The sequence below is a fragment of the Urtica dioica genome, chromosome 1 (genome assembly GCF_054948205.1).
Source record: "Urtica dioica subsp. dioica isolate 48M chromosome 1, U.dioica_male_clone48M_v1_H2, whole genome shotgun sequence".
NCBI classification, from domain to species: domain Eukaryota; kingdom Viridiplantae; phylum Streptophyta; class Magnoliopsida; order Rosales; family Urticaceae; genus Urtica; species Urtica dioica.
Window position 1 is genome coordinate 12,708,382 of NC_142756.1, and position 71,142 is coordinate 12,779,523.

A 71,142-nucleotide genomic window follows, 5' to 3' on the forward strand; every position below is an offset into this window, starting at 1 on the left:
TCAAAATTAGACCCATTGTGTTTGATGAAAAATTATGTTTAATGCATCATAGTTACGTTTCCATTTTTTTTATAATTTAAAAAATTTCCAGTTATTTCCATATTTAATGTAGCAACGTGATTTTTCTACATCTATGGTATTAAACATGATTTTTCATCAAACACAATGGATCTATTTTTGAAGATCTCGGCGTCACGAATCCGTAGGATTTGGAATCACTCAATTTCGAGTTCATATGAGATAGATATGGTTTTTTGAAGTTTTTATGTAAAAAAATGTAGGAAAAAAGTAAGAGAGAGAAAGCGACGAATTTCTTAATAAATAAGGGTAAATCAGACCTTATTTATTGTCACATAAGTCTATTGGATATTTCCCTAAAAGTTGTGAAACATGGGCTAAAAACAAATTTCATAGTTTCATTTTGGCTATTTCGCTACACTGCCCATATTTATAACTAATTTTAATATTTATACCTAATATTAAAATTTATAACAAATTTAAATATTTGTGTAAACAAAACTAATTTAAATATTTATAAAATTTATAACAAATATATAACTCATTTATAACTAATTAATTCATTTATAATTTATAAAATTTATAACAAATATATAATTCTATAAATATAAATTAGGTAAATATAACTAATTAATTCATTTACATTTATAACTAATTAATTCATTTATATTTATAACTAATATATAATAAAGTTATATATATATATATATATATATAAATAAATAATATATATAACTAATATATTAATTCTATATATATATAAATAACTAATATATATATAACGTTATAAAAAAAAAACCTTACCGTGACAGATGCAGCGCGCGGGAAGCAGGGAAGAGCTGCCGGACCGGGGCGGACGAGGACGAGGACGGCGTCGGCGGTGGAGCGGCGACGACGTCGGCGGCGGAGCGGCAGAGGAGCTGCAGATAGGAGAGAGAAGTTGGGGGAGAGATGTGAGGAGAGAGAGAGAAGTGAGGAGAGAGAGACTTACCGGGGAGGACGAGGTCACACGGCGACACACGGCGGAGGAGGGCACACGGCGGAGCGGAGAATCCAGAGGAGAAAAAGATGGCGATTTAGGGTTTGGGAGCGAACGAGGGAAACTGGGTTGCGATCTGGTATTTAAAGACATTTAGCGACGACTAAATCGTCGCAAAATGATTACATTTCGTCGCTAAATGAACTTAAATCGCCAGACATTTAGGGACGATTAAATCGTCGCTATTAGTAAATTTAACATATTTAGCGACGATTAAATCGTCGCTAAATCATTTCGTTTTAATTTAATGGGAGGGATTTTTCCCTCTTTAAAATTCGTCAAAATTCGAAAACATTTAGCGACGATTTCTTCGTCGCTAATTGTATAACGACGACAAAAAAAATATTTAGCGACGAGAAAATCGTCGCTAAATGTTTTCGTCTTAATTAAATTAGAGGGATTTTTCCCTCTTTAAAATTCGAAATTAATTCTACATTATTAGCGACGATATTCTCGTCGCTAAATGAATTCACAAATCATTAGCGACGACTTTATCATCGCTAAATATTTTCCCGCGAACTTAGCGACGAGAAAAAAGAATTAGCGACGATAAATTCGTCGCTAATGATCTTTGCCGCCAAATTATAATATTTTTTGTACCAAAAAATCAGCGACGCTATTATCGTCGCTAAAAGGGTGATTAGCGACGATTTATTAACGACGATTAAGTCGTCGCTAATAGTTTCGTCGCTAAATGTGATATTTCTTGTAGTGTGTACAATATATAATCCTCTCTCTTTCTTTCTTTTATTTCTTTTTTGTTTTTGTCTTTTGGAAAGTATACGACCCTCTTTCCAACGGTACACACACACGCACAAAAGCAACATATGTTTTAAAAAAAAAAAAGTAAAACATACAACCAATAAACATATAGCAAAATAAAATACATATATGTGATATGAATGACTCACATGTGATCACGATGCACTAGCAATGACGTCTTTAGCATTGCGTGAATGATCCAAGGAGCTTCTAGAAAGTTTATATTTTTGGGGGCACATTGGGAATTTTGAAGTACACTCCAAAATCTACTCGCTTCTACGAAGTAACCAACGGGAACTTGGAGGCTGATACTATTCAGGTTCATTTGCAAAAGTTATTTAGAAATACTAAAAAAATTACATGCGTAGATGGACCCACATACCAGATAGATCTTACTCACATTTTTAATTAATTATAGTTGAGTTAATTAATAATCTTATTAATTTGATGTAGTAGATGCTCATAAATCTAGAAGTTGTGACTGTCGATTTATGCTCAATTAACGATAACAATCAACAATCTTCCAAAGCATGTTTAATCATATACTCATGATGCCACATTTAGGGCATCAAAAGTGCAATTATTCTTATTTGTCTCAAAAATTGGAAATGTAGTACTTTATCTCTAAGGAGTTAACAATTGACAAGAAAACATTATATAATAGTATACGTAATTCTTAAACCAAATATAATTAAAAACTATATAGTGTGGTGCTCATTCATAGCGTAGACATGAGTCTTAGAATACAATATAATATATTACAAACTCAATTCTAGCCATTTGGTCTAAATATACGTCAGTCGAAGCGTTTAGGTTTGTATGAGCCACAATCAAGACATTGTAGGAATGACAGGGCATGCTCGTAGGCGAACTCGGCATCATTGGTAATAGAGCGATACGTTTAGGTACACCAATTCTAATCTTAATTTTGACATGTGTTGAGCTCGTCCTCTTCTTGCACATCCATCAATAATCACCAACACATCCAATTGCACACCTCTCTTATCAACCACGGGCCTTGAGGTTCTTTGAGTGTTATTTATCATACAGATGTTTATATTTGGAGCTTAAGTCTTCTGAAGACTATAAAGATCTTACGATGACTATGCAGCGGATTGACCGTCGACGTGGAGGTGGAGTAATTTTTATTCGCCTTTTTAATAGCTCGGATTTAGAGCTCAAATCCTAGCAAATGTTACCACTTCGGATTCCATGATAAATTCAGCTTGTATTTGCTTTCGCTCAACTTGAAGAATGAAACAAACTATCAAAACTAATTGACTGTGAAATGCTAAAATTGACTAAATATGGAAAGATTTATCGAATCTACAAGTATCCAATATAGTATATAATGTAAATATTTTATTTGCAATATAAAAGACGAAGAACAAGAAGACATAAAATAAAAAGTGTGAAAGAACAAATAAAGAGATTGGACTTTCTCTCTCTAGGCAAAATACCTAAGAGAGTCTGTTCCCATTCTATGTGGGTGTCTCTGAGCATTTGTCTCCGATATGGATGAAATGATCGGAAAATTGCAAGGTGTGTCCTTGGCAAGGGAGGACGAAGTAACTAGCATCGAAGACGATTGGATTCAGGAGGGAAAATATGAGGTCCAGTTCAATCTTTTAGAAAAAATTCTCACGACTAAGCCGGTAGGTCTGAACTTTTTCAAGGATCTCTCTGCTGCTTCCCACTTGTATCCAAGAGGCTCTCTCGATATCACTCTGCTAGGCCCGAATACGTTCTTCTTCAATTTCAACCAAGAGAGTGACAAACTAAAGGTCTTAAGGAATTAATCTTGGAACTTTGACCATGCTCTTTTAATCCTTAAAGATCCTGTAAGTGACGGAAACCAGCAAGAAGACTTGATTCACATAAATTTATGGCTCTAAATCCACAGTCTCCATGTTTTCGCCATGAATAAAGTTATTGGGACTTTTTGTCAGAAATTAGGCTGGTCAGATCCTTGAGAATGAGTGCGATGAATAGGGACTTTGGACGCAACTTGAGGGACTCGAATCCAAGCGGATACTAGGAAATCGCTGCGTCAAAGATCCAAGGTCAAGTTAGGCTCTTCCAGAGAAATTAAGTGGGTGGATTTCAAATATGAGAAACTCTCACGGTTTTGTTTCATGTATGGACTTCTCACCCACACGATCCGCGATTGCTCAGAATCCGCCGACTCAATCCCTAATGTGGTCAATCCATATGGCATCTTCCTTTGTGGATTAAGTCTTTGGCTCAGCGGCAGTTGAAGCTCCTTTCAGACCAATCTATCTTCTTGTCAGCGATTGAGAGACCAAGTCAAATCCCCGAAAAATTTGTCATCACCGAGCCAAAACCAGAATCCTAAATCCACAGAAAATCCTCAATCCCATAATTTCAAGGATTTTCCCCGTATCTCTCTAATTATACCGAAATTCCCTACTGAAAATCTCCAAATAAAGCGTTGACCCAAAACCCCATTAATGAGCGTCCTTCAATTCAAATTCAAACCCGTCCAAATACCCACCCTGGTATCGAACTTCTAGAACCATACCAAAATTCCCTACTGAAAATCTCCAAATAATAGCGTTGACCCAAACCCCATTAATGAGCGTCCTTCAATTCAAATTCAAACTCGTCCAAATACCCATCCAGGTAATAAATTCCCCTGAAAAAAACACGACCCCCCAAACAAATTCTTTACCCGACGCTTTTTGGTGATTATGCACCCATATAACTGTTGGCATTTGTGCCCACAAGAAGAGTAGTAGTTATAACCTATATACATTTGATGTAATAAAGTCTCACGACAACTCTTGCTTGTAACTTTCATTCATTCTTCCTTGTTTGGTTGAAGCTTTATGATAAACCTTAGTCTTTAGTCCTTAAACAAACCTAATAACAAATGAAAAGTCAAATATAGATTTGCATGAACAAACTCTTCATGATTTGCTTAAAACAGTATATTCACAATCTAAGGATCAAAAGGCTATTGATCTCAGTATGATTGTTAGGAGAACCTATGATATGTCTGATTATTGTTGTCAATGTTGCCCACAAGAAGAGTAGTAGTCATTACTTATGTACATTTGATGTAATAAAGTCTCACGAAGAATCTTGCTTGTAACTGTTGAATAATTAATAAAATTTGAAACGTTCATTCATTCTTCCTTGTCTGTTTGAAGCTTTATGATAAACTATAGTCTTTAGTCCTTAAACAAACCTAACAACAAATGAGGAGTCAAATATAGATTTGCATGAACAAACTCTTCATGGTTTGCTTAAAACAGTATATTCACAATCTAAGGATCAAAGGGTTATTGATCTCAGTATGATTATTAGGAGAATCTATGATGTCTGCTTATGGGACATTGAGAGTTGGAGACTATATAGTTCTTTCTAGGTATCTTCTGAATGTACTAAATGGACCACTGCACTTCTAGAGACAGAATAAGAACAAACCATTTAACTTCTTATGTCTCGAAGTCACTATGTATGAATTGCATCATGTTTACCTCAATCCTGAAATTAGACATGTCATTTCATAGCTTACGTACTCTCATTTGAGAAAGTCAGAGCTCTAGACTCACTATGTGATATAGACAAGACCTATTTGTGAAGTACTAAGTTATGAAGATGTGATGAACAACTTTGTGAAGATCTCATAGATATGGAATTCATGTACAAGATTGTTGAAATGCAATGTATATCACCTCATGCTTTGTTCCTTGGGATGTGAATAAATGAACTGGTCAGTGTCCAAATTGAGTCGTGACTCTTTTGGATGAATCAATGTGACTTGTTAGCTCCTCGTCAATACATTGTTTCTAACTTATTCACAAGCGACAAAGGAGTTGAGGAAATAACAACTAGAATGGTAAAATGGTAATTTTGTAAATCTCATCTAGTTGATTATATTCATGAAGGGTAAACATAGATAATATTCAATGGATCCACTCATTACAATTAATTAGAATTCTTGAGTAGAAAATATATTCATTTGAACCGAGATCTTTTCAGTGTCAACTATTTAGTGGATTCAGTTGACATTAACCGAGATATATTCATGTGAACTTTTGAGTCCAAGTGTGCTAGCTCAAGCTTTGTTCATTTGGATCCATGAGGTCACTACCACAAGTCATTAGAGTAGGATTAGTTAAACAAGAAAGCTAAGTCAAAACAAGTTCAAATGTTGAACTAGACAATTTTTACGAAAATTGTCTAAAGGGAAATTTTGTCCTTTTGGACATAGGATGGTATGAATGTCAATAAATAAGTTTTTTTTACATTGTCATATGATGACAATGAGTTCAAGTCACATGGCCATATAGGAATATTGGGCCATGAGGATTGAATTTCATTTCATGGAATTTTATGTGAAAATTCTAAATGGGTTTTTCTTATGTTGTCATGAACAAATAAAGAAACATCTAGAAGCATGTTCTAGAAGGCCTATTTTCGTGCACCATCAATAGAGGAAGAGAGTTTATTTTGTGCATTAATGTATGAAGATACTTGCCAAAAGAAAAAGAGTAAACAAATTTGCTTCTAGTAGCAATTGATTTTCGGCGGCCAAGGAGAGAGACAAAGCAAATGAGGAAACAAATCCAATTGCCTTGGTGGCATGTTGGACGTCCATGGGGTAGAGAAGAGGAAACAAAATTTGCTCATGAATATGTGCTATTCAATAGAAAAGATTAAACTACCCTTTCAAGGCAAAACCTCCTCCTATAAATACCTCACCTCATTCACAATTCATAAAACACAATTTTAGAGATTGAGAGTTTCTCTCTCTAGACTTGTTAGCCGCCCACCCCCTCTCTCTCTCTATCTCTTCTTGTCCTTTTTGTTTTGGCACCTAGGTCTTCATTAGACCTAGCATTTGTTTTAGCTTTTTGGCTCAAAGACTTGGTCTTGAGTTATAGTGTTTAAAAGTGCCCACACACTAAATCCAACCTAAACTCTAAAGATTCTAGTGGTAGAAACTTTCGTGGTTGCTCACAGGTTCGAGAAGACTAGTGGGAGAGGTGAGTTGAGTGGGGAGACGAGCGTTTCAACCTTCCTAAGGCTTCTCAACGTTCAAGCTCCATTCAAGGTTGGTATCGAGTAAAAAACTAAAAGTAGCTATTAGCAAATTGATTTTGTAAACTAGTCAACGTTTAGTTAATTTTGCAATTCAGACACTAACGAATAATAAACTAATTTATAAGGACCATAATATCCTTGCGATTATTATCCCTATTTTAAAGTAACTGAATAAGAAAAAAAGCTAAACAAATAAAAGAAACGCATTCAATTAAGGGCCGTTTAGGTATCTAGCCCAAATTGACCACCTCTTTTAAAATTCTAGCCCAACTATTACTTAAATTAAGTAACTAGCCCAATCCACTACCAAACAATATTATATTCCTATCTTACCCCTCATCAAATACACACCAAAATTTTCAGATCCGACTCCAAATCTTTCAATCCTCCGATATTGCCTCCGAACTCTCCGTCGATTTCGAATCCCTCAATCCTCCGATATTGCGTCCGACCTCCTTTTCCGCCACCAATTTTCTGATTTTGCCACTTCCGAAGCTGACGAAGCGTCTCCGTTCTCAGACTTGAAAAAAATGGTAAGTATATATTATTTCCAATTCGATCAACCCATAGAACACCATAATCGAAACCCTCCCCCGCATCTCCGATCAATTCTCTGTTACATTAACTACAAAATATGCTTTTTCGAATGGTAAATAATATTTACTATCGGACCATCGTAAATATTATTTACCATTCGAAAAAACAAAATACTTGTCTCCGATTTAACGAACGATTCCATGATTCAAATCTCATGATGAATAACTGGAAAAAAGTTGGAATTAACAACCAAATAAGAACGAAGTTGTAAGAAACTAAAGAACCTAAACACCTACACTAGACAAACATAAACTAAGAAGGATTAAATGACTAACCTAAACGAACAGATAATATAAGAACAATAGAAGAACATCTACGAAATCGATGATCCTACTATTCCAAATGAGTTGTCGAATATCCTAGTTGCAAATCGCAAGATAATTTTAATGGTAAATAATATTTACAGTCGAGCCATCCGATAGTAAATATTATTTACCATTCGAAAAAACAAAATACATGTCTCCGATTTGGCGAACGATTCCATGATTCAAATTCGATGATGAATAACTGGAAAAAATCTAGAATTAACAAACAAATAAGAACGAAGTTTTATGAAACCAAGGGTAATTTTGGAAGTATGAGAAATATTGGCTATTTCCCTAAATAAATAAATAGTTTGACTATAATTTAAAAGTCTCCTCTACAAGTAGGCTAGTTGTTTATAAATCTCTTCAATTAATGGATCATAACTAAACAATATAAAAATCCAATTCATAGCCCACGTGTTTAGTATTTATTTATTTTTGAAAACTATATATATATATATATATATATATATATATATGTGTGTGTGTGTGTCGTTCTTCTTCTTCTTCTTCTCATATTGTTCTTTAAATCATGATATTAACAAATAATTAAAATTTTGTAGCCTAATTTATAAAAGGTTTATACTGATTAATTTTGGAAAGTAACAAATATTGTGGCGACATAAGAATAAATCGTGATGGTTAATTTCAAAGCTCATTGCAAATAATGGTTAATATTGGTAAATAATGAATATTATCCATGCTGACAAGATGCACATAGATTATCGACGAACGTGATTTAACCAACGAAAATGTAAAATTCTACATTTCTCAAAGGCCAGAAAATTCAAAAAAAAAAAAGAAGAAGAAGAAGAAGAAGAAAATGTGAATATAAAAACGTGAGCTCTAAAATAATTTTAAATTGAAAAAAATCACCTAAAATGGGTATAGATTCTTCAGTTAATTGTACTATTAGTAACTATTAATGTGGAAGGAAACAATTTATTTTTCAAATAAAAAATATAATGTCTTGTTATCCTTTGAAATAAACCAACCTTTAATAATAAGTCATGATTAAGTAAGATTAATACATAATAATAATAATAAAATAAAAAAATTGAATGCCACGTTTATTTTTTGGCTAATGTGCGAAACATTTGGAAATGTTGGTTAGCTTGCAATTGCAATGTCTTAAGTGATTTAGTCCGTGTAATTTTTTAAATTTTATTGCATCATATATAAATCATATACAATGTACATAATTTTTAAAAACAACTAAACACCAAAGCTAGAAACATATGATGACAAATATTTAAAGAATTTCAATATATGCTTATATTTGCAATAAATTTATGTCCATAAATAAATTAGACAATCTTAATCAAATAATTTCTTCATAAAATAATTTTTCTGTCAACAATTATATAAAAATTTGTAATTATTTTGCCAATTTAATGAGTAACCAATGCTTTTCGTAGAAGTAGTACTATCATTTAGCAATGATTATTTCGATACCGATATTGATTTTACTATAATAGCGGCTACCGACGTGTATTTTAAATATAATTAAATATAATATTTATCAATATTCAAATAATACATATTTATTATTACTGATTATTGACTTGAAATGAGATCCATAGACAAATATTAAGGATTTTATCAAGGGAAAATGACATATATATACCTTATGTTTTAGTGATATGTCGAGTTTAATCTTTGGTTTTCAAAAATGTCGAGTTCATATTTTCTGTTTAACTAAAATGATGAAATTATACCATGAAATAGACAATAGTGCCAGGAATCATCTTTTTTATTGACTTTTCATTGACGCTGATAATAATATTTATATGTAAACGCCAATTATCTTTATTCATTTGCATCATATATGTAATTTATTTAAAAACTAAAAAATAAACAACAATCTCTTAATCGTGAAAAACACATAAAGAGACAAATAGGTAAAAAAAACAACATTTTATAGTCATCAAAAATCACATATTCGAATAGAGAATCCATGATTCAGAGTTGTAATTCGAAGATCGAATGAAGTCATCCCATTGGGAGATATGAATTTTATGATTTAATTTAAATTTAAGGCTATTTTTATTTCAAAATCGGGAATTTTAAAGTTAGGGTACTGGTTTGAATTTGATTTGGTTTTCCTTATAAAAGAGTTAATATCAATGAAATGGAGATTCGTGACGTTGTTATCCATTCAGGGTATAATTTTCTTATTTTAGTCAAACAGATGGTTTTTGAGCTCGATATTATTAAAAATCAAATGTTAAATTCGACATTTCACTAAAATACAGGATATATATGTATTATTTTCTCTTTTATCAATAAATAAATCATTTTTTAATTAAAAAAATTTAAAGTGAAAAATGCTTATCACAAGCGTAAATTGAAAAAAATTAGTTACATACTGCCTGGATGCTGTTATTGTTGATTTTTTTTATTATTATTATTACAGAGAGAAGTAAATTTCACCACAATACCTAGTTATATGATAAAGATAACTACTATTATTAATCATTGCTCTAAACCATCAGCAAATAGAAATTAAAAATTCTGATTGCATACACAACTAGTCTGATAACCATGAGACGACCAACGATCAGAACTTTCAAAGTTCACACGTCATTACGTGGTCGTGGTGGGTTGGTGAGTTTTGGGACAGCAAGAAATGTTTTAGGGCCAATACGAAACAACTAAGCACCTTCCTTGATGGAGAGAGGATACTCATTGCGGCCCACAAACAAACGCAGCATGATATTTATTTCCCATTCCCTTATTATTATATAGTTATAATTAGAGCTTGGTCAACTTCATTTTCTACCTCTTTTTTTTAGCTACCAAGCTTCTTAACCCCTCTTCTTTATTTTAATTTTATCATCCGAGCATTTTACTGGGTAAATTGGATACTTAATCGTACCTACACTTCGAGAAAAAAAAAATTCGTACCTACACTGGTGATTTGATTTTAGATCTAAATTTCAGTTGATTTAGTTTTTGAATCATTTAATTTTGATGCAAGTGTTCGTAATTTGTTGACGGCTACATAATTTATGTTATATATGATCGATTTCAACTCAAGGTTCAAGTCCCATAAGTCCAAGTCCATATTACTCAAGAATTGGCTATGAAAAATTGAGTAAAAAATATCACAAAATGTCATCTATCCGTGGCTCGTCCTCCATGGATCCGGTATTGGCCCCGACAAGGCCATCCTCGGCTCGTTTGGACCCCGACTCCGTTCCAGATCCGTCCACGCCGGTCACAACTTCCGAGGGCCAATTTTTCTGTCCTTGCCTACCTCCACTACAAGAAATATGACATTTAGCTACGAAACTATTAGCGACGATTTAATCGTCGCTAATAATGCATTTAAGTCGTCGCTAATAATTTGGTGCGAAAATTCTTAAATTTTGGCGGCAAAGATAATTAGCGACGATTATATCGTCGCTAATTCTTGCTTCTCGTCGCTAAGTTCGCGGGAATATATTTAGCGACGATAAACTCGTCGCTAAAGGATTTTAAATTTATTTAGCGACGATATTATCGTCGCTAATAATTTCGAACAAATTTAGAATTTTAACGAATTTTGAAAGAGGGAAAAATCCCTCCAATTTAATTAAGACGAAATGAATTAGCGACGAAAATATCGTCGCTAAATCATTTTAAATTTTAACGAATTTTGAAGAGGGAAAAAATCCCTCCAATTTAATTAAGACGAAATGATTTAGCGATGAATAAATCGTCGCTAAATATGTACGAAAACATTTAGCGACGAATAAGTCGTCGCTAAATGCCTGGTTATGAACTGAAAACGTAAGTTCAATTAGCGACGAAATTTAATCTTTTAGCGACGATAATATCGTCGGTAAATGTCTTTAAATATCAGATCGCGAATCACTTTCCCCATTTCGTTTTCTTGACCTAAATCCGATTTTCTCTCAATTTCTCCTCTCCCGCCGTCGCCGTGTGCCCTCCTCCGCCGTGTGCCGCCGACGCCGTCCTCGTCCGCCCCGGTAAGTCTCTCTCTCCTCACTTCTCTCTCAACCGGTGCAGCTCCTCCGCCGCTCCGCCGCCGACGCCGTAGCTGCTTCCCCGCCGACGCCGTCCTCGTCCTCGTCCGCCCCGGTCCGGCATCTCTTCCTCATCCCTCACGTACGGTAAGTTTTTTTGTTTATATATATATATATATATATATATATATTAGTTATAAATATAAATGAATTAATTAGTTATATTTACATAATTTAGTATAAATATTTATATTTACATAATTAGTTATATATTAGTTATAAATATTTAAATTAGTTTTGTTTACACAAATATTTAAATTAGTTATAAATTTTTATATTAGGTATAAATATTTAAATTAGTTATAAATATTTATATTAGGTAAAATTATGTAAAAACATGTAAAAAGATTAGGTAGTTTATGTGAAATTAAATGGAATTGTATTTAATTCTTGTTACAAATGATTAAAAATGTGAAATTAATTAGTTGGTATGGATTATGTATTTTAATAATCGAACAACTGGGGTTGAATTTATTGTTAGTTTTAGGATGTTTCTATGCAGGTTTTAAAGTTAAAGGCTTGATGCCGGGTTGTTAAGTTTATAGGGGAGGTTCTGCCGAAATTTCGGTAGGATCGTGAAATTATAAAATAAAATCTGAAAAATACTAAATTTTAAAATGTTGAATCTTTAGGTAAAATGAGTTATCCAAATAGGAATTGGATAATCGAGGACCAACGTCTAAGCGTTGAGTTTGCGGCTGCCATGACAGAGTTCATGGCAATGGCCCGACAACACGTAAACATCGAAGAACGAGTTAAGTGTCCATGCAAGAGGTGTAATAACGTGTTGATGAAAAAAATTCCTGATATAGAGAATCATCTCTTTATCAGAGGAGCGCCGAGAAAGGCGCTTTCGAGAGCTTGTTTGCAAACTACAAGCGCCAACATCAGTCCGACAAGTCCGAATGGCTGACTCCTGAAGCCTCCGCACGTTATGTAAGTTTACATTTATTGTCTTATTTTTTTATTAATATATACTAACTAGTTAATTATATATCGACTGGTCGATATGTTCAACACGTTGCGAGCGGAGGCTGAGCAACAAGGAGCGGACGTTGATATTTCCGTCCTAGAGCAGCAGGCGATCCGCGATATTATGGGTTCGCGGACTGATCACTTGAACGGCGTCGGACGTTTGGTGCCACAGGGAGCACGGATGGCGGCCGAAGTCTACGGTTCGGAGGCTGGGACGTCGCAACCAGGATATATCTCGCAGGAGGTGTTCACATCGACCATCGCCTCGTTCGCCGAGGCAATACAGAGTTAGGTGCCCGGCCTCAACCTTAGCTCGTTTATGCCCCAATTTCCGCAGAGTTCACAGTAGGCTCCGTCATCCCACAGCCAGTAGACTTTGACTCCGACGGGCGGCCAGCAGAGGACTCCCGACGCTAGCCAGTAGACGACGTCCGGAGGACCAAGTCAGTCTACTGATTAGCACATTGTTCCGCCGCAGCTTGCAGAGTTTCAGCGCCAGCAGAAGAGCGTTTCATGTCGAGGAAGGGGGAAAACGAGCGGCGGGACGACAAAGCAAACGTCGCGACTAGTGTTTTATTAGATATTTTGTGTATAGTATATTATTATTTACATATTTCTCGATAACCGAAAACGTACGTAACCGGATTTTATATATTTGTTGATTTGGATAATATAATTTGGTTTTTATTTGATATTTCATTTTAGAATTTCATAAACAAAAAAACCATAAAAAATTAATAATTAACGACAAAATTTTTAAAAAAAAAAAAGTTAATAATTACCGACGACAAAGTCGTCACTAATTATTAAAACACTGGAGTTATTAGCGACGACTTTTCCGTCGCTAATTCGCCCGCGAAATTTTCACGCGCGAATTAGCGACGACAAAATCGTCGCTGATTATCTTTCACAAAATTAAAAAAATCTTTTCGTTACAACATTTAGGGACGAAATTATCGTCGCTAATCTCGTCGGTAAATAATTAGCGACGACTAAATCGTCGCTAAATATATTTAGGCATGGACATGTAGCGACGATAATAATTGTCGCTAAATATATTTAGCGACGATTAATGGGTTATTACCGACAAAAAAAATTGTCGGTAATTGTTGTATTTGTTGTAGTGCTCCGCAGTTCCCATATCCTCTTTTGGGATTCGTCTTTTCTTGGCTCAATGTGTCCAAGGCTCATGTTCGGCCCCCTTCCAAGCTCATTCCTCCTCTAAAAATACCAAACCGCTTATAAGGAAGGTTAGACTCTTCGAACCTGAAATTCTCATTCTCTCTTGAACTCTTAAAACGAACCACATAAGTTCTTAATTATTGATCCAAAAACGTAATTACCAATTCATGTTTTAAATAGCGGTCTAAATTAAAATATTTATTTTATTAGGGTGATTAAAATGAAGAAAAAAAATCTTAAGAGGGACTCGGTATATAAATTTTTTTATGTAAAAGAAATAGAGATTTCGATGAGTAATAATTATAAAAAAAAAAAAATTATAGAAAGCCATGTGCTCTCTCCCCGTATATATATTAATTTCTAAAGAAGAGATCCACTACTTGTCTCAATAAAAATATAGATTCACAATAAAACGAAATAAAATGGACATTATTTTGGTAAGATAATATGATAAGAAAATATATAATGTGTTGGATCCTCGGTGGCATAGTTTTAAGTTTGGAAAATAAAATTCTAAAGTTGTTCAAAACAAGCTGCAAAAAAATTGTTCAAGGCCCGCGTTACTTAAAGTCACATGTCCTCCAGCGCGAATAGAACTGGAAATATTTTGTTTTCAGTTAAGTTATTTATGGAGATATTCTCCGATATTTGGTTTCTTAGAATACAAATACGTAGAGATTTGGTGTAAATCTAATAAAACTCTCCTATGGTCGAAAGTGGAGGGGTCCTCTTCCCCAAGGTGGATTACTAATCACCCAAACCCCAATCCATACCCTAAAACACAGACCGCGTAAATAAACAATATATAAACCCTAAATCACTTTAGAACTAGATAGCGATTTCAATTTCAAAGTTACAAAACGTGAAATCAAAAGTTAAATCAAAAAATCCTCGAGTCACTTAAATTTTGGCGAAATGGAGCGAAAGAGGAGCGGAGACCCGTCGCAGGGTTAATACGCAAGTGAACAGTGAGGATCACCTTAAGGGATAGAGGAAAAATAAATTTAAGAAAAGAGAGACACACCGTGGGTATTGGCGGCAGATATCGGCGAGTTAATGCCGCCGGAGCAACAAAGTCGCGAGAGAGAGAGAGAGAGAGAGAGAGAGAGAGAGAGAGAGAGAGAGAGAAAGAGAGAAATCGACTGAGTAGAAAAATAAAGTGAGCGGTGTATAGAGAGAGAAGGCAAATGAGTATCGAATGAAAGATAAAAAGACGAATTGCTAAGTTAGATTTTTTTTATGTCGCGGATAAAATTTTAGGATGGAAAAAATTGGAGGTATTTTAAGCCGCCGAAAATTCTCAATAAAATTTTGAATTAGCCGCAACAAGTCACGGCTGAAGCCCAAAATGTCGCAACTAAATAGCCTCAACTTGTGGATATTTCCGGCAATAGAAGTTGAGGTTGTTTCTAGTATTTGTTGTAGTGTGTACTATATTTGTGCAGAGTTTGTGAGTGTGTGTTTTGCATTGACGTGCTGTGTCAATTTTCGGGAGAAGATTGCGTGAAAAATATAAGGAGCCTCTGATCTAAGGGGAGCTTAGATCTATTGGAGAATCAAAGAAGATAGGCATTTGAGAGTGAGTCTACAAACCTAAGTCCTTGTACGTTTGGTTTAGAATTGGTGGATTATTTTTCACCATCGGACGTATCAGTCGCCCTTGAGTAGGTGTTTTATCACCAACAAAAATTACCAAATATATGTTGTCTTAATCATTAGTTGAACAACCATATCATACCACCTTTAGTAATTTCATAAGGTACTCTTGAATGTTTCTTTCAAAAGAATATATTAATGTACACTTAAATTTTATATATATATATATATATAATGCACATCACTCACTATATGTTGGGTAAGTTTGGTAAGCTAGATCAACATATATGTCTCTCGTCTCGTGCATGATGTACATACAAGTATTTAATTACAATTAATTAAGTGATTAAAAAGTAGGCTTGAACCAAACTCATGTTGCTAGTGTTTATATTCGAAGCTTGTAAGATTTCTAAGTACAAGTGTAACATATATAAACACAAGAGAAGAGCATATCATTGGGTTATTATTACTCGATGAGGTAAAAAGTTGATATAAAAAAATCACAATTCTTTGTAAAACTATATTAATAGAGGACTAGATGCGTGCATGGTACAAGAATATATAAAGTGTTGACCAAATATATATTGAAAAGTCTGCATGAGAGAGATGGAGGGAAATAAATTCATCAATCATTTTGGCTTGACCGCCTTCTTTAAAAATATATATGTTTTTGAAAGGTTCATATTCCTAAATTTGTTGTTGGCTTTTTAGGCTTTTGTCCCACGATGTGAGACATGTAACTAACAATTTTCAAACTAGTGGAGATCTTAATATTCTGGTATTTCCATTTGTATAACAAGGACTTTAGCAGTGAGATAATATCAGGGTCAGTAAGCTAAAAGAACCCTACAAAAACAAACTTGTCAATAACCAATGGTTTCTTACTTACAGGTTATTGTTACTTATTCCTTACATTTATTTGACCAATAGTCTCGAACAATCTGATTCGGTTCAAGAATTGCAATCGCACGGTTTCAAGTGAATTGGACCACTTCAACATATATTTTTGTTTTCTCATTTTCTCCCCTTTATTTGTTATTAGATATCTGAACTTGTTAACGATATTAAGACAAAACAGTTCAAAAATCAAACACTCATTTGACGTGCTAGAACTATTCACAGAACTAATCAAGTATATTTTTTTTTATTTGTTGTTTTTGCAAAACAAATTGAAGAACATACATATACATGATATTTTCGCGGTAATTTTTAGTTTGGTATTCCAAACAGTCTCCAGGTATATATATATATATATATATATATATATATATATATATATATATATATATATATATATATATATATATATACACTATTATCTGCCGCCTTTATATCTTGTTGAAATAAATTAAAAAAAAAAAAAAAAAAAGGGTGTCAAGCCAAAATGAAATTGGTATCAATAATTAGAGCGTTTGTGTCTGGTTTCAATTAAAGCAGCAAAGCTCACCGACTACTGAATAAACCGAAAAAGAAAATCAAAGCACGTGCGTCCACACAGATCAGAGATTTCATCCCCAGATTCTTATATGATCTAAGCACTGACCACATAATCACCAATTATATACTTTTTGTTCAATATATTTATTTACTTTATAACATGAAGTTTTAGTCTGTGCCAATGACAAAACTAGCCCCGCAAAAATGAATGATATTAGAGTGAACAATCCTTGACCTAATATGTCAAAGTTCTTGAACGGCTTATTACCTTTTGATGACTCGACCCGAACCGGTTTCACTCTTTGTAACCAAATTGTAATCGTTAATCTGTTATCTGATTTTCATTGAAAATAAGAAAGGTGTTTTGAGAGGTTTTTTTTTTTTTTTTTGACATTATTTAAGCCCCACCGGAGATTGGCTCCGGCCAAACACGATTAGTGCCCGATTATGCTCAAGTTGAGTTTCATACAGTCGGAGCGCCTAGACTAAACCTAACTGGGACATGGTTTGGCTCTACCTCATATGATCCAACCGAAGTTGATTTTGGTTCAAATAAGTTGGCCAAGCTGATCAGCTCCATATTGGCCGTGATCACCAAGTATAACGTTTATGTATATCTAATGTGACCTCACTTTGGACAACGTATATTTCTGTTACGCTGTTCTTAATGCAACTGCATTTGACAATTTTCAGCACACATTGTGATACAAGATTGGTATTCTTCCTGCTCAATACAAAATTAAACATGAATATGACTTTCTTGGATTTTTTTTTAAATAATCAAAATAAATAAATAAAATAAAAATTTCACATCCATTGCCAAACTTGTCACAATATTCCTTTTTTTATGACAAATTTTTTTTATAAAATATAGTACTTTATAATAATTTTGGTGATAGGTACATCAATTTTTTTTTCGTCTGAAATAGTAATATTCATTTCTTATTTAATTCATCTTAACTCCATCCGCTATTAACAACATCAAATCAATCAAACACTACAAATAGAAATAATAAAGGTAAATGGAAATAATAAAGGGAAATGGACAGATCTATTAGTTTAGAAACCAATTTTCATAATCAACCAAAATAATAATTTGGCTAAATCTATTAGTAAATTCAGGAGAGAGAATATATTGTGTACAATTTTACCCTCTCTTTTTTTGTCTGAGTCCCATATATGTCGATAAATTTGAACTTGTTTGACGATTTGTTGACATATACATGTCAACAAATGACATATGTATGTATGTCAACAAATGACATAATTTGTTGATATATATGTCAACAAATGACAAGATTTTGAGAGACGCAATTTGTGAGTGATTAAAATAAATGACACACTTTGTTGACATATATGCCAACAAACACTACTACAAAACTGGGATCCTACAACGCTTAAAAACAGTTGTAGAATGATTCTACAACGCTTATTAAGCGTTGTAGAATCCAGCGTTGTAGAAGCTTCTACAACGCTTAGATATCCGTTGTAGAAGCTTGGCTTCTACAACGCTTATGCATCCGTTGTAGAAGCTTCTACAACGATAGAGTTCCATTGTCCAATCTTCAAAAATTACAAAATTTCTCGCCGCGGCGAGGTATTCTACAACGGATAAGACATCCGTTGTAGAACTATCTCGCCGCGACGAAAAATATACACCGCCGCGGCGAGAAATATCTGGGTTCTTTCTACCCAAATTCTCGTCGTGGCGATGTACATTTTGAGGTTGTCTTCTAGTTTTTCTTTTATCGCTAGCGCTAGAACTAGTAGTAGTTGACGACATGAAATCTAAGAAACACAATCCAACTAAATATCAAATGAAAACTCAATTCCAACGAAATATCATACAAATATGGTGCTTCAACCTAAATTATACATAATTCTCAGTTCCATAAACTAACCCGGAGTGTAGATGAGGAGCGTGGAGGCGTGGAAGAAAGAGAGACTCGGAGTTGTCGCCGGAGATGCCTAGGCTTGTGTGAGTTTGACGTGGTGGTGGAGTTTGTGGGTTTGTGGTTGTGGCTTTTGGTTGGTTTGAGTTTGGGTTTGTGGGTTTGTGGGGACGGAGAAGAATAGTGAGGGCGAAGAGAGAGTGATGGAAGAGAAGAAGAGAGCGAGGGCGGAGAGAGAGAAGTGATGGCGGAGAGAGAAGGAGAAGTGAAGGCGGAGAGAGGGTGAGGGCGGAGAAGAGGAGTGAGGGTGGAGAGAGAGAGAGGGTGGAGAATAAGAATGAAGAATGAAGAAGAAGAAAAATAATGAAGAATGAAGAAGAAAAATTGACTAAGTCTGAAATTCGGGCGGGCTTTTTGAAAAAATTTAAATTTTTAGGTTTTAAAACGCTTCTACAACGCTTAGAGTAAGCGTTGTAGAACTCTCGCCGTGGTGAAGAGTATTTCTCGCCGCGGCGAGACTGCTGAAAAGTAAACCCAGAATTGTCTCGCCGCGGCGAGAGATAGCCTTCGCCGCGGCACAAATATCTTCTCCAAAAAAAGGTCTCTGGAACTCTTCTCGCCGCGGCGAGAATCCTTCTTCGCCGCGGCGAGAACCTTCTACAACGGATATCTATCAAAAATACATAAATTAATTGATTAATTTTTTTAAAAAAAATTGGCTTTTAGGCCACGCTTAATGTCCTCGTGAATATTGATTTTAATGCAACACAAAAGGTGGACGATGTATTTATCCCCGTATTTAAAGTCAACATTAAGTATTTATCTCGCGACTTTTAAACAATAGATATATAAGTGCAACAACCCGCAAACATCAGGTATTTATGTCGTCATTTTCTCTACAATTTATAATTAAAGTAGACATAAATAAGTCACTAAATATATGGCTTCTTAAATAAATAATCAAAATTAAAAAAAAAATGGTTCCCGTGGAATTCTAACTAACACACAATCAGAAATTTGAAAATCTACCCACATTCTCTTTTCGTAACGGATACCAATATTCTTCTTCTCTTTGGAAAATTAACAAAATTTACCAGAACACACGTGACAAACTGAGAATGCGTGAGAAATAAACCAGAACACATGAGAAATAAACTAAAACGCATGAGAAATAAACCCCCGACCGATACGCTTCCAAAACGCATGAGAAATAAACTAGTATTAACAAAAAAATACCACAATGCACAACCTTAAAATGTGACGAACTAAGAAATCGCTCACATAATGCAAATAATTTAGATACATGTTTTACCCTAAAACATTGACAATTTTGAATTCCAAAAGATGTACACATTATAATATAACTGTATATGAAATATTTACTTAATGACTAATCCTTAGATTGAAGGTAAATTTGGCCCTTTGGAACGGAAGAGCTACAGAATTTCTGTTCCATCTGCCACTGTGCACTTCCATGGAATTTCTGATTCCGTGGTGATTAGAAGTGCAAATTCTATTTTCTTGTGGGGTGCGAAAATACCATTTCCGTTCAAGTTCTAGTTCCTTCCACCACTCCATTTCCAATTACTTTCAACACAATTTTTTCCTTATTTCTCTTTTCCATATTAATCTACAACCAAAAGTGGATATTTCCACTGTGGAACGAAAATTTTCACTTCTATATATACGAAATTTCTAGTCATTAAAGGATTTAAAAATCGGGGGAACCGGACGGGAACCGGTCCGGTTCCCCCTTTTTGGAGCTACCCGGCACCGGAATCACCAAAACCGGATTTTTCCGGTGGTTCCGGGGGAACCGGACCGGGATGCGGGTGGGAACCCGGTTCTCACTTCCCGGTCCGGTTCAATTAAAAAAAAGGAAAAAAAACGGGTCCCGACCGGTGAGGAACGGGTTGAGCTCGCCCAAAAACCGTCGCGACCCATACCAAAACTTCCCACTTCCCGACCGGATCCCGCCGACCCGCCTAGTTCCCGACGCAACGAAGACCATTTCTGCCCAGATCCCGCCGGTCTCTCGCCTAGTTGTTGTTGTTGTTTAATTTTTTTTTTTTTTTTTTTTTTCTGTTCTTCTTTGTTGCAGGTTGCGCGCGTGAGGGAGGAGAAGAACCGAGAAGAAGAAAGAAGAAGAAGAAAAGAAAATAAGGAAAAAAGAAAAATAAAAATTCCTTTTATATGAAATGAGAATTCCGTATTTGCTCTTAAAACCTTCAATTCTCCACTACTTGTAAACTAACCCCAAGCTCCACATTTTATTTCAACTGAGCCCAGAAAAACATTACAACCACGTCCTTGTCACAAAATTTTGTGACTAAAACCGTAACCGATCGAACATTTAATTAAATGATTTGAACCGAGAAATTTCTCATTCGTTCTCGATTGATTCAAATTTATTTAAGGTTTCTCGGAATTCATTCTCGTCCTTGAGAATTTATTTTCTCAAATTAAATTCCAGAATATCTCATCGGAAAATAATTTCTTATTCGAGACGAACTCGATAAATCCTTCCTTTTTATTCCGAGATTTCTCCTTACCTTAATATATTTCAAATTAATTCGATAAACTCATTATTCCAAACCCAAAATGATGAAAATAATTCTTAGAAAATTAATTTATGAATTTTACACTATTTTTAATTTTATGAATTTTATCATACGTACTTTGTATATTTTTTTGTATATTTCTTTTCTGAATTCCCCTCGGTAAATACGGTATTTGACGGTATTCTTCTACGGTAACGGTAAGTTCAACGGTACCGGTTTTCTTTTTTTTTCTCGCTTCCCCCGGTATTCTTTTACGGTACGGGGGGTTACCAGTAAATTCGAAAGCTCGGAACGGTAACGGTAACGGTATTTCGATCCTAATCGAAAGGATTCCTTCCAGTCAAAACCAGAAAAAGACAACTTTCGTTCTTTTCAATTGCCCATATTCGATTGAGGGTTTTATATCCACAAAATTACGTATGAAATTAATTTAAATAGTTAAATCAATGTTTTCATCAACAACAAAATAAAAAAAAAAAAAAAAATAAAAACATTTGACTATATAAGTGATTCAAGAATATCAAAACGCTGGTTACTAGATGTTTAGGCGATTTTTTTAATAAGGTTATTTATGTATAAAAAATGTAATTAATTTGGTGAAATCATTCATTCAGCGACTATATTTGAAGTAAAATAGCAATATGGTTAGCCTAATTCGTTATATTTTTCTTTTTATTATAATATTAATTATGTAACATGTAATAAAAGTTTAAAAAAAAAAAATGGACACGAAAAAACTGATATCTATCCTACCGGAACTGAAGTGAACTCAAGACATCTGTCTGCGAGCGACAAATATGACGATGGCTTACGCTCCTATCTCCAATCTCTCTTCCCCAACTCTAACCAATCTTAATCTTCTCTACACCAGATTTCATTCCCTCGCCTCCAACTTTCCCAATTCCAAGCCTAAAGGCTGTCGTATCAGGTAACCAATTCCTCTTTTTTTTTCAATTTCTTTTTCTTACAACTAGACTCCATAAGTTTCAGCGAGCTCAATATCAGCTTGGGTAGATAGAATCCTTATGTGATATGGGTCGCTCTTGGATTGAATGAATTAAGCAATTTAGAGAGTAATAAAAAAAAAAATACAATGAAAACTTAAAACGTAACTGAGGAGTCCTGGGATTTGTTTTTGTAGCTTTTTTGGTTCACCTTTTTTCGCTTTCTAATTTAAGGTTTTTATATTGTTAGTTAGTAAATTGCTGATAAAATGTAGGAACAATACAAATACAATGCAGATGCCAATCAAGCAGTACAGAGGAATCGAAAACGAAGAGAAACGTTTTGGACAATGCGAGCAATCTCTTGACAAACCTTCTTAGCGGAGGAAATTTGGGGTCTATGCCTATCGCCGAAGGCGCTGTCACTGACCTCTTTGATCGCCCTCTCTTCTTCTCGCTCTACGATTGGTTCATACAGGTCATCTCTCATTCTTTGCACCATTATTGGTTCTTTTTTTGTATTTTCTTTTGAATTTTGTGACTTGTTTTTTTTTTCGCAGCACGGTGCGGTGTATAAGCTTGCCTTTGGACCAAAAGCCTTTGTTGTCGTGTCCGATCCTATTGTTGCGAGGCATATTCTTCGTGAAAACGCGTTTTCATACGATAAGGTCCTAGTTTATTTTCTGTGTTTATTATTATTTTATTTTTTTGCATTCAAATTTTTTTTTTTTTCCTTGTATTGTTTTTGTCTACAAATTATTTTGTTTTGAATAGGGAGTTCTTGCTGATATTCTTGAACCAATAATGGGTAAAGGACTCATACCTGCTGATCTTGAAACATGGAAGCTTAGGAGAAGAGGTGAGAGAAAACCTAAAATTACGATGTTTCACATATTTATAAGCATTTTGCAATTTAGATTATGATGTTGATAAATTATTACATCTTTATGAAGTTCTGTAATCGTTTTTGCAGTGATTTCCCCGGCATTTCATGTGCAGTACTTGGAAGCCATGGTCAAAGTATTCACCAGCTGCACGGGAAGAACAACATCAAAAGTTGAGAAGCTTCTAGAAAGAGCAGAGACGATCGAGTTGGATCTTGAAGCAGAGTTTTCAAGCTTAGCGCTCGACATTATCGGGCTCGGAGTATTTAACTTTGACTTTGGTTCGGTCACTAAAGAATCGCCCGTGATCAAGGTATACTAAAATTTTGTCAATATTGTGATTTTATACGACTCCATTTAATATAGTATTTTACTTTTTTTACATATAATTTAAATTGAAATGTCGACACAGGCAGTGTATGGTACACTTTTTGAAGCGGAGCACCGATCGACTTTCTACATTCCTTACTGGAAGGTCCCTTTCATAGAGTGGATAGTCCCGAGACAGCGAAAGTTCCAGAGCGACCTTAAAGTTATCAATGACTGTCTCGATGGACTCATCAGAAATGCAAAAGACACGAGAGAGGTTTGATATCTCGTGACCACATTATTTGGCCGATAAAGTTCCAGCCGTAGAAATGTTAAAACTCACGACACAAACTCATCGATGCCAGGAAGCCGATGTGGAGAAATTGCAACAAAGGGACTACTCGAATCTGAAGGTTGGTTATATTTAAAAAAAGAAAAAAAAAAAAAAATATATATATATATATATATATATATATTATATATAAAGTTAACAGTTGTGTTTATTAAACTCTATCTATAAGATGAGCATTCACTAATCTTGGAAGAAGAAAACATTCGTGATTATTTATTGCCTTATATAACAGTGAAATTTTCAGGATGCGAGTCTTTTGCGGTTCTTAGTTGATATGCGAGGCGTCGATGCTGATGACCGTCAGGTAAAAGCAATTATGAATTTCGTATTATGATTCAAGGTGTATTTATTTGAGAAGGTGATGGTAACTTGTGCTACAAGTAAGAATATTTGACAGTTACGGGATGACTTGATGACTATGCTTATTGCCGGCCATGAAACCACCGCGGCTGTTCTTACATGGGCTGTCTACCTTCTTGCTCAAGTACGATTCATCATTCACCTTTCATGTTAGCTTCTTTATACAAAATAAAATTAAAAAAAAATATTAAATAAATAGATACTGTTTGCGGTACAGAATCCGTCCAAAATGAAAAAGGCGCAGAAGGAGATTGATTCAGTGCTCGGGCAGGGAGAACCGACATATGAATTGATCAAGAAATTGCAGTGAGTCGCTAACCTCGATTATCTGTCTATCAGTTCCTACTATAACAATTTATCAGTAGAAAAGAGAATAATGAAAAACCAATTTGAAGCATGAAATTCGATGCTAGATGACCAGTCATTTTAAAAGAAAACAGTGTCTGGTGTTAAAATGAAAATGTGAAGAATGAACATTGCTTTTTAGTATCAGCAGATTTATAGCTATGGAATGAAGATGTAAATGAGTTGGTATGCTATTTCAGTTACGTAAGACTTATTGTTGTGGAGTCTCTGCGGTTATATCCTCAACCCCCTTTGCTTATTAGACGGTCTCTCAAGTCAGATAAACTCCCCGGTACGCTACAACTAAAATAATCCCACCATGTCCTTTCTTATTTCATGTTAAAATCCAGTCAAGGAAACGAATTTTCCGATGGTTCATCCAGGTGGGCACAATGGCGACAAAGACGGTTATGCAATTCCTCCTGGGACTGATATTTTCATTTCAGTGAGTTAATAAATAATTGCTATATATATATTTCTTAAACAGAAAAATCTCAGCCTCCGACTTTATAATCTGTCTGTATATTCAGGTATATAACCTCCACAGATCTCCATATTTCTGGGACCAACCTAACGAATTCGAGCCAGAGAGATTCTCAAGGCAGAAGGAGAGCGAAGGAATCGAGGGATGGGCTGGGTTCGACCCGTCTCGAAGCCCCGGAGCATTGTATCCAAATGAGGTCATTTGGTGATCCTATTTCCCTTGTGTAGCTTATGCATCAGCAAAATAAAAGCAAAATATGGTTTTGATTCGCAGGTCATATCAGATTTTGCGTTCTTACCATTTGGCGGGGGGCCCAGAAAGTGCGTCGGAGACCAATTCGCCCTTATGGAATCAACAGTGGCTCTGGCCATGTTTTTGCAGAAGTTCGACGTGGAGTTGAAGGGATCTCCGGAATCTGTGGAGCTCGTTACTGGAGCGACACTTCATACAAAGAATGGAATGTGGTGCAAATTAAGGAAGAGGTCTGCTGTACACTAACATTTCGTTACAGACAAATTTGTACTAATCAGTTTTTGTAAACGATTTCAAGTTCTCTGAATAAAATTTATTTATTTGCAAATTTGCGATGTACCCGAAGAGAAGAGAAGCGAGAAGTTCGAATAATAAACTAAACTCATGTATTGCTAGATTTGTTATTGAAATGAATTTCAGTGCTATCAAAGTAAATAACACAAAAATTAAGGTTACTAAAAAAATTGCAGAGACAACATATGGTGGAACATGATACAGTAATATGCAAGAGGAAAGACAGGAAAAAAATAGATAAAAGAAAAGAGTAAATAAATAAAAGCCCTAGCAGCCTAGTACAATACTTTGCTGTACAAACTACATATTAAACTAAGCTCGTGTCATCAAAGACGCTAAAACTAAGTACGACACGGCACAAATCAACAGTTTTCGATTCCTCGTAGCACAGGCAATCATTCAGAAGAGTCTTCTGTTACACGGTGAACTCTCGAGAAAGACACTTCTTGCTTGATTGGATAAAAGGACTTTCTGGGTTAATTAATTACCGATAAGTAGATTAGTCTTGGGTGAACATGTCAACGAACTCCGTTAAAATGGCGAGTTTTTTTTTCTTTCTTCTCTATGCATGTCTTGAACCACTACCATGCAGTTGTGTCGATCTTAGACGTGAATCGTCCTGGAATGAAACAAAGCTCAATAAGCTATACAAAATTCTAGTCTTACGAGAAAGCTATATTCCGAACCCTCCGATTAAAAACTGACCTGCAAGCTGTAATTGAAGCTATTCTGTTGCCGAAAATCTAGTTGCGCAGCCTATATTAACATAAAAATTTTACAATATAAGAGAATATGAAGAAACAACAAACCATTTTATATTCTATGTATATATAACAAGTATACAATGCAATACCAGGCCATGAATACTTTGTTGAGAGCCAAAATAAGAATCATGGCCAGTAGGCATCGAATTCAGCTGTCCCTACAAGAACATGATCATGTTAGCGTTACTCAGCTTGCATAAACTCATTTTGTCTCCAAGCTTCAAATTATGATAGCGAAAACGGTAATGTATAAGGGTTGCGAAATTCAAGAATGACATACCAGTCCTTGCATACTCGGTGGGTTCACATAGTAACTCTCGTGGGGCGGTTCCATCAAGTTCAGCTGCGCCGAAAAAACAGCATTACTAAACTATAAATGAAACCATCTCTATGAGAACATAACAAACTTGCAAAACAATGTCTCCATTTTTAAGGAAATTATAGCATCATCCATACCAATCCTTGAACATTTTGCTGGCCCCCAAAATATCCATTAAGAGCCATGCCATCTTCGTTCATCGTATCCTAAAAAATCATTTCAACACTCAGATCGCAATATTATAACTAAAAGCATTGGATGTAGACAGATTATTTCCCCATATATAAGCTCGATTGAGCATAATAATAATTCATGTCTCAGAAAGCTTCATTTTCGAAAGAAACATGAATACCATTTGCTGTACAGTGTCTTGCGGCTCAACCAGGATCGTAGCCGGATCGGGTTGTACCTAAAATATGTATAACGCTTCAAGTTTAGATACAGAAAAGGAACTATTAACCTTGCAAGTATATAAAATTAAATGGACAAGACAGACCTTTCTTTTCCTATTTGTATACTTCTTCCTCCCCGTTTTAGCCCCGTGGCTTCCTTGATTCTCTTCTTCGGCCTCAGAAATAGCAACGAAATGGCCGCTGGATTCCGCAGCGTTGCCAATGGAGTTATTCACATTTACACAGCTCTTCAGAGCTTCCACCAAGGCACGGAAAGCGATATTGTGTCTCTCTTCCGATACCGACCCTTCTTCGCAAAGCTCGATGGCCCATTTACACAGCTCGTTGTAGCGTTGCACACGAGTCTTCACTCTCTCCGTTTCTTCGTCTGCCGATTGGCTTCCCTTGGCATCTTTTGTCCATCTCCTCAGAATGTACTGAGACGGGATGCTCGAGAGTCCGCAGATTTGGAGGACGATCAGAGCGTGTCTGCACAGGAAACCCTTGTACTCAAACAGGTGACAAGAACAGGAAATCGCGGTCTTCGGCTCGTTCCACACCACGAAATAGTGTTCTTCTTTCTCGCAGTCTTGGACTCTGAACGTGCTCGTCGTTTCGTCTTCCAATTCTTTCCTCGGCTGGCAACCGACCACGCCCAAGACTTCGATCTGAAACTTCTTGAAAACGGTGTGAGTGTAGATAGTGGACATTTGTTTCTCCCAAGGCGAAGGAGATCTCAAGGCGGGCTGTTTGTGCAGCGTGTCGAAATCGGCCAGCTCTTCTTCCTCCAACCTGTTCTGGAGAATCGCCGAGTATTGCTTGACAAACTCCTTCATGGTGATCTTCTTGTGCATGTACTTATCGAAGAACGAGCTCATGCTCTCGGAACGATGAGACGTGCTCATCCCGGCCAGAAAGGTGTCCCCCATGAAAGTGGGCACCCATTTTTTACGATCGTCGTACAAAGACCGAAACCACTCGTCGTCGTGTAGCTCGAATCTGCTGACCATTTTCCACCACCGCATATCGAACTGTTCGTCGGTCCACGACTTGAAAATGCACTTGTTGAACTTCGGCAAGAAATTCTCGTGCGGTTTGATAACGTGAGCGAGAGTTTCGGGGAGCTTTTCGAGTACGTGCCAGAGAGAGAAGCAATGCCGTGTGTCGGGGAAAACTTCTTCGACGGCCGACTTCAGATTCTTGTCTTGATCCGTGATGAGAACCCTTGGAGCTTTCCCTTTCATTGCTCTGAGCCACGATTTCATCACCCAAACGAAAGCCGATTTGCTCTCGTCCGCGACCAAGGCACAGCCAAGAAACATCGGCTGAAAATGATGGTTCACGCCAAAGAAGGACACAAATGGAAATTTTTCGTTGTTCTTGATGTACGAGGTATCGAACGAAACGACGTCGTTGAAGCTGACGTAATCGCTCCTACTCTTCGCATCGACCCAAAACACGTTCCTCAGACGCTGCTCTTCGTTCAAGTCCACAACATAGTAGAAATTCGGATTCTCACTCTTCACGTGCTTGAAATACTCAAACAGAACCGTACCGTCCCCGTCGTCGAGAGCCAAGTACCGGCCTTTCTCAAAGTCAACTCCCGGATCGTCCAGGTCAAACCCCGGGTCTTCGTACCCGCCTCCGGATTTCCTCGACATCTCGACGAACATCTTCCTCGTCCTTTCGCTGACCGCGTGCAGAATATCGATGTTGTTCTTCTCGGCCAACTTCACGTTCCTGTGGATCCGAAAGTGGTACGCCAGAGCCGGCAAAAGCTCGTGATTGTGCTCTTTCACGAACTCGTGGATGATCCATTTCCCGTCGGGTCTCCGCTTCACGTGCATACTTGCCTTGCAGTCCGTCTTCTTCACGCTCGGCCGCCGCGTGGTTTGACTTTGACCGTCCGACTCGGGCGTGACCCCGTATCTCGAGCAAGCAAACTTGGCGTCGATGAACTCCTTTGACTTCTTCGATCGCCGGCTGTTTTTTATCGAAGTCGTGAAACCCATCGACTTGGCGTACTCCTGGTAGAACGAGTACGCCGCCTCATGGGACTCGAACTCGATCCCATTGCAGGGCTCGAAATCCGGGTCCGGTTCCAAGCTCGAAACGGGATTGGTAACTGCTTTGTCTTGAGAATTCGATGCAATCGTTACCGGGTTCTGATTTTTATCCATTATGGTCTCAAGGGTCGCTTAGTACGTGATTCACTCTCTCCTATACAGATAGAAATTGCTTGCTTAGTCCATACTAGTTATCTGGATCAAAGTTGTCACTATGAAGTTTGGCTTGGAAAACCCATCTCACAGGTGATAATTGACAAACAATTTTTGATATTCATGTAAAAGCAGAGCAGCGACCATGTCCTCTCAGTTACTTGTCCATATAAATAATCATTCAATTTTCTTAATTGACTCAATAACTACAACATAAATCCTGTATGAAAAAATCGCAAGCAGTATCCACTTTTGGTTTCATGCCTCTCATTCTCAAAATCCACAAATCAACCAGAATTCATACAATCAAAGAGAGAGAGAGAGAGAGAGAGAGAGAGAGAGAGAGAGAGAGAGAGAGAGAGACCTGAGATTGAACTGAATTGAAGTGGAATCGGAGAGTCGAAGCAGAAGAAGAGCGGCGAGTGAGTATGGGCGCGAGTGGGGGAGATTTTAGGGTTCGTGTGATCTGTTTCACTCGCTCAAAGCTGTCTCGCACACGCACTCGCTCAACTACAATTTTTTTTTTTACCCAAACGAAGATCGCTAATTCACTCGCTCTCTCTCTCTCTCTCTCTCGCATCTTCATTCGCGCGTCATCATAGATCGCGTATATACAAGTCATATACAGAAATATTTAAAAAGTGTGGCGGTTTAGGAAGATTGAGTTTTCTCTTAAAAAAAAATATATATATATTTTTTTTTTAGTAGGAAAAAAATAGTTTCTTAAAAAAAACTTTTGAAGTACAGAGCCAAACGCCTCCATACGTGCGTGAACGTGTGGCGCGTGCAAATCATATGATTTTATCTTATATTAAGTTTATTCATTGCATTTAATAAATCTTGCTATTCAGTAAAGTACATACGTATGTACTTCGAATTCGTAAAACTTATCAATTCATTTATGATATTTTGTCTTACTTATTCTTATAATTATGTCGTCTTGTTGTTACTAAATTCAGTCAAATCTTTATATTTTTGAAGTTGATTCAAATAGATAATCTTCATATTTGAAGATCATTCATGATTTATAACTCTTTTTTAAAATCCAAAGTTTCCAAAAATTATAAAATTAACTCAAAATTTAATTGATAACTATAATTAGATACTTAATATGTATTATGTGTTTATTTATTAATTAATAACATTAATTCAAATTCAACACATACTTGAAAAATAAAATTAAAATTACTACAATAGAAATCACAATATTATATAAAAAAAATTAAATTAAAACATCAAGACATTTAAAAGTTACATAAATAAAAGACTTAAATCACAATACTACATAGATAACAAAAATAAAATATCAAGACATATAAAATTAAAAAATTTAAAGGTATGATTGATAAAAAAAGCAAACTACTATACGAAAATCTAGTAGTTCAAAAATCACTTTCAAATCTTCCAATATTGCTCCAAGCGCATTCGTAGAATTAGAAGCACCATGTTGTTTTGCTCCTCATATTTTTATGTGTAATAAATGCTTGTTCTTGAATTATATAAGCACGTCGCTAAAGTTGAATTTTTGGTTAATAAAATAATTTTGATTTAAATTTCAATCGAAATTAATCGATTACAATTAACTATAAAAGTAAATTTAATTGAATTTTTGGGTAAAATTATCGTGCGATTAATTTTAACCGAGTAAAATACAATAAACCTAGGTTAATTGGAATTAATAATAATAATTTATTATAAAAAAAAATAACTATTGTTTTTTTTTTTTGTTATTAGAATGCATATTACAATGTCATTGCAAAAGTCTACCATACTCAGTCAATCATTTACTTACATGCCACACTTTGAGCTTTTTTTTTTTTTTTTTAAACAGCGTCTTCCTTTTGTAGCCGTTTATTTATTTTTTTATTTTTTTTTTAAAACACTGCAGCCTTTTATGTTTGTAACAGTTTGTGTTTGTTTATAAAAAAATTGTTTTCAATGGCAATGCAGCCGTTTATAGTTTATACACAAACAACGACAATTTATACACTTATTCACTTATAAATACAACCATTCACTCAAATATAACCACTACAATTTATCTTCCTCTCTATTTTATCATGAATTACTACCCAATACACACATAATATCCCTCCGATTCGGAAACTCAAGTCTCCGATGGCTATGGTATTAATAGTTTTGATATCAATGCTCCTTCATTCGAAAACCCATTAGATTTCATGAACACGATTGAATAAATCAATGCAACTATGAAAAAAATTAATTTTAGAACTTTAGACCATTTGAACTAAAAATAATATTTTTTACTTCAAATTTTCAAACCTACATATGAATCATGTAACATCGATTTCTGCAGTCATTATAATTAATTAAATATAGGGTAATCTAGCAACGTAGCCAATTTCAAACATGGTTTTAAGGATGTAGCCAACGTTTGGTAAACTTTGTAATCTAGCCATTTAAAGAAATAAACAGTTAGAAAACATTGAAAATACGCTTATGTAACATAAATTATATAAACCAACTATTAGCCAACGTTTTAATCAGTCAAAACTTATCACGTGTAAAATAAATGAAAATTAACTAAAATTAACACAAGAAAACAACCAACTACTAGTCAACGTTTCAACCAGTCAAAATTTATCGCATGTAAAATAAACGGAAATTAACACAAAAAAATTTGTCTTACATTATGGATTACGCATATTTGAATGTCCTTTAAATAAACTAATTAAACTATAAAAAAAAGGAAATAAAATATTATGGACTATTAAAAGTTGATGAGCATTCTTTTTTTTTAAAAAGGAAAAAGTTTACGTATATTTATTGCATTATTTGGCCGATCAAAACGTTGGCTACATGTTGATGTTAGTCGATTTTAACAGAGGATAATCTAGTAATTTGCTAAATGAATAATAAAGTCACATCATCATTCGCGGCTAAATTTGAAACATAGGTGAAACGTTGGCTAGATTGCAATACCAACGTTTTAAGTGGTTTAGTCCGACTAATTTTTCTTAAATATACTAAAGATATCCAACAAAATATGGATATTTAACTAGGTGTTACGGCAAAATATTAAAATAATAAAATTTGAAATTTTTCTCATTACATAAGGTCGTTTAAATCAAACCTCAAACCTCAGTTTGACTTGGCTTTTTATCCAACTATTTTTTTTCTCCAATTCAGGAAATATAATTTAACTCTATTTCTGATCTGAACTAAGCTTGTTTACGCTACGCGAAAAAACAGATACAAAGATGATAATCTACAATACATGAGAGAAACAACCCTAAGTTAAACCTGTCACTCTCTCTCTCCCCTTTGTTTTTCCCAGCTCCGATTAAGAGATTTAAACAAGAAAAGGACGAGACCACGGCCTACTCTAAATCTCATTCTAGATTACACCGAAACAGCAGGTTTTCTCGAGGGCGATCGATTCTTCAGTACCACGAGATGATACGTTTCTTTCTTTACACATATATTAGCTTCAATGGGTTGTGTTTTTCCTTCACCTACACGTCGATTCAATTGGGTGTTTAATAGTGTTATAATAAATAAATAAAGATCTATTTTAGAAGAATCACCTAAAGAGTGAATGAGTTCTCACCCATGTCTCGGTGCATCATCATGCAGCGTTGCCGCTCTCACACTAGGATCGTCCTGCCACGAAGAACAAAAAATCAAAATATGAGAGAGTAGTGAAAATGAGAATTTGAGGAAGGCTATATCGAAAATGTCATTTATAGCCAACAAACCCGAATGTAAGTGTAACCGGCCGGTGAACGGAAGAAATCCATCTGCCCCTGAAACAATTAAAACGCCAGCTGTATGTTAAATGCCGGTACGGACACATCATCATCATCATCGGCAAGGCAAAGCTTATAATTTTCAGCCAAGCGAAGAGTAACATACCAAACCATGCAGGCTTGGTTGGGCGGTGTAATATCCATCATGGCTTGGAGTTATAGAGTTTAGCTGTCCCTACAAGATCCGAAACCAAATCCCCCAAAATTACAACACTCTGCAATTGCTATATATTTTATTTTTATTTTTATTTCCTGTTTATTCTGTTATTGCCATAAATTACTCACAAGTCCCTGAATGGTTTGCTGATTGCCATAATAGTTCTCCCGCGTTGGTCCCATCAAGTTCAATTGTACCTGGCAAAGAGGCGTTAGAAGCAGTATATCGGGAAGAAAAAAAAAATTAATGCAATCTATCTACAAGTATATATCTTCATTGGACCGTTCATCGTACCATTCCTTGCACACTCGGTTGTGCACCGTAATAGCCATCGAGCGCTACAGGCCTTGGGTTTAATTTATCCTGCCGATTAGATCCCAAATTGAAATTAGATTACTTCTATGGCTCGTGAGATCTCATATTGAACAGAATTTCATATATTACTGGCAAAAATAAAAAAATAAAAAAATCGAAAAAAAGAAACAAACCATCTGTTGCAAGTTGTCTTGTGGCCCAACAGTAATTACATCCGGCTCAAAGTTCGCCTGCTAAATTGTTATCAAAACGGATCAGCATCCCGTATATGCCTCCGAAACGAAAACAATGAAAGAGAAAATGACCACCAAACACAAGGACTAACCTTTCGTTTCTTATTCGGAGTCTTTTTCTTAGCTGTCTTGCCGATACTTTTGCTTTGGTCTTCCTCAATGCATAGTAGGCCGTGAGGGGCGGCTGATGATGGGCCGGCTTCTACAAGAATCTTACCAGAGTTATTCACAGTCATGCAATTCCCAAAAGCCTCGTCTAGTGCTCGGCTTGCGATGCCGAAACTCTCTTGCGACAGAGAACCCTCTTCGCTCAATTTCATTGCCCGCCGACACAAATCGTTGTACCGCTGAACCCTCGATTGAATCTGGTCGGACCCTTCTCCTGCTAAATGTCTGGCCTTTGCATCGCGTGTCCATCGTTTCAAAATGTATTGGGGCGGGACCGAAGAAAGGCCACAGATCTGCAGAACGATCAACGCGTGTCTACAGAGGTAACCTCTGTATTCGAACGACCGGCACAGGCAAGAAACTTCCGACTTCATCTCGTTCCACGAGACAAGAAAGTCTTGCTTCTTCTCGAAATCTTGGACCACGAAAGTCACGCCCGTCTCGTCTTGCCTTTCCTTCTTGGGATGACACCCGACCGCGCCCAAAACCTCGACTTGAAATTTCTTGAACATCGCGTTCGTGTAAAGCCCCGAGACGCTTTTCTCCAGCGGGGAAGGGGATTTCAGCACGGGCGGTCTGTTCCACGTATCGGAGTCGGCCTTGGCTTCCTCTTCGTACCTGTCTTGCAGCATGGTTTCGTACTGCTTTAGGAACTCTAGTAACGACGTCTTTTTATGCACGTACTTGTCGAAGAAAGAGTTTACGCTCTCGGAGCGTTGCGAGGTGGACATCCCAGCCAGAGGAGCGTCCCTCATGAAAGTTGGGACCCACTGTTTTCTTTCTTCATAAAGTAATCGAACCCACTCGTCTTCTTTGAGCTCGAATTTATCGCACATCTTCCACCACCGCTTTTCAAATATTTCGACTGTCCACGACCTGTGGATGCATTTTTCAAATTTGGCCGTGAACTTTTCGTGTATTTTTATCACGTGGCCAAGGTTCTCGGTGACCTTCCCTAGCACATGCCATAAACAAAAGCAGTGTTGAACACTCGGAAAGACCTCCGAAATAACCGATTTCAACACTTTGTCGTGATCGGTTATCATAACTTTCGGCGCTTGACCGCCCATTGCTTTCAGCCACCTCCGCATCAACCAAGAGAGCGTTGATTCACTCTCATCTGACACCAAAGCACACCCAAGCAACATGAACTGGTAGTGTTGATTCACCCCCACAAACAGAGCAAGAGGCATCTTATATTTATTTCTGATATAGGTAGTATCAAACGATACCACGTCGCAGAAATTAGAGTAGTCGTGCCTAGTCTTCGCGTCAACCCAGAACAAAGTCTTGATGCGTTGATCTTCTCCCACATCTACCGCGTGGAAGAAATTCGCATTCGAACTCTGCATTTGCGAGAAAAAGTCAAGCAGAAGCCTCAAATCTCCAGCCTCTAGTGCCGAGTTACGGCCTTTATCGAACGGACTTTTCATATCGTTCTTCAGACCAACGACATTCTTGTACTCGGCAAATTGTCTAGCCATCACAGCATACATCTTCCTTGTCTGCTCGCTAACAGCTTGAGCCGGCAACAACTCGTGGTTATGCTGCTTGACGAAATTATGGATGACCCATTTCCCATCGGACCTCCTCTTCACGTGCATGCTTGCTTTGCAGTCCGTCTTCGAGCACGATCGCCGACCAGTCCCGTTTTCCGGGTCTAGTTTGCTCTGCCTGGAACGGGGCCGGTTGAACGACTTGTCGTACTCGCGCTTCGTCCCGTATCTCGAGCAAGCAAACTTTGCGTCGATGAATTCTCTCGAGGTCTTTGACCGACGGCTGTTCTGGATCGCGGTGTTGAAACCCATCGACCGAGCATACTCTTGGTAGAAAGAATATGCCTCACCGTGTGAATCGAACTCCATCCCGGAGAGCGGTTCAAGATTCGCGTCTTCTTTGAATACAGCCATGTCTGCCGTGGGAGAATTCAAATCCCCACCATTTTCAGCCTGAATTTCGTCTCCCATACTGACTAAGCTCCCACTCATGATATCTCCGTTATGCAGTTTCTCTTCACCGTCTAACATGTTATCAATGGCTGAGGGTTCTTCACCGTCTTTATCAAGCTCGCCGGATGGTAGACTAAGATCTATGTCCATGATGAAAATAAATCGACCTGGGTAATGACTTTATATACACCTAAAAAATACCAATACACAAAAATGAGATGCCAGTCAAAACTAACAATTATTATTATTAATATACAGAGAACCACACGTACACCTAAGAAAAAAGAACAATAAAATTAGGCTCAACGTATCAATTATTATCAAGATCAGTATTGCCCAACTCTGGAAAAATATGCAAAAGATAAATAAAATGTAGTTAAAAAAAACTTGCATATATATAGACGCTTTCGGAGTTGTGTGTCAACCTAGAGACGCAAAATATAACCAAGCACAAAAAAAAACCCGAAGATCAGCTGGCTCAGAATCCACAAAGATGTGTTAATCTCTGTTTAAGCATTGAATTTCAATCAACAATCAAGAAGTAATAAACTTTATGCATCGTATTATAAGACGACTATACAAACAGTAGCTTTATTATATAAACCCCCAAAACTCCCCATTAACCATTTCAAGATACTTCGAGCTTGAGCTTTCTGGCTGAACTAACACACGCAGAAATAAGAATTTCATTCAATTAAATCTACTAAAGAAACAGAGACACTCAACAGAATCGTCTTTGCGTTGCTGATATACACCAGCAAATAACCAACCAACAACCAAGAACTACTAAATAAAAAATAAAAATTGACGAAAGAAGGGAAGAGAAAAGAAAATACCTACCGGAGAGAAGTGAGAGAAAAGACGGAGGAGAAGAGAGAGCTCTCGGGATCTGAGGCTCACGCGAGGGAGATCGGCGAGTGGGCCTAAGGAACCGAAATCGGGGGTTAGGGTTTCGATATCGAATTTTCCCAATCTGACTCTCACCTCCGTCACTCGCTCTCGTGTCGCGAACTTTTTTTTTTCCTTTCGCTTTTTTTTCTTCTTCTTTTAGACTGTGTACTTCACGCGCTTTCGCGTGTATGCACGCTCCGGGGTGCTTCGGTCAATTCAGAGACGTTTGGCTGAGCTGGCAGTGCGAGTGATACAATGGGAATGCGCGTAGAGAGCCTAGCTGGCCACCAAGTCATCAAATTTATAAATATTTGTATATAACTTTATAAGCTTGTGAAATTAATTTTTAATCCCGGTTGTTGTAAGAAAAAAAAGAAAGAAATGTGTCACGCGGTTATCTAGTGTGTGAGGGTTAGGAGTAATTTAGTTTGGGTGTTGACGAACTTTCAAGTGGATAAGTGCACATTTTGCTCAGTTGGTCAAAAACGTCCAAGTCTTCAATATAAATGTTTTTAACTAATTTCTATCTTGTTTCGTTCGACGGGCGTGCAATTGAAGCAATATTCGTATGGCTAAACGTATTGAATAAATACGATTTAATTACGGTGTATAAGTCAATCTTTACTTTCCCATTCTTTTGACTTTACTTCTGAAAATAAAAAATGGACACATCGCGATTTATTTGTTTCGTGTAATTTTTCTTTATTAATTCTGCTTATCTATATTTCTCTATCCTGTCTCAATTGATTAAAATGATACGTCCTAGATGAATGTATTCTACGCACTACTCAAATTCAAAGTACATAATTAGTTATCCTTTTGGATTATAGCCTAGTATAAATTTAGCTTATAACTTTATAATTGATAAAAATTTAATTTACATACGAGGAGCATGTAAAAAGGGATTTTGATCATGATAAGTGTGTTTAATATTATTTATCGCGCATTTTTAAACTTACATCATAGAGAGTCATTCACTATTTTTTTGTACACATAGTCATAGTATTTCAGATTTTGCACCTAAACTCAAAATTGGGAGCGCAAATGAGCATATACAAGCCATTCAGGACATCTCGAAAGCATTTTGAACGAGTTTCAACATTCTTTAATTGCAGAGCACAAGCGCGTTGCGCTCATCTCGAAACGACGTAGTGCACCAAGTTCAATAAGTAGCGACACGTTATCGCAAAATTTATATATTACCTAGTTATTGACCACATCGCGCTAGTGAAAAAACTCAACAGTTTTTTGTTTTGCATTTTTAGGACATTTCTCACATCTATTTTGGGTTTGAAGGTCCTAATTTTTTATGAAATAACTCTATACTATAAACTAAAATTTAGGATACATTGTTTTTTTTTCACATTCCCCTTGTTTTTAGTTTTATTGTTTGATTGGGAGATTATGGGGAGACAAAGGTTGAGAAGAATGAGACTTGACAAACATTCATCATCACTTATTCTTTCTCTTACTTTTTTATTGTTTAATCATGCTTTTGAACATCTTTAAGTTTTCATTAAAGTTTTCATTCATTATATTGTTTTGTTTGTGAATTCAATTATGGGCAAAGTTCTTCCTATGACTACAATGTAGACAAAATTGATAATGGTTGGAGGTTTCTCTAAGATGTTTTAAATAGCTTGTTTGCTTAATCATTGTGAGTTCTTGGTTTATTCTATATCATATTCTCGGGTTATTTGATTAATTCGTTAATAGCTAATCGAGGATTGGTACTTATGTTTTGGAAATTCAAGTACGATCGCTAAAAGATGAGATTTACAAATACAAATTTCATGGAGAGTAGATGTTTGCTCTTAAAGGTTGATTCCAAAATTATTTAATTGTGCACATTTTATTAACAAGATTAGTGAACAGATAAAATTGTATATACTAAGATGTTAGTATATATGCCATGAGAACAATTGTAATATAATTTCTATTATATATATATATATTTAAATCGTTATTTTTTGTATAAATAATTGAAACACTTATTAATGTATTGTAATGATTTTCAGCCTAATTTTTTTAGGGTTATTAAGTTATATAGCCACACGGATATAGTGGATTGAGATATAGCCCACCTTTGGTTAATTTCTTGTAAATAGCCAAGTAAACTTATTAACAAATTAATAAAAGCCTTATTTAACACAACCAAACATATATTTTAGGTAGTTAATAGGTTGTCACGTATGCAAGTTGGCTATTTACAAAGTATTTACCAAAGGTTGGCTAATTTACAATTTTTATAGTTTAGGTGGCTTACGTAGCCAATTTTTTGATTTTTTTATGGGTAATTAAGTTAAATGGCCTCCAAAAAATAAGCAATTTTTTTTTAGCCGACCTTTCGTTAATATCCTGTAAATAGCCAGTGTCATTTATTTACAGCAGACGAAATGACGCATATGTCCAGCAGTTTCCCGCCCAAGAAATATATTCATTTAATTAAAAAAATAAATCAGATTTCGGCATTAACTACTCGCGCGGATTTCAAGGGATATTCATTTAAACCAAATTAAAACCACCACAAGTAACCGAACGAAACACAATCCAAAAGGAAAAAAAAAATGCAGAAACCCTAAGCAGCGATCACTCTCTCCACAACCCACCCTCCCCTCCGAAGCCACCACACCACTCCATCAACACCCTCCTCCTTCTCTCTCCGCCTCCTCGCCGCCGCCATCCTCGCCGACAATGATGACGAAGACGACGGAGAAGAACAAATATCCGACGGAGGAGAGAGTTGCGCGTACTCGCAGCCGATCATGGTCCTGGACGTGATCTGGAACCTCGCTTTCATCCTTGTCTCATTCTTCGTCCTCTTCTCGACGTTCCACGAGAAGAATGGGTGCCGGCTTGGACCTTCGCGCAGGCCCGCCCGTCGTCCACGCAAAGAGGCAGATCTACCACGAAGAACAGCCTCGTCGCCGGGAAAAACTCCGGCGCCTCTCACTTCATCCTCCTCTCCGCGATCCGCGTCCAAAGGTCCCGATCGGAATCATGGACTCCGCGAAGAATAGTTTTTTTTGTTGTTGTTGCTCACATTTTGATTTAAGCTTTGGTTTAGGTTGGCTTGGCTTGGGATAAATGTTGGATTACAATGACAGTGTTGTTGTTGAATTACAGTTACAGTACGTTCGTGTAAATAGTAAATAGAAAACATATTTACAGTATAATACGAAGCATATTTATAGTATATTCATTGTAAATACAAAACATATTTACAGTATATTCACTGTAAATACAAAGCATATTTACAATATATTCGTGTAAATAAACTGAAAAAAAATTTGGAAATATTTTGGGCACGAAAATTCTGGAAATTATGAATATATGAAAGACAAAATAATATCAATAAATGAAGAATATATTTACAGATTTTATCCATATAAATTGCCACGAATCGAAAATAGATACTAATTACCTAAAGTCAACGCTGAAAACTTCCAAATACATAACAATAAATGGGCTATTAACTTTCAAAATCTGCAGGAAATTTTAGATTTGAAAACTTCCCTATTCGGTTTCATTATTCGATTCGAAATTTGAAAAAAAAAATGCGTAATTAAAAAAATCTGCGAATTAAATAAGGGCAAAAGTGTAAACCTAATTTAATTAATAAGCTGCCACTTAAGCAATATGGCTATTTACAGGAAATTAACGAAAGGTTGGCTAAAAAAAATGTCTAGTGTTTAAGATGGCTACGCAACCAATTATTTGTTTTTTTTATTAGTGGCTTTGTCCTTGATTCCAAGGATACTTGAGGGAGATACAATGAGAGATAGATGGACTTGAGGAAAAAAAAAAGGCAACTAGATATTCATGAAAGTGGAAGAGAGCCCAAATAAGATGTAACACCAATATTTCTTAACACTAACACACACACTCTCTCTCTCTCTCTCTCTCTCTCTCTCTCTTCGTTTGGTTTTATTTTTACTATAAAGAAAACGCTAGTAAAAGTGCCGATGTCGCCCCCTGGGCATGTTTCCGACCCTAGGGGGAAGGCATTTGTTCGCGGGACTTTGCGATGAGAGAAAATGTTATGGTGGTCTCCTACATTGAAGAGCGTGGTTCGAGGATGTCTTCTCTCCTTCGTCTTCGTCTAGGATTAGAGGCCAAGAGGTTAACAATTCATCAATTGCATAGGTTTGTTAGAACACTCGAGAGAGGCTAGTGAATATGTTAAAAAGAGTGACATTGGTGACATAGAAACGAGGCAACAATAAACAAAATAGAGATAGTAAACGCAGTCGATTCGTGATGAAGTCATGGCCCTGCTTTTCTCTTTGATTTACAACTCGTTTATTGTTTTGTTATTTTATTTAAATTCGTTGTTTAAAACCATATCTCATTTATCTTGAAATCAATTTGTGTCAAGCTAAAAAAGTCACTAAAATTAAGTCCTCGTGGTACGATACTCGTACTTCCGTATACTATATTACTTGAGCGACACGTGCACTCGAGTGTGTGATTATTGCGTAACAGCTCCGAGCAATGGCTGGGAGAAGCGACGCCGATGGGGTTTTCAGGCGAAGATGTGAAGGATTTGTCGGTTTTTTCTACTCTGTATTATGTTTTTAATGTTTTTTTTTAGTTTGGCTTTTGGTGGTATGAATGTTTTCTGTAGGTGGTTCTGTGTGGTACTTTTGTTAATGTGTGGTAGTCCACTCTTATGGTGGTTTGAGTTTTTATGTGGATGACATAGTCTTTACGTCCCTCTTTAAAAAATATTATGGTGATGGCTTAGATTAGCTTAGGCTATTGAGGAGTTCTTCGTGATGCCGAGGGTGGCTTAGAGTTCGAGCTTATGCTTGTTATCACAGTCTTTTTAGCTTGATTCCGGAATTGCATAATACATTTGTTGAAGGGGTCCAAAAGAGTTTTAGACGGGATTAGCATTTTCCGTCATTATAGTCCTTTGCTTCTTTTGTTTTTCTTTGTCAATTTTTTTATTTTCATGTCATTGTAGGACATTTATGTGTTTGAATGGGGTATTGGTTCTGTTAAAAATAAAATTGAGGGGCAGTGAAGATTGGAGCATAAATGAGAGAGAGTTATTGTAGTTGTGACTTTGTGGGATTGAATTTTTGTTAATTTACTAGCAAACATCAAGCACATAGAAGTGCGACATGCAAACGACATCACTCATTATTCGATTCCATAAGCGTACGACAGTTCATTGATCTTTTTGTTCTTCGTACAACAAGACAATTATTCTCTAAGTTTATGATTATAACTTATAAAAAATAAAAAATTTAATGATTACAAGCTCTCTTTTTATTGCACATCCATTTCCATATTCTCTCTCAACTCACACTCAACTGCTATTTCGTCTTACTTTTATTTTGTTTTTTCCCTTTTTGAAATGTTATATATTTTAATTGAATGACAACCTGCGCGTGGAGAGCAAAAAGAGTAACAAAAGAAAAAAATTAATTAATTAATTAATTAATTAATTAATTTGGGGACCAATGAACGGTCCCACAAAAGAAGGTCCCTCAAATTAATAACGCACCTTCTTCCCACCAAAAGCCCACCAACTACGGCACACATGCACATGGAACTATTACAACTCTCAAATTCCACAAATTCACATTACCTAAAAAAAAAAACAAATATTTATATTTAATTTCGTTTCTCTCACTCCCATTTTCAGCCTCTTTAAAGTTAAATATCAAAGCGTTACATTATCTTACTTCATGTTGGATAATGATATTCACATAATAGATTGAAATGTTAATCATACGTGTTAGGATCACTAGTTGTAAGATACAATTTGAAATCGAACACTGAATTAGTATTTTAATGATAAGTAAGCACGATTAGGTAAGATTTTTAGAAACAATTACACATTTTTAAAATTGATTCACTTGTTTGTGTTAAAATTAAATTACGAATTTAGTTATCTTTATACACGAAACTTAAAATTTAATATTAGATGAAAACATTAAAAAGATATATGTTTGAACTTTGAAATGAGCTTAAATAAGTGATACAATTATAATTTATAAATGATGTGATGTCTTTTGTAAATATATATATATAATTGATCTCATGTCTAAAAAATTTATAAAGAAATAAATAAATTTACTTTGAAGTGTGATCAATAAATATGTCGTAGTTTACCTGTATTGCTTATTACGTTTGTTTTTTCAGCTAAATAAACATTGGAAAATAACACATTTATACTCCGTGTTTTAGTGAAATGTCGACTTTAACTTTTAGTTTTAAAAAATATCGAAATCATACTTTCTGTTTAACTAAAATGACGAAATTATACCTTAAAATGGATAATAGTATCACAAATCTCTCTTTCATTGATATTAACTCTTATATAAAAAAAACAGAATCAAATCCAAAATAGTATCTTAACTTTCAAATTTTCAATTTTGAAATAAAAATAGCCTTAAATTGAAATGAAATAATAAATTTCATATCTCTCGAGAAATGACTTCATTCTGTGTTCGAATTGCAACTCTGAATCATGGGTTCTCTGTTCGAATATGTAATTTTGATGATTATCAACTGTCGATTTTTACCCTTTTGCCTCTTTTTGCGTTATTCACGATTAAGAGACTGTTGTTTATTTTTTGGTTTTTAAATAAATTACATATATGACGCGAATGAATAAAGATAATTTGTGTTTACATATAAATATTATAATCAACGTCAATGAAAAGTCAATAAAAAGAAGATTTATGACACTGTTGTCTATTTCAGAATATAATTTCGTCATTTTAGTTAAACAGAGAATATCATCTCGACATTTTTGAAAACCAAACTCGACATTTCACTAAAATATAATATAAGGTATATATGTGTCATTTTCCCATAAACATTTCCATCGAAATTTCTGAAAGCACACGAACGAAGATGGTAAAATTGCATCCAAATGAAGTTGCGAGGTCAAAGCGAAATTAATCAAATACTAAAAGGACCATAACAGTAGAGTCGCCGAGTCACCGCGAGTCTGTGACAGCCGTTTATAACGCTTTCCTCTTTTGTCATTTCCTCTATTTTCGCTCGCACTTCTTCTTCTTCTTAACTTCAAAGCTCTCTCTCTCTCTCTCTCTCTCTCTCTCTCTATATATATATATATATATATATATATATATATATATACAGAGATCTTCGATAGGTTTTTCATTTGTCTGTTCTAGTTACTCAGAGAATTTGTAGATCTTTCTGAAATTATCTTCCAGTCATTTCTTTTACGTTGCTTTAGCATTTTTCATATAATAAATGCATTTTCTATCATCTGCCTGTAGTAATCGAGGACACCATTAATGTGATTGTCACCTCTTTTTTCTCCCTTTCTTTTAATCCTTTCTTTTTTACTTTTTGGTTGCTTCGCAATTTATTTTGGGCTTTTGGCATTTTTGGGTCATAAAGAGAGAGAGATGTAAGTCTCTTTCCTTTTCTCTGTCTCGCTACTCTCACACGTATTATGACATAGCTTTCTTTCTCACATAATTACTCTTTGTCTCTTTTTATCTCTTTCTTTATTTTTTTAAATTTAAATAAACATTTGTTTTTCCTAGTCTCGTCTCTCGCTCTGTTAGAGGCTTTGAGCGATCCTTCTAGGTCTTAGTCGGTCAGTTATGGTGCGAAAACATGGATGGCAATTACCGGCTCACACTTTTCAGGTTTGTTTCTGTATAATCGTCTCAATTCAAGTTAGGGTTTAAATAAGGCTTTTCGGACTGTTTTTCCGGTCTATAGTTTTTATTTTGTAGAGCTCAAAGAGGAAACAATCTATGTTTTGTTCCGCGTGTTTACAATTAGTGATGAAAGCCTTTCTGTTTTGTATTTTTAGGTATACATTTTTTTTTTTTTTTTTTTTTTGGTTTGGTTTCGCTACGGCCATTTAAGATTCTCCTTTTAGCTCGCCAAAGTCAAAGTGACAAGATATTCGAATTTTTTATTTTTTATTTAATTTCAAATGACAGTTTATCTTATAAACTTAAGCTGTTTGTACGTTTCTGTTCAGTGCGTACTAAGTGACGTTTCAGAGATAGAATGTTATATACAGAAAATCCAAATGAAGCAAAAAAAAAAAAAAAAAAAAAAAAAAAATCTAGAGAACATGATAGACTTTCCATGGTGGTCATCAGCAACGACATAGGCTAGAAATTAATTTTTTTTCATGATATTATCCCACCTGTGGACTCTTATTCTGGTTTACAAGGCTTGTAAATGAGCTAGTAGTACTTATCAGGGTTTCATGTTGATTGTTGCTTCCTATGTGAATGCTTGTTTGGGGGCGTATATAAGCTTGTTTCATAGGTACGGAATCAATATAATGATTTTTGGGTTCAATTTCCTGTAGGTTGTTGCAATTACTGTCTTCTGCTTGTTAGTGGTAGCATTCTACGCTTTCTTCGCTCCTTTCCTTGGAGGCCGTATTGGAGAGTACATATTGATCGGAATTTATTCTCCCGTGGTAGGTAGAATTATTTAAAAAAAAAAAAGAAGTAAAGAAATTATCAAGCTCGCTCTCTAGTCACAGCCGATAACTTAATTTTGGGTGAAATATCGGTAAAATTGCAGGCACTCCTTGTATTCGTTCTTTATGTTCGGTGCACGGCTATTAACCCTGCAGATCCTAGCATTATGTCTCATTTCGATTCTAGATTTGAAAATAATCGCTGCATCGATCGCGGGTTATCGGAAAAAAACCTGCCTAGAAAGTTCGACAGTTTCGGTACCAGAGGACATTCTTCCCCATCGTCATACACTCGGAGTTCTGTGGCGGGAGATAATTCTAGCAAGAAGGGGTCTCTGGGGGAACTTGGGAGCGTAGACATCCCAGTAGAGACGATCCCCAGAAAGTCTGGCTGTGGCATCGCAGGAATCTTCTGTGCGGTGTTTATTTACGAGGACTGTCGTAAACAGCGCGGTGATGGCGAGGAACAAGGTAGCGAGGAGGCTTTGTTCTGCACGTTGTGCAATGCACAGGTACTGCGATTTGACTGATGTGTATCTTGAACAGTCGATTTAACTTGCTCAAAGAGGAACGAATTAATGTTAAATTGTTAATCGAGGTTCATCATATAGGCTCTATTATTTGGATATTCGTCTATAAAAAGTGAACGGAATACAGAGTCCTATACATCATTGTCGAAGCGGTATGTGAATTTCTTTCATCTTGCAGGTCTGCAAATTCAGCAAGCATTGTCGAAGTTGTGATAAGTGTGTCGATGGTTTTGACCACCATTGTCGGGTATTTATTTTGGCTCTGTTTAAAAAGACTCCATAAGTTTTCTTTGAAGCCTCGTGGTATTTTTTCTTATTTAAGTTATTGAACCTTTTACGCGAATGCAGTGGCTTAACAACTGCGTGGGGCGTAAAAACTATGCGACATTTATCTGTCTCATGGCCAGTAGTCTTGTTTGGGTATGTTTCACGTTCTTATTTTCCGATATTTTCCTCTCTCTCTCTCTCTCTCTCTCTTCTAATAATGCCACATTTCCTTCTCTTCAGCTCGTTATTGAAGCAGGAGTTGGTATTGCTATTCTAGTGCTTTGCTTTGTGAAGAAGAAAAGCATGGAAGCTGAAATTATGGAGAGACTTGGAAATGGCTTCACTCGTCCCCCATTTGCAACGGTTGTGGTAAGTGGTGCTCGATACACCGAAGCCGATGCTGAATCTTCCGAACACAACGACGAGCGTAATGAATGTTAATTATTGCATTTTGCAGGCTTTATGTACTGCAGTTTCCGTGCTTGCCTGTGTACCTCTTGGCGAACTTTTCTTCTTTCACATGATACTGATAAAGAAGGTCAGTGACTGAGAAGCTTGAGAAACAGGTTAGGATTTATGATTTATCAGCTCATGTATTTGATTAATTTGACTTTGGACCAGGGTATTACAACGTACGAGTACGTAGTGGCAATGAGAGCCATGAATGACGCTGATGAGCAGTATGGCAATATGGGCAATCTCGCAGAATATGCAGACGAGCAATATGCCAATTCTCCTTCGGGATCTACTGCAACAGGCATGAGTGGTGGAAGTTCTCTGAGTCTTCATTACAAGGGCGTACTCTGTACTCCTCCAAGAGTATTTGTGGACTATCAGGTAATCATATCACGTGCTGGTTTCCGCTATATTGATTTCGTTGCCGAAGGACTGTTGATGATATAGTCTTTTTTGGCTTCAAATACCCGTATTTTCTCATAGTTTAAGATAAGAGAATGTTTTTGGGCCCATAGAGTTTTCAGGTCTTGACATGTTAAGAAGACAAACTAAGCAGTAATTTTTTTATGTCCAAATTTATTCAAGTTTGTAGGTTCAAAACCAACTAATGTAAAAATTAAACTAGGATGAAGTTATAACAAGCCAGGAATTTTTTTCTTTCTTTTTCTCTCTCTCTCTCTCGTTTAGTCTTGGTTTGAGAGAAGAGAATATTTTGGGCGTGTAGAGTTTTCAGGTCGCATGGGAGTAAGATCATTAATTAACCCGTGAAGAAGACATAATTAGGTTATAATTCCGATGTCCGACTTGATTTGATTCTACAACTGATGCCAAGTTTTTCCAATTCTCATTTGATTAATTAGGAAGAAGTGATACCCCAGTTGGAGCCGGTAATGGTCCCATCTACCGTGGATCCCGATGCAAACGGAGCCGCGGAAATGGGCCTGAAAAACCCGAGGAAGCAGGTCCGCAGAAGCGCTTGGAAGCTCGCGAAGATGGACTCCAACGAGGTCATGCGAGCGGCGGCGAAAGCGAGGGCTTCTTCCTCCGTTCTCCGCCCCATCGACAATCTCCGCCGATTCCCCGACCAAGAATACAGCTCCAGCGGGAACATGAGCGTCCGGAGTAGCGTCAGCACCGAATTGGGGCCCAATAGCAAAGACCCGAAACCCGACCCCCGATTATCTTCTGCCTATCTCAAAGACTCTTTTGTCCCGCCCACCCAAGGAAGCCGCGGCGGCGGAGACGACTACGAAACGGGGACTCAGAGCATGAGCAGTTTCAGCAGTCCGGTCCACAGCCACGAGGCCGTCGCGCTCAGCCCTCTTCCACCGCATCGGCCCGGTTTCGGGCCCGGCCCGGTGCCTTCGAGGCCCGACTTCCCGAAGAACCACGTCGTGTTCGACGAGAAGATAGTGCAGAGGGGTAATACTAATCACGACATCAGCAACGCCGACCCGTTGCCGATTTCGGTGCTGAGAGACGTTCGAAGGACATCGGTCGTGTGGGACCAAGAAGCCGGGAGGTACGTCTCCGTCCCCGCGTCGTCATCAGCGTCAGCCATGGAAGCTCGGACCAGACCGGCCGTTCTGCCGAGCTCTAATAACGCCGAATCGAGCAACAGGAAGATAGTGGCTCCGCAGCAAGAGCCTTCGGCTTCGGCTTCGGCTTCTTTGCTGCGACAAGCCTCGGAGAAGCTGACGTACACGGGGGATTCCATATTCTTCGGGGGTCCGCTTCTGAGCGTCCCTTTCAGAGGAGAGGGCGCGAAGAACGACAAGGGCTCGGTTCCGAGAGATGGGCAACAAGAGAGGCTCGCGATCAACTTGCTCCGAGAGTCGAGGTTCAAGCGCGACTCTGCGTCGAACCAGCTTCCCGTGTTTGTCCCGGGCGGCTTCGACCATCATAACTCGCTATCCGGGTCTGTATTCAAATAGAGCCCTGACCAGTAACACGATATGGTAAATATTTTCCCCGGCCCAGGTCGAAGAAGAAGAAGAAACTTGACTGAAGCTGCGATTCATCCCCGAAACGTTGCCGTATGAGCCCGGGCTCAGACGATGCGGTTTTGCTCCGTTTCTGGAATGAATCTTCTCGGGGGTTCAGAGCAACTTTAGTAAAATGACAACACTTTTTTTTTATTAGCGTATTGCATGTTGTGAGATTAAAAGGAACATTCTCTGTATAGGGTAGTTTTCTTCCTTTCTTTCCTTTTCAATTTAATTGAACTCAGAGCGTCACTCAAAATTCAAACATGGTGATTCTCATCATTCTTTCACTGCTCACAATCACCAAAGAACGACATAAAAAAATAAAAAAAAATCTCAAACATATATGTCCTTTGAAGTGCAGAAACATGCGTCTGAATATATCCACAAATACTGGAAAAGTGAAGGATCTGTTTTTCCTGATAGCAAGGCGGGATATTTTCTATAGCCAAGCCTCACTCTGCACATTAAGTTAAACCATTGTCTAAGTGTAGACTTGCAGAACAAGAGTCAAGCAAACTAGTAAAACAAATATTAAAAATATGCCTCTAATTTTACTGATATATAGCACCGTATATCACCCATGGTATGCCGCGATATTTCATAAAGTTTACATTACAAGCAATTGGTACCGCGCGATAAATCATAACAGCAAAAAAAAAAAAAATGAGTGCATTCATGCAACAAATAAACTATAAAATTAGACTTTTCATATAAAAGTAAGTCATTTGCATTTATCTTTGGGTGCGAAAATATCGCACCCAATTTTGGCGGGTATGAGCTTGTAGAGGCATAGGAAAAATGTATTGAATGGCTAGTGAATGTACTATATCAGCAATTATGTAAAAATATCGTTACTTGATATCGGGTGTCATATCAGTTTAACAACTTGATAATGCCATACGACGACAATATTGTCCGTAAGTTACATTGAGCATAACTAAATTTATGTTGGTCACAGACTTGCTTGTGTTTACTTTTCAAATCCAAAAAATTTCATGGAAAATTGTTTTGGCTGGTTACTGACCGTTCAATAAGGATTAATATCACTTGGACCACACCTTTATATATCGGAGAGAGAGAGAGAGAGAGAGAGAGAGAGAGAGAGAGAGAGAGAGAGAGAGAGAGAGAGAGATCATTATATGCGATGGAGGTAATGATTTTTTTCTTTTTAAATGAATTGCATTAGATCTCTTGCATTAAACATTAACGCTTCTAAGTTAGGCTATTCCTCTAATCTTTCTATGTTTGGTAACTGATGTTTCAACCAGAGGTCCGAGGAAGAAGCATTGGCTATTTTGATCCTTCTTTTACTTGGTCACATATGGGTTTTATTTCTATTTTTTAATTTTTTTTATATTACTTGCTTACATTTCTTCATGAATTTATTATTATGGGCGTTGCTATTTTAGCCCTTTTGTAATTAAAGATGAAGATCAGATCTTTCGTTCAGATTTAATCCGTCACATGTATGTAAATATTGGGAAGGACAGAGAACGAGAGATTGAGAGAAGGACGGAGAGATAGATAGAGAGAGAGAGAGAGAGAGAGAGAGAGAGAGAGTAAGAGGGAGACATTACCGGGGTGGTTGTGAAGCTCGGACTGGCGCTGTGAAGCTCGGACCGGCGCTGTGAAGCTTGTACCGCCGAAATCTGAGAGGGAAACAAAGTGAGAGAGAGAGAGTGAGCTGGAGAGAGAGAGACAGAGAGAAGGACAGAGAGATTTAGAGAGAAAGATTGAGAGTAGGACTTACTGGGGTGGCTGTCGGACCGGGGCGGAGCTCAGGTAACCAGCTGATCGGCTTTGAAGCTTCGACCGGTGAGCTCAACATCAGTGAGGAGCAGAGGAGAGATATAGTGAGCTGGAGAGAGAGAATGTGAGAGAGAGAGAGAGTAGGATAGAGAGAGAGAGAATGAGAGAAGACTTACCGGTCAGAGAGGCTGTCGGACCAGGGCGGAACGACCGGCGAGCTTAGGCGGCGAAGAGGACCAGAGAAATCGAGAGAGTGAGAGCGTGAAGCTCAGACTGAATTTTTTTTTTATATAACCAGACCTAGGATTTAGGTGCAACTTTGTCGCACCCAATAGACCTTTTAGGTGCGACTTTGTCGCACCCAAAATGTTTTGACCGGTCAAAATTTTTACAAAAGGGGGGAAAAAGACCGCTTAAAATATTTGGACTTTTGGGTGCGACTCAAAAGTTAACCTTGATTTTTAGGTGCGACTTTGTCGCACCCAAATGTATTAATGAACTTTTGGGTGCGACTTTTCGCACCAAAATTTAAAAAAATCAGCGAAATTATTTAGTTGCTTCAATGTCTTTTTGGTACGACTTTTAAGTGCGAAAAGTCGCACCCAAAAGTCATCCGCACTGAAAATTTGTAGTACTGAAAGTGCCCACACACTAAATCCAACATAAACTCTAAAGACTCTAGTGGTAGAAACTTTTGTGATTGCTCACAGGTTCAAGAAGACTAGCGAGAGAGGCGAGCTGAGTGGGGAGACGAGCGTTTCAACCTTCCTAAGGCTTCTCAATGTTCAAGCTCCATTTAAGGCTGGTACCGAGTAAAAAAACTATAAGTAGTTTTAAAATTTTAAATTATACGCTCATGCACTTTGTCTAGGTTGTAAAAACGTTTTACGAGTTTTTAAAGAAATTTTTATATTCCACCGCTTGTTAGAAGCGATAATCTTTTCTTAAACCCTAGAACTATTCCAACAGTAATGGGAAACGTTTTTGTATTCCTCGTCTTATTGTTGAAGCTTTATGCCTTATTGATTGTCATTATATCGTACCTAGTACATACAAAACAATAACATATCAACAACGTTATAAAATTATTTAAAAAATTATGATGACAAAGGTAGAGTTTTAGTTTTACTGTTTCCTAGGGAAAAATACTCTGGCCCACATATCAAAACTGTCTTCCTCGAGATACTTTTCCATTTCGACATCTTTCCGTCTCAATTGCAAAAAATGAGCTTCGAAAGCTGTCTTATTGAAGGCATAAACGGAGACATTGAGTTCAATGCCACAATGATCAGTCTTTAATTTATGTTGGACATTTAGTTTTGAATGATGGTAGCATGCTCCGTGAGGGATACCATGGAACACCACTTCGATACCATGTATGCTGCTAACATGTCGATCAGATATAAATGCCAAATCTTGTACGTCTTTACCGATAACTTCTCTCAACTTTCTCAAAAACCAAATCCTTGAAAGCATGACACTCACTGTCTACGACCCCAAATGGAAGTGGATATAACTGCGAATTCGCATCCCATGATTCTTCTTCTCCAACATGTATAGCCAAGATGGTAACTTCTGATAAAAATCTTTTGGCGTACCCCTTACGTACAAAATAACTTTCTCCCTAGTTCTCAAAGCCTTCAAGTACGAGATGCCAACACCCCCATCATGTCTTGACTTTCTTTATTACGTTATGCGCTGAATACTCAGCCATAGAGCTAATAGTATATTTATCTTTAAAGTGGTGCCCAATAACCCAAGGTACAACTCCTCTATGGCCTTCTGTTCGAACCACACGTGAGCAAGAGTGTCTACTCTCGTAAGACGTAATCGGCCACATATCAGACCACTGCACATAATCCCTCAGCTTCCAAGTTCACATATCATTTTTGCATATGATATGTCATCTCCTTTTCGAAGAAGATTTCACTCTAAATTTGAAATTATTTTTAAGAGCATAAATGTGGATCTCTTGCTTCATTTGTTTCTTGGACTCAAACTCCTCCCCAATATATTATATATATATATATATATATATATATATATATATATATATATATATAATGTGCTACCTATTACATTTAACGGTTATAATGAAGATAACGTAAAATTTTTCATTTGCGAATTTAAGTACATCTCATTTATATTACTCGTGGAAGAAGTTGGATACAAACTTAGACCTTCACTAGGTTCTTCCTTGAAAACATCATCGACTGTGAAATCAGAGGCTTTCCATGAGTAAGGCACGCAATCCATTGGTGATACTACTTTAGGAGCTCACGTGACGGTTAACAGTGTCCCGATGATACTGTAAAATTGTCAACAAATTTTTTTCATATTCTTCAGGGTTCGCGAATTCTTCACCTTTGTCACTGATGTGTCCATCATCTCCGTCACTGTTGTCTTCATCACATTCGTCATTGTTTAGTTCATCATCTCTGTCGTTGTTGTGGTAATTATCTCTGTCACGCCTATATACTTCATCACCCTTATACAACTCATCTTCGATACTATTGTGTTGATGGATAATAGGAACATCTTCTCCATTGTTGAACATATATATGAGCATCTTGTCGGTTGTTGATGATAAGAACATTGTGTCGATCGTTGATAAACAGGTTATTTTGTCTATTGTTGAGTTCAACGCGAGGCAATTCTTCATTCATCATATTTTTTCCTTTATCAACTCCTCGATTTGCACTTAACGCTATGATTTCTTTCGATATCAAGCTTACACAAAGTGGAAATCTTTTACGGCTTTTGTGCTTTGTATGATACATAACGTCAACATCGTCCTTCAACAAAGCAGGCTCAATCGAAATCATACCCACTACATATGGAACTTCAATTTTTAAGTCATACTTGAATCTGTCTATATTGATTCTCTTGTAGACCTTATCCACTAACTCAATGTAGGTCATGTCTTTCAAAACTTTGATATGAAATGTTCTCGCATTTTTGAACACCTATAAGTGTTCTTTTATCTCTCACGTGTCATTAAACAACACTAAAACTTCAAAAAATACAAAAAAAAAACATTAAAATAAAAAACAATCGGATTCCATCGGATTTTTTTTACACAAGTCATCGGAAAATTGTCGGAATACATCGAAAATTGTCGGATTCTGTCGGAAATTGTCGGATTCTGTCGGAAATTGTCGGATTTCGTCTGAATTCTCTAAAGCTATTGAATTCTATCGGATTGTATCGAATCCTATGGGATTCTATCGGGTTATTATCTAATTTAACCTTGAATTTCATCGAAAAAAGTAGTTGCATTTCATCCTAAACTATAGGATTTCATCGAAAATAATGTAAAATTTCATAAAGTTTAACCTAAATCTACCTACTTTTGATTTTCCTCAAAATATATCACTAAGTCTATAAAAGATGAATAAAAAAGCAGACCTACCCAATTTTGAATTCAACATATTGGGGACAGAAAATGATGAGAAAACGAGAGAGAATGAGAGATTTGAGATGAGAATGAATGAAGTATGGGTTATATGGACTGAAGGGGTATTTTTGTCCGAAAGTAGATTAAAAATCTAATTTCAAATATTTTTGAACTAGTGGGTCTAATTTTGATATTTTGATAATTATGAGATCTACAAAATGAAATTTCTCTAACAAAATATGAGACTTTTGAATCCTATTTTATTGTATATATAACAAAATATGACTTTAAATCCATTTTATTGTTTTTACAAAAAAAAAACTCCACGTGAAAAAAAAGACTTAGATTACAAAAACTAAATTCAACAGAAAATTCAAAACTCTTAAAAAAAAAAGTTGAAAAGTGATCACAACAAACGTAATCACAATAATATAACAAAAATTGATTATTAGTTTTTTTCGGTAACACGCGCCACCAACTCCGAATTCTTTCTAATTGCATTTGAAAGGACCTTGTCCGACTGCATAAAATAATTTAGTGTAAAAACTTTTGGTGGAGTTGAAGAGGAAGAGAAGGAAATAATTGAATTGGTAACATGATTGGGATTCCTATCTTTGCTATTAATAAAGTAAATAAAGTTACACCAAGAGACGTAGCACAGAAGGTCATTATTTTGGCTATAAAAATTTCGACTCACTCCCATTTTCTCTCCTCCTCGAATTAGCTCACACAAGAGGGCTTAAATATAATTTATGTTCTCCTAGTTGTTTGCCCAAACTCAAATCATAAATCATTGTTTTTGAGCTATAATTGATCTAATCTCAGAAAAATATGCAAGCTAGTTGGTTTTAACTATTTTTGACCATTCTGGATCATCTTTGTATAGCTTAGACGACAAAAAATTAAAAAAATTAAAAAAATTAAATTCTCATGAGTGTACAGAGAGCCGTGAGACAATTTTGATCTGTTAGGTTGAGACTTGAATGTTTTGAGTGATTTGTAAAGAGCTCGAGAAGTTGTAATTGTAATCTCATGTGTTCGCGATGTTGATTGGGAATTAAATTGCGTGATTCTTTTTTACCTTACACTGAAAAAACGGTCCCAAAAAAAAAAAAAAAAATTGGTCAATAAGCTCATGTTTCGTCTAAAGAGAAGATGGTTAGTGCTTTTCCCTAAATATTAGGAGATCTTGGATGATTCGGATATAATTAGTGGATATAAAAATGGTTTGAAAAAACGCTAATTATGGCGGCTAATATATAAGTGAATCGAACGTAGACAGTTGACACGTCGGTCTAGTCATTCACACGTCATCATTTACCTGATTAAAAATTCAATTAATGTGTTTCTAGTTAAAACCCGAGCGAGTCAGAGAGTATGGTCTACTTTGTTACATTGTCTGTCTTCGTGGCAATCAAATCTTTATAAAGGTCTTCTTCCTGAGTTCCTGCAGATCACAGATTCACACTTTTTTTTTTAACATAATAAAAAAATGAAGGCTTTCAGTTATCTTCTCAGATCACGAACCCAGGTACAACTTCTTTTTTCCTTCTTGATTGATATTCCGATTAAAGTAGAAAAGATTGTCTATATATATGTTTCATTTCTGGGTTTTGATTTTTTCGTGAGTTTATTTATTATTTTACCTATGTTATGACTATTTGGGCTATGTTATTTCGTTTTTAGTTTTCTATTCGTTTTATGCTTCTGTTCTTCGTTTTAAATTTAATCAATGCTCTTGTTTAATCGCTCTCATCCCTTCGATTTCGGATCGGAAAACCATAGCCAATAAGTTTTTTTTTCTGATAATTTTTTTTTAATAATTAATACCACAATCTTTCGCCCATTGGTCCAAGATTCAAGAATTAAAGTGTGTAGTCCTTCGATTCCATGGAAGAGTTCTGGTAGAGTACAGAGGAGTTAAGATAATCACAGAAAATATCTCAAACCTTTACTCTCTCTTTTTTATTTATTTTTTTTCCTTCTTTTGGCTGAAATAGATGACGATTTCTGTCCGCATTAATTTGTTTTTACTTGCGTAATAATTACCTGTTATAAGACTTTGCTTTTTCTTTTTTAATATGGATAGAAGAAAAGAAAAAGAGTCCGCGAGCTCAGCTACCATTTTAAAAGAGAGTTAAATAACTCCCTTTTTTTATACACTAATATCCAAATTAAGAAAAGCACTATACATATCTTTCTCTGTCAAATTGCATCAAACCTTCATTTCTATGGATTTCAATGATAACACATTCAAAATCCATGAAAGACAATTATTAATTTTTTGTAAGAGGGATGTTTTTGTCTCAATGAAGTAGCTTTCTAATTTTGAAAATGGTGTACATAAAAAACAATGGATATTTGAGTGTACAGAAATTCAAATTTTCCCTTTTAAAAGTACTTGCTGTTTTGTTTCCTTGTTTTCTTGCTATGAAAGAATATTTAACAACAAAATTAAATTTTTACCCGGAAAGAAAAGAGAATAAAATAGTAAATGTTCTGGTAATTAAATAAAGTCTTATACAGTCAAGCATTACTACATTCTACTTTTCTTATCCATAGGCTAAAATAAATAATTTTAATAATAATAGGTGATTAAATGCTTAATGATAGAGTATAAAGTACAGAGTATAGACCACGTTTTTTTTGTGAATAATTGTCCCCTAAAATACTTTTGCATATTGTCAACATGATCTCACTTTATAGCTTGGTCCTTGACATTGCTTAATTCTTGTTTTTAGCATCATATTTTGGTACAAAATTATAAAATATTTGTTACTTGATGTCCAAGTCTGTTTATGTTAAACAGATCGGTTCGTGCGTGAAAAATGTCTATTCTCCGAGAGCACCACACGATCACATCCCTCAGATGTCCTCGCTCGTCAGACATTACAACGCGAAAACATCGACCCAAACTGAAGATTCGACGAACGATTCAAAAACAAGTCATGGGTAATTCATAATATGAGATGGTTTTTTTTTTTTTTTTTTTTTTTTTTTTTTTTTTTTTTTCCTGTGTTTTCGGATTAGAAATGTGAATTAGGAACTTGAAATAAAAATTTTCGGTTTTTGTCAGGCACAAAGGGCACGGTATGCTCGCACCTTTCACAGCTGGTTGGCAATCTGCCGATGTGAATCCCTTGATCATAGACAGATCAGAGGTAGATTTTTATTTATTTATTTTAAATATTGTATTTATTTCATTTAACTTCTCAACATTACGATAGACTTTTTTTAATATATTTTATTCTCAGGGTTCTTATATTTACGACATCAATGGGATCAAGTATCTCGACTCTCTTGCCGGACTCTGGTGCACGTCTTTAGGTAATCAACTCAAATCCATATTTCGGCATTCGTAATTGATACAACTATCACAATTTAAATTGTCAATTTTTAATTTCTTATTTAAATTTATAGGAGGAAGTGAAGTTCGACTTGTTGAAGCTGCGACGAATCAGCTCAAAACCTTGCCCTTTTACCACTCCTTTTGGAACCGGACTACAAAACCTTCTTTGGTAGGCATGACTAGTATATATTGGATTATTATTTCAAATTTACTATATTTCTGATCTTCTAACAATATTTTCCTGCTTAAAAAAATGCAGGATCTAGCAAAGGAGCTCCTAGAAATGTTTACAGCTAGTAAAATGGAAAAGGTTTTCTTCACAAACAGTGGATCAGAAGCAAATGATTCGCAGGTAAAACTGGTGTGGTATTACAACAACGCTCTTGGAAGGCCTAATAAAAAGAAATTCATCGCTAGGGCAAAATCGTAATTTCTTCAACTCTCCTCTCTCTTTTTTTTTTTAAATTCCTGACAAGATCGCCTTGATTAACCTTTTTTTCTTCTTCTTTTAATTTACAGGTACCACGGTTCGACATTAATTTCTGCTAGTCTTACAGGGTAAGTTATGCTTGTAATTACATAAAAATAATTATATATATATATATTTTCAATAGTATTCACTTTAAAAAAAATTGTGTTAGACTTCCTGCTCTCCATCAACAATTCGATTTGCCCGTTCCGTTTGTACTTCACACCGACTGTCCTCATTACTGGAGATTTCACCTTCCAGGTTTTATTTTTTAAAATATTTATTTTTTAATTTTCCAATATTTAAAAGTCGATTTTTAACACGCTACCAAATATGGCAGGCGAGTCGGAGGAAGATTTTTCTACTCGGTTAGCCGATAATTTAGAGAAGCTCATCCTCAAAGAAGGACCAGACACGGTAAAACTTTTCAGCATCCTCATTTGTGCAAATAATCACATTTTCAAAAATTAAATGAGAAGAATATTTATTTTTTAATTTTTCTTATCTCAGATCGCTGCGTTCATCGCCGAACCTGTCATGGGGGCCGGAGGAGTCATCCCTCCCCCGAAAACATATTTCGATAAGGTAACAGCTTTGGCTTTCTCATTATAATTTTAAATTTTTAGCGTAAATTGCCCCTGAATTATTATGAGTCTGAAATTTTTGTTTTTAAACCTTTTTTTTTAAAAAAATGATCCTCTAACTATTTCTTTATAGCATTTTAGTCATCATATAAAAGCACTCGAAATATATTTAAGAAAAAGATTAATATGCGACAAAAATGGGTTTAGGGACCAAAATCCACTCGCATAACAATTCATGGACTATATGTGATGAAAAGCTTATTTTTTATTCGTTAAAACATGTGTTTTTTTTTCTTCACTCGAGCTGGTATTGTTGTTTCGAAGTTATGTCAATGAAAATATGTGTTGCATAATCATTGTCTCCTTTCTCTGCTTGTTTCAGATTCAACCTATCCTAAAGAAATATGACATACTTTTCATCGCCGACGAGGTACTCCTGAGATAATAAATCTTCGTTATTGTGCGTTTTTTTTTGTCTCGGCTCCAAGAATTTTTTTTTCTTTATTCCCAATGTGAAGGTGATCTGTGCATTTGGAAGGATCGGGACGATGTTCGGGTGCGACAAATTCAACATCAAACCTGATCTAGTCTCCCTCGCCAAGGTGATCCAATTCCATGTTAACTAAACGAATCTAAGTATTTTATTTATTTATTAGTTTTTTTTTTTGTAATTATCATTATTATTAATAGTGTTTTTGATGTCTCAGGCTCTTTCTTCTGGGTACATGCCCATCGGCGCAGTAATGGTTAGTCCTGAAATTTCAAGAGTTATACACTCAGAGAGTAACAAGCTTGGTATGTTTCATTTTAAGCTTTTAATACTCAATATACTTTAACAAAAAAAAAATTGATTATTTAGTGATTGCTGTGTTTAATATTTTGTTAATTCAGGTGGTTTTTCTCATGGATTTACTTATTCTGGTCACCCCGTAGCATGTGCGGTCGCTCTTGAAACGCTTAAAATCTACAAGTACGTACTGAAGCCAATACTTTTGCATAGTCTTATTGATTTGTTATCATTTTTTCGGCGTGTCACAAATTTACTCTGTGCTTTACTTTACAATTACTTATAGTTATCGTTCCTTTACAACTTGTATTGAAAAATGCAGGGAAAGAAATATTGTCGAGATGGTTCAGAACATTTCCCCGAGGTTTCAAGATGGTCTAAAAGCATTTTCTAACAGTCCAATCATTGGCGAGGTACACAATTTCGTCTATTCAAGTTTTTGTTTATTACTCAATTTGAGCTGTATGATCAAATCACAACTGTACAAACATTTCACTTTCGTGATTTATGCAGATCCGAGGGACAGGTTTGATCCTTGGAACTGAGTTTGCAGATAACAAGTCGCCGAACAGTCCATTTCCACCGCAATGGGGTACAACTCTCTCTCTCTCTCTCTCTCTCTCTCTCTCTGAATTATTGATACTTATAAGTAATTTTTCATGTAGGCATTGGAGCGTTTTTCGGAGCCGAGTGTCAGAAACACGGCATGTTGGTACGAGTTTCTGGAGATACCATTATGATGTCTCCACCGTTCATAATATCTCCCGAAGAAGTTGACGAGGTATGCTTCACGAAACTTCATACATCGGAATCCGATTCCGATTCCCGAAGAAGAGTGACCTAGTTTACATTGAAAAAAAAAGTGACATTATGAGCTTCGTTATCAATGCCCTTTCTAGATCGTGGCTCTTTGGGTCCCACACATCTTGGGCCAATATCCCGCTATTAGACCCATGTTATGTATCACGAGCTTCTATCTTAAATGAATTGTTGACTAGAGGAGTAACTCGTGATCTTGTATTCCTTGTTAACACAAACTAATGTTCATACTTTGATTTTTGTTGCAGTTGATAAGCATCTACGGAAAAGCGCTGAAAGCGACTGAGGAAAGGGTGAAGGAACTCAAGTCTAAGTAGGTATAGCTAAGATGATGATGAAGAAGAAGAAGAGTTATGAGTGTTGTTACAGCCAATTTATGAATAATTTTGGTATTTTAATGAATAAAATTTATTTGGACTTGTTTCAAATGTATAAAATTACTAAAAAAAAATTGGGTTATAAAGTTGGGTTGATTATTGTCCCTACAAAGTAAAAACTAGTTTTCTATGATGTTTGCCAAGGAACGTTTTTACTTATTTATATAATAATATCATTATTATTAAGGTCCATTAGGTATACAATCACATTTAATCTTAGATAAATAGTCATATTCATGTATTTACACGTGTAAATTGACGTAAATAATTTTCTTTTTTATTTCAAGAAAAGGATAAAACAGGATTGTAGCGTCATCTTTATGATTATTCAGTTAAGATTTATAAAACGTGGGTTATAAAACTATTTCAAACGTTTTAATTGGTTAATTACTTAATTTTTATTGTTATTATTATGTATTCCAAAAATCAACATATGCACAAGGATAAAAAATCTTACTTGCACGAGCTCAACGATTGTGCATGGTAGAGATGTTGTCTGAAATTTTGAGACTAAGTTTTATTGATTTTTCTTCAGATTGTTTGATTTATTGATTAAAACATGTGAGGTGAATTTTGAAAAACAAACAAATACACAATTAACAATGGAATGGTCTTGTTGGTTTGAAAATCAGATACTCTTTATTATGGGAATCGGTAGATATATAGTTACAATGTGTACTGGCTTTCACTAACTCTGCCTCTGCACTACTCCTTGAGACCACATTTTGTTTCTTACTCCTCCATGTAACCAAGTTTCCCCATACATACGTACAATAGCCCGATGTCGATCTTCTATCCACGTCCGAACCTGCCCAATCCGCATCAGTGAATGCCTCCACTGTCCTCTTATCCCCCTTCTTAAATAAAAGGCCTTTACCCGGACAACCTTTTAGGTATCTCAGAATGCGGTATGCAGCTTGGAGGTGTTCTTCATATGGACAGTGCATGAATTGGCTAACCATGCTTATGGCAATGCAATATCTGGTCTAGTGTGTGACAAGTAAATTAACCTGCCTACAAGACGTTGATATTGTGGTTTGTTGACTGGGACGCCATCTTCGATATTTCCGAGCTTTTGATTCGGGTCTACTGGTGTATCAGTTGGTTCACACGCACTCATCCCCGTTTCTTCCAGAAAATCTAGCATGTACTTCCGCTACGAGACAACAATTCCTTGCTTAGACCTTGCAAGTTCCATTCCCAGAAAGTACCTCATTTCTCCCAGGTCCTTCACTTCAAATTCTCGGGCCAATCTTCCTTTTAGTACTCCAATTTCCTCTTGGTCATCTCCTGTGAGGATAATATCATCTACATATACTATTAGAATCGATACCTTTCCCCTTGAATGTCTCATGAAAAGCGTGTGATCTGCCTGTGCTTGAGTGTAGCCTTGCTTCTTGACAAACTGAGTGAATCTGTCAAACCACGCTCTTGGTGATTGTTTCAGCCCGTACAACACCTTCTCCAATTTACAAACTTTGGATCCGAATTTGTCCTCAAAGCCAGGTGTGGTGGACTCATGTATACTTCTTCTTCTAGCTTTCCATTTAGGAATGCATTTTTCACGTCGAATTGTTGAAGAGTCCAATCTAGGTTTGCTGCGATTGATAAGAGGATTCTTACAGTGTTGAGTTTCGCAACCGGAGCAAATTTTTCGGTGTAGTCGATCCCATACGTCTGCGTATACCCTTTCGCAACTAGCCTGACTTTATAACGTTCGAGCGTTCCATCAGCCTTGTATTTGAGCGTGAATACCCATTTACAACCGACCGTTGGTTTATCACAAAGCTGTTCTTCAATGTTCCAGGTCTGATTCTTTTCAAGAGCATTCATCTCCTCCATAACAGCCTTTCTCCATTCAGGTTTTGATAGAACATCCTGTATGCTTGTAGGGATAGGTATGGAAGACACATTTGTGATAAAATTTGAAAAAGGTAGAGAGAGACAGGAATTTGATACATAAGCAGACAAGGGATATTTTGCACATGATCTTCTTTCTTTTCTAAGAGCTATAGGGAGTTCAGGTTCAAGAAAAGACTCACCTTTTTCAGTTTCTGGCTCCGGTTCGGACTCTTGGTCAGGTAAGGAGTCATTGATTTGCTCTTCTCTTTGATTGGGATACATTCTCTTGTAAAATTTGTCGAATGGAGACATTGCCTTGAAATTATTTGTTTCCCTTGGTTTCACGAGTCACATCTATTTCTTGGGATGTGATTTGAGGTTTTTCTATGACATTTATTTTTAATTCATTCTCTACTGTATTAGGAACAGACACATTTATGAATTTGTTGACAGTGCTATTTTCCTCTTTCTCATTGACTCCTAGGAAATCTAGATTCGAATCTTCAACAACTTCACTACCCCCTGAAGACGAGTTCCAAAATATGGTTGTTTTTCAAAGAAAAGGGTATCCATTGTAACAAACATTTTTTTGGTTTTGGGGTCAAAACACTTGTTCCCTTTTTGAGTTGGAGAGACTCCCAAAAAAACACATTTAGTTTCTTTCGGGTCAAGCTTGCTTGCTGATCTATCAGGACTTTTTATGAAAACAGAACAACCAAATTTTTTTAATGGAAGTGTTTGAATGGTCCGCGAGTTTGAAAAATTCTCTTAAAAAATGCTTATAGGTGTCTTAAAGTTCAAAACTACTTTAGATGGCGTACGATTTATCAAATAAGTAGCATGAAGAATGACATCTCCCCAAAGATATTTAGGAATTTTTGTTGAAAACATAAGTGCCCGTGTTACTTCAAGAATGTGCCGGTTTTTTCTTTCAGCTATGCCATTTTGAGGTGGTGTGTCAATGCATGAACTTTGATGAATTACACCATTTTTAGCAAAAAATCATTTAAATTTTGAGAAAAATATTCACAGCCGTTGTCACTTCTAACAATTTTAATATTTTGTTGTATTGAGTTTAAACCATTTTGAAAAAAAATTTGAAAATAGTTTCAACCTCACTTTTTTCTTTTAGCCAAAAAACCCAACTAACCCTTGTGTGATCATCTATTATTGACATGAACCATCTTTTTCCATTTAAGGTTGATATTCTAGATGCTCCCCAAATATCACTGTGAATGAGTGCAAAAGGTGTACTGGGTGTGTATGGATGTGAAGGATAACTACTTTTGTGGTGTTTGGCTAAAGCACATATATCACATTGAAACAAAGAAGGATCTTTATTATTGAGTAATGCTGGATACAACCTTTTAAGATAATGAAAACCAGGGTGTCCTAGTCTAAAATGCAACAAATAGATTTCGTTATTACTAGGGGTAGAAATAATTTTCAGGCAAGAGTTCATTTGACCTCTTTTATTTAAGTTTGATCCTTCCTCCAAGATGTAGAGACCATCATGTTCCTTAGCACTGCCAATCATCTTCCCCGTGGTCAATTCCTGAAATTCACAGTGAGATGGATAAAAATTAACACGACAATTTAGATCTCGAGTGAGTTTACTGACTGACACAAGATTACAGGATAACTTTGGGACGTGTAGGATTTTGGATAGGGTTAAAGAGTTCGGGAATTTTATGTCTCCGAGTCCAGCAATTGCTGAGAAAGACCCGTCTGCGATTCTAACTTTTCTATTGCCTGCACATGGTTTATATGAGTAGAATAGGCTAGAGTTTCCTGTCATATTATCAAAAGCACCCGAATCTATGATCCATGTATCATTAATTTGGGAACAGGAATATGAGGAACTAAAGTTTGTTTTACCATTTTGTGCAAAAGAACAGGTTGGGATATCATGGTTGGGTTGTGGGGTAGGAAGCATTTTCAGGAGCTGCTCTATCTGTTCCTTTGTAAAGGGAAGCTGTTCGGATTTGACTTGCTGCTCTTGTGGAGTCTTAGTTGTGGTTGCCTGGAAAGCTCTTTCCGACTTCTTCTTGTAACCGGCTGGCTTGCCATGGATTTCCCAGCACCCCTGGTATGCCACAGTTTCTTGCAGTGATCACACCACGGCTTCTTCTTCCCATCTTAATTGCCTCGAACAAACAAGGCAGATATCTTGGGTCAGGTCAGGTGGTTCTTCATTACTGTGCATGATCTTTCCCCGATTTTCCTCGATTCTGATCGTCGAGAAGACCTCTCGAATTGATGGTAATGGCCTCCTTCCAATCACCTTTCCTTTTACTTCATCGAGTTCACGATTTACACCTGCTAAGAACTCATAAACACGATTATTTTCTTCGTTTTTTTCTTCCAGGAACAGTCGGTTGCACTTTCCCAAACATCGTCGTTGTACTGGTCCAGCTCCTGCCATATCGACACCATCTCGTTGTAGTAGGTCGTCACATCTCGGCTTCCCTGTCTTGAATGCCATAGCTTTGTCTTCAATTCAAAGATCTGTGACGAGTTCTCTCAATCGGAGTACGTCTCTCTAATTGATTCCTAGACTTCTTTTGCCGTTCTCATGAACATGTGAGGCTTGGCGATTGATGCTTCCATTGAGTTGAGTAGCCATGCTGTGACTAGTGAATTCTCAGATCTCCAGTTGGTGTAGCCATAATCTCATTTCTTTAGTTCCTTTACTTCCCCCGTCAGGTACCCAAGCTTTCCTCTCCCGTCGATCGCAAGCTTCACTGATTGAGACCATTCCAAGTAATTTTGTCCAATTAATCTGTGCGCAGTGATGGGCATAGATGAATAAACAGAAGATTGGGTAGATGTCTCCATGGTGTTGACCTGCGTAATAGAGGAAGAAGATTTGGGTGTTTTTGAGCTAGACGAATTTTCCATAGGGTTTGGATATTTTCTGCTCTAATACCATGTTGGTTTGAAAATCAGATACTCTTTATTATGGGAATCGGTAGATATATAGTTACAATGTGTACTGGCTTTCACTAACTAATAGGAAAAATAATAGGAACTGCCTAACTATATATTCTAATAAGATAATATCTAGTAACAACTCTTATCTTCTAGAATACACGTTTACAAATATTTATACAGTAATTATTTTCTACAGGTCTATTCATTTCTTTGGCAAGGAATGAAAATGAAGTAATGAGCATTTTGTACGATAATGACCCAAAAAAAAAATCAAATACACGTATATCCAAACACAAATACAATATTTTTCCCTTATTTATACGATAATGACTCGATAATTGAATACTTTTTTTAACTCATTCCATTCCCTTATTTTTCTTTGAGGAAATAGCAGTATAAAATAAGTACAATGTTTACAAATTGTTACACTTATGTTCTCATTGTTTAAAAGTTATAGGAAAAATATCTACTATTAAGAATTTATTCCACTGTTAAGATTAAAGCTGTTAAATTGGATGACAATACATGTGTCAACATTTAGTGAACATCCGGTGAATTTGACAAATTTAATTAATTTTTTTTAATATCTCTCTCACACACACAATGAATATCCACACAAACACGTATCCAAACACGGATACACACATAAACGCCATCAAACCAATTACAAAAAAAATTCCCACTATTTCGTTACGATTCTCTTGAACAAAAAAAAAATGATTTGCTATATGTTATGTTAGAAACATATTTCCTATGTTTTGTTACGATTCTCTTCGAACAAAAAAAATATTGATTTGCTCTATTTCGGAGGGGGGAGATGAGAAGAACGATGGAGGCGGCGTGGTTCTTCAGGCATTCTCGGTAGAGACTTGGTGATGGTGGGTTCTTTTTCTGGGTGACGTGGCTGTGCCGTTCGTGGTGGTGGTGGGGATTTTTTTTTGTGGGGATTTAGGATGTTGATGAGGAAGGTGTTTCCATGGCTCCCAATACCATATTGTACGCACAAACAAAAGTTCCCAATGTCTGTGTGCGTGTATTGTATTGTATTTTTTTTTATCCAATGGCTGTGTACATATATATATTGTATTTATTGTATTTTTCTGTGTGCGTGTATACATTGTATTGTATTGTACATTGTTGCGAAATTCTCGCACACGCAAGTGCACGTAATCGCTCAAGTAGTAAAGTTCGTAAGTACGAGTCGATCCCACGAGGACTAGGCTAAATTAAAGATTCAAATTTCACTAGGAAACTTTAGTTGAATAGAACACTAAATTTATAAACGAATAAATAAATAAATAAACAGAAAGCAACGGGTTGTATGAATAGCGAGAAGTAAAGGTTGGTTTCACGAGTTCATTCTACGGTTTGGATTCATGGAAGTTACACACTATCATTATCATTCATACTTTGCTAATCACACTCACATTGATCGTGTCACTAAACCTCTCTCAAGCATCTAGCAACCTAAGCCTATGCTCACGTTTTATCTTTCGATCTCAACTAATAAAAACAAGGCAAGCAATGAACACAGAAGCATACCATGACTCTATAACAACCTATCTATATCTAGCATAAGAATGTATTATAGTAATTCAAATCAAGACGAAATCAACCTAATCTCTTTCAAGCATAAAATTGAAATACGAATCATGCACAAGGTAGCTACTCTTATACAAGCATTAAATTCGGACTTGAATTAAACAAAGCGGCAAGAACGATAACAATTCTACACTATCATAATATGGAATCCATAACCGTTTCACAATCTCGCTACGCCATAGCCCTTAGATGGTTTAGTTCATGATGATGAGAGGAAGAAAGATGGAAGAAGAAGATGAACAATTCAAAAACAAATAAACCAACGACATGATTTTCATTAATAAAAACTGGAGTTCAAGAGATTAAAGGAAGGGAATTGGAACTGTGAAAATCACGATGAACGAAATCAATGAAGACGGCGCTTTAATCTCTGTCTCTCCAAAAAAACTCTGAGTAGCAAAACAACCTAAGCAAAAATAAAAAATAAACAAAAGATGTCTTTCTAGGTTACAAAGGTAGGATTTATAATTTTCTAGCCTAATTTCGGAGTCATCTGGGCCACTTAATGAGATCCAACGGCCTAGGTTTAATAAAAAACGTGTAATCAGTTTCCCGATTCGCCTCCATCGCGCCGCCACGGTCAAGTGTCGCGGTATATCGCGGCGCTCTAAGTATCCGTCGCACCGCGCTTCTGAACGTGAATGACCGCCATCTGTGACGGGTTTTTCTGGCGCCGCGCTAGTATCACATGGCGCCGCGAGGAGTCAATATCCAGCGTTGACTTTCTTCATAACCTTCAATTTTGCTCCGTTTCGACTCCCGTTTGCTCCGAAAATGACTTCTTAAGCTTCTCTGCTCTTTTGTACCTGTAAATCATCAAAAACACACTAGAAACTATCAAAGACACTTGAGAACTCGCTCGTTTTAAGCCGAGGGATAGGAGTTTTACGCGTGATTAACGCACCTATCATACATATACAAAAGTTCCCAGTCTGTGTGCGTGTATATATTGTATTGTATTGTATTTTTCTTTTTTTTTACCCAATAAGGTGTGTCCAGAGTGTGATAAAAAATTAAAAATTAATTAAATTTGTCAAACTCACCAAATGTTGACACGTGTATTGTCTTAATTCTTACCGTTCCAAAAAATATGCATAGATGTCAATCGTGCTTAACTTGGAAAATTTAAGTCGTTGAACTTCTCAATAAACACTCCCTTCGAAAATATATCGATTCTCTTTTCATTTGGAACATAAATAATATTATGCACACTGATTTTAACTGTATTTGTCTTTGAATAAAATGCCTATCCACCTCACTTGTTATGTTATGTCATGGTGGACACAATTCTTGGAATGCTAATTAATATCTTCTTTGTTATCACTATATAGGATTATTGGATTCGAAAAATTCAATCTTCAATTCTTCAAGTATGCGTTGTACCCATATAAGCTCGCATATTCGCTGAAATACCGCTCGGAACTCGGCTTCTGCTTAGCTTATAGAAACAACGGCCAACTTGCTTCTTATTTCTCCAAATTTGAAGTATTGAATGCATCTATAAAATCATATATTATACTATACTGAAAATATAGTGCAAATCTTACTTTAGAAAAAAGTGTAAATTTTGAAAGTTTTGTGAGATAGAGAGTGTTGAAATGATAAAGAAAGATAGAGAATCGGAGAAGATAGAGAGTGTTCCGAGACTTTTAATATTTTCTTATATTTGATATGAACTTGTATCACCTATTTATACATATGGTGGATACAAGAGAGAGTGTAATAAATACATGTAATAATTCTATCTAGGAAATAGAAAGTAATAAATGTTACACAGAAAATAAGACATAGAAAATAGATGACAAATAAATGTAACACATTTTCCCATGTGATATGAGTTCCAAGGAGTGAGGACTTCCGAGGCACGCTTGTCAGGAGGAAGGGCGAACTGACGAGCTGACGAAGTGACGAGCTAACACGGGAGGGCGAACTGACGAGCTTGATTTCAACACTCCCCCTCAAGCTTGACTGTATATGTTGAGGAGGTCAAGCTTGCTACATAGCTCGGAGAAGGTTGCTCGAGGAAGGGCTTTGCTGAGAATGTCGGCGAGCTGACGACCTGATGGAACGTATTCCATATCAATTATTTTTTCTTCAATCTTTTCACTGATGAAGTATCGGTCGATCTCGATATGTTTTGTTCTGTCATGATGGACTGGATTTTTGGCTATGCTGAGAGCAGCTTGATTATAGCAAAAGAGCTTGATTGGACCTTCGATGATGATCTTGAGGTCGTCGAGAACTCTCTTCAGCCATATGCCTTCACATACTCCGCTTGCTAAAAACCTGAGCTCGGCTTCAGCACTACTTCTTGAGACAACGGACTGCTTCTTGCTTCGCCAGGTAACAAGATTTCCCCAGACGTATGTGCACATGCCTGATGTTGATCGTCTGTCTGGAACATATCCGGCCCAGTCCGCATCTGTGAACACTTCGACACCTCGACTTCGTCTTTTCTTGAAGGAGAGACCAGTCCCTGGGGCAGCTTTGAGGTTTTGGAGAATCCTCATAACTGTGTCCATGTGAGTTGTCGAAGGATTACTCATGAATCGACTTATCATACTCACTGCGAATCCAATATCCGGTCTAGTGTGAGTTAGGTAGATGAGTTTTCCCACGAGCTGCTGAAACCTTTCTTTGTTGGTGGCGGCCTCGGTGGTACGAGCTAAAAGTTTCACATTGGCATCCATTGGAGTGTCAACTGGTTTACAGCCAAGCATGCCAGTTTCTTTGAGGAGATCCAAAGTGTACTTGCGCTGGGAAACAGAGATGCCCTTTTCAGATCGAGCTACCTCCATGCCGAGGAAATATCGTAGGCTGCCGAGGTCCTTGACTTCGAACTCAGATGACAGAATTTGCTTCAGTCTCCTGATCTCTTCTAGGTCGTCTCCGGTGATGACTATGTCGTCCACATACACACTCAGGATGGTGTGCTTGCCTTGTGTTGAGATCTTTGAGAAGAGTGTTGGATCGGCTTGACTTTGTTCGTAGTCGCAACGCTTGAGTACATTGGAGAATTTTCCAAACCATGCTCGTGGGGATTGTGTTAGACCGTATAGAGACTTCTTGAGTTTGCAGACTTTGCTGGCCCCTTAATCATTGTCGAATCCTGGTGGGAGTTGCATGTAGACTTCCTCTTCCAGTTCGTCATTTAGAAAAACATTCTTGACGTCGAGCTGACTGAGAGGCCAATCTAAGTTGGCTGCTAATGAAAGGAGGATTCTGATGGTATTGAACTTTGCGACTGGAGCGAACGTCTCTTGGTAGTCGATGCCATAAGCCTGAGTGTACCCTTTAGCGACAAGACGGGCTTTGTATCTCTCCACTGTGTCATCTGGATTATGTTTGATGGTGAAGAGCCATCTACATCCAACAGTTCGCTTGCCTGGTGGTAGTTCGACGATATCCCACGTATCATTCTGTTCGAGGGCTTGGATCTCGACATGACTTGCGTCTCGCCACTCGGGACTTTGAAGGGCTTCCTCGATGGAGTTCGGCACTTTTCCTTCATCTAACCTCACCACATAGGCTTGGTAGCCCGTAGATAAGTTCCCATAGTACACGTAATCCTCCATCTTGTATTGACCACACGACCGAGCAGGTTTTCTCAATGCAATTGGTAAGTCCGGAGATGAGGTGTTACCTTGTTCAGTAGTGTCGTGGTTCAGGTTCGAAGAGACATCTAGTTCGCGAGCTTGTACCGGACTCTGGGTGATGATCGGTTCGCATGGAGAGGGTTCAGAGGCTGGCGAGCTGGGAGTCGGTGACGAACTGGACGGACTGGAAGGACTGGACGAACTGGGAGTATCTTGAATAAGTGAGGTTGGACTTTGAGGCGAGGTAAATTCTGGGTTTATGATGAGCCAATTTGGGAAGTCATTTTCGTCATTCTCCCCTTGACGAGCTGAATTGGCGAAGTAAGGACTGAACTCATGAAAAGATACATCCATTGAGACTATGAATTTGCGTGATCGGGGTTCATAGCATTTGTAGCCTTTCTGGGTTGCTGAATAGCCAAGGAAGATGCACTTGAGCGATTTTGGTTCAAGTTTACCTTGGCCATAAGAATGGGTGAAGACTGAACAGCCGAAAACTTTTGCAGGTAGGGTTGAGATGAGTCGAGAGTGAGGGTATGTCTCTAGAAGGACTTGTGATGGGATTTTATAGCCAAGGACACGAGATGGCATTATGTTTATGAGGTAGATGGCTGTGAGGACTGCTTCTCCCCAAAAATGAGATGGGACGTTTGAGGAGAACATGATGGATCGGGCGACCTCGAGTATATGTCGATTTTTCCTTTCGGCTACCCTATTTTGTTGCGGGGTGTAAACGCATGAGCTGGAGTGAATTATGCCATGTGTTTTGAAGAAATCGCTGAGCTCGGAATTAAAGTAATCTCGAGCGTTGTATGTGTGGACAATTTGGATGGAGGTGTCGAACTGTGTTTGGATCATTTTGTGAAAGATTTTGAAGAGGTTGGATGTTTCGGATTTTTGTTTCATCATGTATATCCAACTGAGTCTAGTGTGGTCGTCAACAAAGAGAAGAAACCATCGTCGTCCAGTGATATTGAGAACTTTTGAGGGTCCCCATATATCACTGTGAATTGTGGCAAATGGGCGAAATGGTTTGTACGAGGTGGGGTGATACGAGCTTCGAGAATGTTTGGCGAACTCA

The 71,142-nt window shown here is 36.6% G+C and overlaps 5 protein-coding genes across 12 annotated transcripts; 3 read left to right on the forward strand and 2 right to left on the reverse strand.

Annotated features, from left to right (window-relative positions):
* Positions 1-22,037: 22,037 nt before the first annotated feature.
* Positions 22,038-25,792, forward strand: CYP97B3 (cytochrome P450, family 97, subfamily B, polypeptide 3). The gene is made up of 14 exons (XM_089612593.1): positions 22,038-22,396; positions 22,710-22,890; positions 22,973-23,080; positions 23,187-23,271; positions 23,386-23,609; positions 23,709-23,882; positions 23,971-24,018; positions 24,202-24,261; positions 24,355-24,441; positions 24,535-24,623; positions 24,863-24,954; positions 25,046-25,107; positions 25,193-25,342; positions 25,420-25,792. The coding sequence occupies exons 1-14, from the start codon at positions 22,266-22,268 to the stop codon at positions 25,642-25,644; spliced, it is 1,716 nt and encodes a 571-aa protein (XP_089468719.1). The 5' UTR covers positions 22,038-22,265; the 3' UTR covers positions 25,645-25,792.
* Positions 25,793-25,834: 42 nt separating this feature from the next.
* FAR1 (FRS (FAR1 Related Sequences) transcription factor family) lies at positions 25,835-30,000 on the reverse strand. Of its 3 annotated transcripts, none has more exons than XM_089612589.1 (8): positions 29,751-30,000; positions 27,272-29,387; positions 27,128-27,184; positions 26,913-26,981; positions 26,737-26,799; positions 26,546-26,608; positions 26,398-26,448; positions 25,835-26,311 (listed from the first exon to the last, which is right to left on the reverse strand). In XM_089612589.1, exons 2-8 carry the CDS (start codon positions 29,345-29,347, stop codon positions 26,255-26,257), a joined length of 2,436 nt encoding a protein of 811 aa, XP_089468715.1. In that variant the 5' UTR covers positions 29,348-29,387; positions 29,751-30,000; the 3' UTR covers positions 25,835-26,254. The 3 variants fall into 3 exon arrangements, with proteins under 3 accessions (XP_089468715.1, XP_089468701.1, XP_089468707.1); XM_089612575.1 differs by having other exon boundaries at positions 26,546-26,614; positions 29,751-29,999; XM_089612581.1 differs by lacking the exon at positions 29,751-30,000 and having other exon boundaries at positions 26,546-26,614; positions 27,272-29,712.
* Positions 30,001-32,531: 2,531 nt separating this feature from the next.
* On the reverse strand, positions 32,532-37,111 carry LOC149407292 (protein FAR-RED ELONGATED HYPOCOTYL 3-like). Of its 5 annotated transcripts, none has more exons than XM_089612632.1 (9): positions 36,819-37,111; positions 33,954-36,168; positions 33,802-33,858; positions 33,608-33,676; positions 33,442-33,510; positions 33,263-33,331; positions 33,106-33,153; positions 32,935-33,010; positions 32,532-32,862 (listed from the first exon to the last, which is right to left on the reverse strand). In XM_089612632.1, the coding sequence occupies exons 2-8, from the start codon at positions 36,126-36,128 to the stop codon at positions 32,954-32,956; spliced, it is 2,544 nt and encodes an 847-aa protein (XP_089468758.1). In that variant the 5' UTR covers positions 36,129-36,168; positions 36,819-37,111; the 3' UTR covers positions 32,532-32,862; positions 32,935-32,953. The 5 variants fall into 5 exon arrangements, with proteins under 5 accessions (XP_089468758.1, XP_089468749.1, XP_089468736.1 ...); XM_089612623.1 differs by having other exon boundaries at positions 32,958-33,010; positions 36,819-37,110; XM_089612610.1 differs by having other exon boundaries at positions 32,958-33,010; positions 33,802-33,861; positions 36,815-37,109.
* A 6,870-nt stretch (positions 37,112-43,981) lies between these two features.
* LOC149407293 (putative protein S-acyltransferase 19) lies at positions 43,982-48,770 on the forward strand. Of its 2 annotated transcripts, XM_089612651.1 has the most exons (10): positions 43,982-44,271; positions 44,411-44,515; positions 45,199-45,312; positions 45,420-45,827; positions 46,024-46,092; positions 46,194-46,265; positions 46,353-46,481; positions 46,570-46,650; positions 46,734-46,949; positions 47,429-48,770. In XM_089612651.1, exons 2-10 carry the CDS (start codon positions 44,471-44,473, stop codon positions 48,500-48,502), a joined length of 2,208 nt encoding a protein of 735 aa, XP_089468777.1. In that variant the 5' UTR covers positions 43,982-44,271; positions 44,411-44,470; the 3' UTR covers positions 48,503-48,770. The 2 variants fall into 2 exon arrangements, with proteins under 2 accessions (XP_089468777.1, XP_089468769.1); XM_089612643.1 differs by having other exon boundaries at positions 43,982-44,515.
* Positions 48,771-55,066: 6,296 nt separating this feature from the next.
* On the forward strand, positions 55,067-60,277 carry LOC149407294 (vanillin aminotransferase-like). The gene is made up of 18 exons (XM_089612659.1): positions 55,067-55,233; positions 56,512-56,654; positions 56,779-56,863; positions 56,957-57,029; positions 57,123-57,220; positions 57,311-57,477; positions 57,571-57,609; positions 57,693-57,781; positions 57,861-57,937; positions 58,031-58,105; positions 58,487-58,534; positions 58,623-58,706; positions 58,812-58,899; positions 58,996-59,074; positions 59,214-59,304; positions 59,405-59,483; positions 59,557-59,672; positions 59,959-60,277. Exons 1-18 carry the CDS (start codon positions 55,195-55,197, stop codon positions 60,025-60,027), a joined length of 1,539 nt encoding a protein of 512 aa, XP_089468785.1. The 5' UTR covers positions 55,067-55,194; the 3' UTR covers positions 60,028-60,277.
* Positions 60,278-71,142: the final 10,865 nt, after the last annotated feature.

Bases quoted from the DNA above. Each gene is read 5' to 3' on its own strand.
- LOC149407292 (XM_089612610.1), bottom strand. From the start codon at position 36,128: ATGGACATAGATCTTAGTCTACCATCCGGCGAGCTTGATAAAGACGGT. The intron at 33,677-33,801 runs GTTTGTTTCTTT...TCTAATCGGCAG, and splicing joins AAGACAACTTGCAACAGATG to GATAAATTAAACCCAAGGCC. The intron at 33,011-33,105 runs GTTTGTTGGCTA...TCTTCGTGGCAG, and splicing joins CCGGTTACACTTACATTCGG to GACGATCCTAGTGTGAGAGC.
- FAR1 (XM_089612575.1), bottom strand. From the start codon at position 29,347: ATGGATAAAAATCAGAACCCGGTAACGATTGCATCGAATTCTCAAGAC. The intron at 26,800-26,912 runs GTATGGATGATG...TTTTCGGCGCAG, and splicing joins AGCAAAATGTTCAAGGATTG to CTGAACTTGATGGAACCGCC. The intron at 26,312-26,397 runs GTCAGTTTTTAA...GTTTCATTCCAG, and splicing joins GCTTCAATTACAGCTTGCAG to GACGATTCACGTCTAAGATC.
- LOC149407294 (XM_089612659.1), top strand. From the start codon at position 55,195: ATGAAGGCTTTCAGTTATCTTCTCAGATCACGAACCCAG. The intron at 56,655-56,778 runs GTAATTCATAAT...GGTTTTTGTCAG, and splicing joins GATTCAAAAACAAGTCATGG to GCACAAAGGGCACGGTATGC. The intron at 59,484-59,556 runs GTACAACTCTCT...TTTTTCATGTAG, and splicing joins TCCATTTCCACCGCAATGGG to GCATTGGAGCGTTTTTCGGA.
- LOC149407293 (XM_089612643.1), top strand. From the start codon at position 44,471: ATGGTGCGAAAACATGGATGGCAATTACCGGCTCACACTTTTCAG. The intron at 44,516-45,198 runs GTTTGTTTCTGT...AATTTCCTGTAG, and splicing joins TACCGGCTCACACTTTTCAG to GTTGTTGCAATTACTGTCTT. The intron at 46,482-46,569 runs GTAAGTGGTGCT...TGCATTTTGCAG, and splicing joins CCCCATTTGCAACGGTTGTG to GCTTTATGTACTGCAGTTTC.
- CYP97B3 (XM_089612593.1), top strand. From the start codon at position 22,266: ATGACGATGGCTTACGCTCCTATCTCCAATCTCTCTTCCCCAACTCTA. The intron at 23,883-23,970 runs GTTTGATATCTC...CATCGATGCCAG, and splicing joins ATGCAAAAGACACGAGAGAG to GAAGCCGATGTGGAGAAATT. The intron at 24,955-25,045 runs GTACGCTACAAC...TGGTTCATCCAG, and splicing joins CAAGTCAGATAAACTCCCCG to GTGGGCACAATGGCGACAAA.